A 54,009-nucleotide genomic window follows, 5' to 3' on the forward strand; every position below is an offset into this window, starting at 1 on the left:
TTTCAGGACCCGCCAACGAGTGGTTCTGGCTAGAGCAAATGAACCATAATATTTCCACATGGGATGCACTAAAACATGCCTTATGCGAAAGATTCAAGACCAAACGAACTTGCTTCGAAGAAATGAGGGATTTGTTAGAGCGTAAACAAATGCCGGGAGAATCAATCAATTCATTTTTCCATGACCTGAATTCTATGAGGTCCAAGCTTGAAAGACCAGTATCTGAATATGAAATGATCTCCCTGGCAAAGAAAAATTTGAGGAAGAACATCTCCAGTATTGTTTATTCGATGCAAGTTTCATCCTTAGAACAACTGAGAATAGAATGTATAGAAGTAGAGAAGACATTCTTTCGTAGGGAACCTATACCCATACCTAATCCAGGAATTAACAGACAAGTTCGCGTCAATGCCATACAGGAAGATGAGGTGGAAAATTATGAAATTTTTAATGAACAGGAGGAAGTTGTAGACATTTCAGCTATTAACATGCAATTAGTATGCTGGAATTGTCAAGCCCCTGGACACGGATTTAGGGATTGTCCTTCTGTGCAGAGAAATTTTTTCTGTTTCAAATGCGGAAAACAAAATACTATTACACCTAAATGCTCAAATTGCCGAGCGGGAAACTCGAGGAAGAGCGGGGTTGCTGTGGGGAACCACCGTTCGACCGATCAACCCGCAGACCCGAAACCCCAACAGAATCCGCAAATGTAAACAACCAGGAACAAAACTTTGCGAAAATTAGGCATTATCTGCCATTAGAAGTTAGAGCAGAAAATTATGAACAAACAAAAGCCAGGATATTCCAAAACGAAACTGAAAGTCCTAACATGGAACTAAACCAAAATACAATAAAGAAATTAAAACACTCAATGAAAAACAAAGTAAAAATAGATAAACTAAGACAGAAACAAAAACAAAATAAGGAAATTAAACGATCAGTGTCTGAAGCAATTGTAAGATGCGAAAACATAAATGATTTAAGGCCATACGCCAATATAAAAATATACGGTAGGGATGTAAGAGGATTATTGGATTCAGGTGCAACAGTGAGTTTATTAGGGAAGAAGTGTCGAGAACTAGTGGAAGAACTGGGAATTGAAATAAAGCCCTATATCTCAAACGTCACTACAGCCTCTGGTCAACGTCACCGTATCTTAGGTACTATTGAAGTAAATGTTGAATACCAGGATAAAATATGCCAGATGCAATTATTCCTGTGTCCTGACCTAGAACAGGAACTGTATCTGGGCATAGACTTCTGGAAGAAATTTGAAATAGCACCGGAATTATTTCCAGTTGCAGAAATTAATATTGATCTCCAAAGATACATCCACGGAGCGGCAAAGAATGAAGTGAATAATATGCATGTACTAAATGAGGACCAGGAGAAGAAGCTATCGGAAGTAATAGAAAAGTTCCGAACGTTTGAAAAGCATGGGTTGGGGTGCACTAAGTTGGAAAAACATGCCATCAAACTAGTAGAAGGTGCAGATCCTGTCAAAGACAGACACTATCCTTTATCACCCGCCGTACAGGAAATCGTGTATAAGGAAATAGACAATATGCTCGCATTAAACGTAATTGAAGAAAGCGATTCGCCTTGGAGCAATAGAACCACCGTAGTACGAAAACCCGGTAAAAACCGATTCTGTCTGGATGCTCGAAAACTGAACGCACTGACTATCAAGGACGCATATCCCCTACAAAATATTGATGGGATTCTGAGCCGCATAGATCAAACGCATTACATCAGCAGTGTCGACCTGAAGTACGCGTTTTGGCAAATAGAGCTGGAGGATGAAGCCAAACCATATACAGCCTTCACTGTACCAGGTCGACCACTGTACCAATTCCGAGTAATGCCGTTTGGTCTATGCAACGCAGCACAACGACTCTGTCGATTGATGGACCGCGTGATCCCTGGCAGACTGAAATCCAATGTATTTATTTATCTGGATGACCTCCTCATAATATCTGATGAATTTGATACGCATATGCGACTGTTAAATGAAGTAGCGGAATGCCTACAAAAAGCCAACCTGACCATTGGACTCAAAAAGTCACGATTTTGCTTCCGCGAGTTGAAATATCTGGGTTTCATAATCGGAAACGGAACTCTAAAGACTGACCCGGAAAAAATCAGTGCGATCATAAAAATACCTATACCGAAAACTCCTAGAGAGGTAAGAAGCTTTTTGGGTACCGCTGGATGGTACCGACGCTTCATCCAGGATTTTGCTAGTATCTCTGCGCCACTTACGGATACATTGAAGAAAGCCCAGAAGTTTACCATAACACCACAAGCGGAAGAATCTTTTAAAACATTAAAAAAGGCTCTAACAACAGCACCGGTTCTCCGACATCCGGATTTCCGACGGGAATTCTTTATACAATGCGACGCTTCAGAATATGGAATCGGAGCCGTATTATTCCAAAAGGATGATGACGATGGCGAATATCCCATCGCATTCTATTCCCAGAAACTTAATTCCGGCCAAAGAAATTATTCGGTTACCGAAAAGGAGTGTTTGGCGGCGGTACTTGCGGTAAAAAGGTTTAGACCATATGTGGAACTAATGAAATTTACCATCATCACGGATCATGCTAGCCTTAAGTGGCTTATGTCCCTAAAGGACCTGAGTGGTAGACTCGCTAGATGGTCACTGCAGCTCCAAGCCTTCGACTTTTCAATCCAGCACCGGAAAGGTTCCGAAAATATAGTGGCTGATACCCTATCGCGGATGCCCATTGACGCAGACGTGATAGTGGAAGAAATAACAGATGAAGAATTACTAGACTTCGAAACTACCGCATTTGAAAGCGAGGAGTATGTGGAATTAAGAAACACCATAACAGAAAACAAAGAAAGACTTCCTGATTTGAAAATAGACAACCAGAAAATCTACATAAGGATTAAATGTTTCGATCAAGACACCATGGAAACCGAATGGAAACTGTGGATACCACAAGAAATTACATATGCGCTAATTGAGAAGGCCCATAATTATTCCAATGCAGTCCACGAAGGATTAAATAAAACTATCAATAGATTAAAAATATTTTATTATTGGCCGAAAATGGCTTCCCAAGTCAGGCAATACATCAGCAATTGTCAAGTATGCAAAGAGACGAAACCGTCAAATCGAATCATGCGACCGCCGATTGGAAATGAAGTCGTGACTGAAAGACCGTTTCAAAAACTGTACATTGATTTCCTTGGAAAATATCCAAGATCCAAAAGAGGTAACACTTATATATTTATCGTGATGGATCACTTCACCAAGTTTACGTTCCTACACGCAATGAAGGAAGCCACTGCTACAAATGTGGTCAAATTTCTAGAGAATCAGGTATTCCATACATTTGGAGTTCCTGAAATAATCCATAGCGACAATGGAAAACAGTTTGTCTCAAAGCTGTTCGAGGAAATGATAAACAACTATAAAATAACACACCTAAAGACAGCTTACTATTCACCCCAAGCGAATGCGTCCGAACGTGTGAACCAGTCTGTTTTAGCGGCAATAAGGACATATGTCGAAAATGACCACAGGGACTGGGATCTGTACCTGTCTGAAATTGAACAAGCGTTACGAACATCGGTGCACTCCGCAACTGGCGTAAACCCATTCTTCGCGCTGTTCGGATACAATATGTTCACTAACGGAACAGACTACAGATTAGCCAAGAAATTGAGATCTTTATCAGACCACCAGATAGTTTCCTTAAATAAAGCCGATAAATTCGAATTACTGCGACAGAAAATTAAGAACAACCTACATGAGGCATACCAATCCAGTGCAAAAAGATACAATTACAGATCACGAAATATAATCTTTCAACCAGGACAAGAAGTTTACCGAAGAAATCACATTTTGTCAGACTTCAAGAATAATATAAATGCAAAATTCTGCAAGAAATTCTTGAAATGCAGGGTGGTAAAACCCATAGGAAACAATATGTATGAGTTGGAAACTCTCCAAGGAAAATCTCTTGGCCATTTTCATGCTAAGGATATTAAAGCCTAGAAGAATTGCAATAAGATCTGTGATATAATAAACTAAGTGCAATATAGATTAAGAAAGTGAATGTCGTGTGCGTCCATTTTTTTTCTTGACCTATATTGTAATTATATTTATTATACCTAAAGAGTATTGTCTACCATTATACAACACCTAACGATTATACCAACAACACGCAATAAACTCTGTGATATTTTAATTTAAGTGCAATATAGATTAAGAAAATGTATGTCGTGAATGTCCATTTTTTTAAACCTATATTGTAATTATATTAATGATTATACAGAGAAATTATTGTCTACAAATCCGCAGTACCTGATTAATAACAAACAAAACATGTTTATTGCCCGGCTATCTCAGTCGGTATGAGACTCTTGATCTCAGGGTGTGGGAGTTCCCCACGTTGGAACTAAAAGCCACCGTGTCATATGAAGAAAGCATGAAACTAAATTTTGATGAGTATGTGAGATGGGTGTTGACCATAAATCAAAAGTACATAGATGAATACAATGTGATGTTTGCCCAGAGGATGTAAAGTTTGAAACAATCCATATGATATTTGAGAATGGGTGACCAAAATCACCAAAAATACCCTGCCCACATAAAGATTTAACAAATACAAATAATAAATTGCGTCAACATTAATCAAATGTAAACATAAAAATTATTCCCTAATTTTTTTTATAAAATGTTCCATAAAATTGTTCCATAATGTTTCATAAATTCGTGCAATAAATTTTTCACAAGAATTTCCACAAAATTCTTGATAAGATTTTCCATACAAGAATTTCCACAAAATCCTTGATAAGATTTTCCATAATATTCTTTATGTGATATTCCATAAAACTTGACATTAAATTCTCCCTAATATTTATGTGAAAATTGTCTAGAAAATTCTTCAGAAAATTTCCACATCTGTTATCAGGAGTTCCATGAAATTTCCAATTAAAATTTTTAATAAACTCTTCATAAGATTCGGCAATAAATTCTCATAATTTCGGAAAAAATTATCCGTAAACATTTTTTCAGATCTTCCATTGAATGTTGAATACAATTTATTATAATATTTCTATGAGAAGTTTGAATAAGACTTTCCATAAAATCCATTTTCATAAGATTTGTCCGTTCAACTCTCCATAAGATTTTCAATACACAATTTCCCATATTATTGTTTTTATAAAAATTTCCATATGAGATTCCACACAATTTGTCAGATAATTGTCTTTCCGTAAAAGAAAGCCATAAAATATTTCAGAACATTTTTTTCATAAATCATTCAGAAAATTTTTTATGATTGTGAAAAATGTGTCATAAAAGTTTTCATCAAATTTCCATACAAATTCTTCATAAAAATTTCCGTAAAAGTGGTCATAAAATTTTCCATATATTATTCCATACTAATTTCCATAATTCTTTTCCATATATTATTTCATACTAATTTACATAATTCCTTTTAATAGAAGATATATATATATGTATATATATAGTTGAAATAGACCATCACAAAATATTTCCATACAGATTTTCCATAAAATTGTTTTAAAAATTTTCATTATCCATCATAAATATTGTTTCAGGATCAATTGGCCATAAAAATTCAGCCATACACAATTGCCCTATTGAATTTTTTCACCAAAGTTTTCAATAAATAATTTTTCTCTTAAGAATATACTGCCTCCATTAAAATGCACAATCAGGCAAAACAAAACGAAAGTATTTTCTGGTCATCAAACAATTATAGTAAAATTCTAGTAAAGATATTACATTTTCATTGCAATTTTCATCAGAAACTACCATTAAAATTGTCCACAAGTTCAACCATAAATATTAAAAATTTCCCAGCCAAACTTAAGTCAAGGTAATTCCCGGAGATAAAGACCATTTGAAATAAATATCAATAAAATCTAATGGAAATAATATAATAAAAACACACAAGAATATAGGTATATAATAAAAGTAAAATATTTATACATAAATAATAAATTTGTTGTGTGGAAGAAATATGAAGTGTGATCAGTGCAATATTAGGCTAACCCAAATCATAAAATGTAAATAATTCTTGGTCGTATATAGCTCATGGTTTATTTTATCCAGAGGATCTCATATCTACCTGGGCTCGTTTCAGAATACATGAGTTGGACAACCAAATTCGCATGTTGTTTTTTTAGCCACCAGTATTTAAATGGGTTGCACAAAAAAATTATTTCGACAAGCTCCAATCTTTACTTTTTGTTTAAAAGTATAACTGCATGAAAATCAATGTTTTGTTTGATACCACCAAGTCATTATATTTCAATAAGATCAATTGATTTTCAAATCACATATAAATATTAAAACTATCTGTCTCCCATAACAGAAGTTCACAGCCAAATGATTATTTAATTTGTATCGCATGCTACACTACAGTTTTAAACTGTATACTGTTAGGTGTTTCTATTTTTTTATTGCATGCTATAAAATATATCGCCTTCCAAAAGACTCACGTCTTTTGCTCAAAACAGATCACATTTTTTTTACATCGTCACCGTCGACAAAATACAATTCCTATCCTTTGGAAGGATTTACAACATTTTATTGCACATACACACACTCCACACAACTAGTTTTATGGACATAATAATAATAAATTGAAAACACACTCACCAGCTATTATCCGAATTTTAATATTGTCCATTTATGGTCTTTTCAAACGGGACAAGTCCTTGATGATGTAAATATTCCAGGTATACACAAACAAATCAAACTCCATAGACACATGAAAATATCCATAATTGAAACCAGCTGGCAGTTGTGTTTGCAAATATTATACAGCAACAAGAGTGAATTTTATATATTACCTGAAAAGGAAGACAAGAAGGAATTAGTGAAATCATAATTAGCAATGAAAATTTGGAAAAATTACAATCAAAAGGATTCACTGGAAAGAAATAATAAAATTATTCAAAAGAAAATTCGTAAAAAAATGATATAAATTTGGGATCCCACAACAACTAATTAATAACACACATGCAAGATAGTCACAATAGCACAGACAAATATACACACTATTTCTAATTAAAATTTTAAAAGACAATTGGAAGCCAGGAGTACTCACCTCCATCACAAAATAAGACCAGTAACTGGAGCGTTGAAATTGCGGCAAATACGCCACGCATTGAATGCAAAACTGCATCAAACAATCTTTCACCCATCTGTCCATAAAAAACTCCAAGATTCTTTTTGGGTAGTGACCAAGGCTTTTCCCAAGTGCACGTTCTTTTTATTACCTGTAATGAAAAGGAAAAAGGTTATTAATCAGACACATAATAAATAATAATAATATCGCATATACAATTGCACAAATTCTGAAAAGTAACACACATAAATCATTATTATCAATTATCAAAATATTTTACATTTCTTACCATAACCTCCATTGAAGTAAAGACGCTACGCACGTAATGCACATTCATTGCAATAAATGCTGCTGCGTTTTTCCCCCAAAAGCCGCATGCAGGTATGTGTGTGTGTGTGAATGGAAAGCAGCTGAATGAAAACCAATGTATTTAGTAAGGCACACACATGATTCTGCTACCAAACACACATACGTTGGGTTTCAAATGTGTTGCGCCGGCAGCAGCTGCATTGAAAGAAGCGTGGGTACGCACACGCAAACACACACACACGTACCTCATTGAGACACCAAACACAAGCCACGCAAAAAAATGTGCCACCATGAGTTTTCTGAAAGGAAAAGAAGAAGGGTTAGGTATTTGCAAAAAAATAATTTTTTAGATTAACTTACCTGCATTTCTAGCCAACAATTATTTTATTTTTTCATTACCACGCACATCTCAATTTGCTTCCCAATGGTTACAAATTGAGAAGTTTTGTTGCGTGTGGAATTTTTATTAAAAAAAAATGCCATGCAAAACTCCGCAAACAAATCTCCAGTTCAACCCACGTCCAAAAAATGAAGCGGAAATGTTCTACCCCAGGGTTATTTTGAATTGCCGCCACTGGCAGGGTTGTATTGAAGTCGATTAGCGAAGAAATGAGCTAATCGAAAATACAACCCTGCGATATGTTTAAGGGCTGGCTAGATCGACAAAGGAAAATTGGTAAATGTCAGGGAAATCAGGAAAAACCTGGTAAGGAGGGAAAATTCGGCGTCCTTACAGGAGTATAAAAAGCTCCAAAAAGAAAAATTCTCCTTCATTTCCCCAGTGGTGCACTCGAAAACAGTTAACAGTTGTCTTAAATTATTTTCGAAAATTAAAACAAAAATCCTTTTTTGGTTAATAAATTTATTAAAGGCTGAAATTCGCCTATATATATATATTTTTTAATTCTGCCGTGGGCGTTAGAAACGCAGTGTAAGTGTGAAGTCTTTGTGTTGTGTGTAATTCTGTAAATTTATGAGTGGTTTGTGATTTGTTTTCTGTGTTTGTAGGTATCGCCAACAAATAAATATACAAAGGCGTCAACTGACCTCCCCGGAAAGCAAAACGGAGGGGTCAGTTCATTTTTATTGGCCACAGCAGCACAACAGCAAATATTGGCCAGGCTAACAGCCATAATAACGATTTTCGGCCACACCACAAAACCGCCAACTACACCGCCAAGAAAGTCTCGGGGTCTGCCTTACCCCGAAGGAAATGTGCGGAGTGCTCCTGAAAGAGGAAATAAATGTTGATGTAAAATATTGGCTAAGTCCAGGTAAAATAGAATAAGGCTTATACTTACTATTGCCTGAAGAAAAAGTCAAAGCACCACTTTATTGAAATCTAAAAAAAAAGAAAAAGAAGAACAAAATTCAATTAATTAAAATATATAATTTAAAAAGGCACAAAATGAATATAAATTAAAAAAGAGAACAACAAAAGAAAAACAAGTTGATTTAAAATTAAAAAAAAAAAATATATATAATAAATAGTTTAATCGTGTATATGTTATAACCTAGGTTAAGTTGTATTGTCTAAATGTTTTAAATAATTTTTGTAAGGAACATTAATTACTTGTCTGTCATATATATTTGAGTGTAGGGTTGCCCCAAATTACCTTGAAATTTGGTTTTGGAATTTATAAATTGTTTGTGGACGGAAAGTAATGTCCCAAACCACCTAAAAGAGCTCATTTAGGCAGGTATTAAGTGTTTTTCGTAAAATGGCCTAAATTGGCAATAATTTTGAAGTAACAAGAGGGTGATCCGAGTAAACGACTCGCAATTTGAAGAAAATTTATAGTTATTAATGTTTCAAGTTTTTTTTTTGTTCTATTATTAAGGAAAATGACCAGCTCAATAAATTGTTTTTATGTTAGAATTTAAATTTTAAATATGTTGTGTTAATTTCCTTTGTGTGAGAGCCAAAACTACGAGTATGTTGTAAGTGAGTAAGTGTAAGTGGTGTACGGGGCCCTTTATATTTCAATTTAAATTTAGGATCAAAAGGGTCAAGGATGGGTGGGCGAAGTGGAGGAGCAGATTCCATCAAGCTCCTGTGTCATGGTTTTATGTTGTGTTTGTATTCGTCTTTGTTTTGTGTTGATCCAAAGTTCCTTAAAGTGTTCATTCCCTAGGGTTAATGGTGGCAGGGTTAAAAATCCCCCCTGAATAAAAAACGCTCCCACCTGAGCTAGTGTGGAACCCCACCGTTATGCCGCATTAGGCCGAATGCAACATTGTTTTGATAATATTAACTAAAAGTGTTTTTATACCCTCCACCATAGTATGGAGGGTATATTAATTTTGTCATTCCGTTTGTAACACATCGAAATATTCATTTCCGACCCTATAAAGTATATATATTCTTGATCAGGGTAAAATTCTAAGACGATCTAGCCATGTCCGTCCGTCTCTCCGTCTGTTGTAATCACGCTATCTTCTGAAGGAATTGAGATAGGGCGATGAAATTTTGCATAGGGTTGTCTTTGTCTGCAGGCAGGTCAAGTTCGAAGATCGGATATATCGGTCCACGTTTAGGCATAGCTCCCATATAAGGGTACTCCCCATTTTTCGGTATTTTGGGATTCTTGACCGTGTTTTTCAACCGAATTCGCTGAAATTTGGTAAGTTGGGTTCTTATTGTGTACTAAATGTCTCCACAAAAAATTATAAGTATAGGTCCACTTTTTCTGGTAGCCCCCATTTAACGGCACCTTCCAATTTTCAGTATTTTGGGGGGTTTGATCGTATTTTTACATCGAATTGACTGTAATTTAGTATTTTGAGTTCTTAATAGGTACCAAATTTCTCCACAAACAATTATGAATATAGTCCATTTTTTCAGGTAGCCCCCATATGAGGGTACCCCCAATATTCGGTATTTTGGGGTTCTTGAGCGCGTTTTTCAACCAAATTCGCTGCAATTTGGTATTTTGTAGTCGTATATGGTAACAAATCTCCCTACCAAAAATTAATTATATTCGCCCCCTTTTTGGGGTAGTCCCCATATAACCCCCTTTTTATATTAAAATAGTTATCTAATTTGTTCCGTGTTTTGGGTTTGGTTCTAAGAGTCCGTCGTAATCATTTAACATGCGGAGGATATCGAGATAAAGTTAGAACGTAAGGTTCGATAATGAACTGTACATGAACTAACACCCGCATTTAGTCCCTAGCACCTGTGTGGGAGGTATCAGAGGGAGTGGACCGATAGTCCACATCTTCGAACCTGAACTAAGTTTGGAAGAATAATAAGATAGGCACAGGTTGGATGAAATAAACATTTTCTGAAACATCGCGTTGTAGAAATGTCGGTATAGGTCCACTTTTTGGTATTTTCCCTAAATTTTCATTTCAAGTACCTTTTAGTATATCTATGGTGGAGGGTATCCAAAGTTAACGCTTTTTCACTTGTTTCCACTAACATCGAACAAGATGCAAAAGTTTTCAGTAGACATCAATTCATCTGTCGGATATTAAAGTTACACTTACGGCAATCCAAACCGATAAAATAGCACCTCTTGACTCTGAATAAATAAAATGGAATTATACAGTATCTACATATACGGTGTTTCATGTGTGATTTTTTATTGTATTTTTTATTTTGCTTTTTTAATTAAAAAAACAACGTCAATTAAACAATTTAAAAAAAAATCAAATTCTTTCGCATATATTTCATAAATAATTACAACCACAGCTAACAACAATATGCCATTCTATACACCACGACCAGTTAACAGCACAATGATAAGATGTGCATCTACGATAAGTTTAAATTCTTGGCCATCGGATCAAAACTCTAATGAATGGAATCTGAGTAGTCGTAGTTGTGAACCAACGTTTAGTTTTCGGTATGTAGTGATTTAATCGAGAACATTTGTTCATGTTTGCTCTTACAGGAACCCGATATATTCCTGTAACCAATTAATATCGAATTCGGAAAATAATTGTCCACAGGAGTGTGATAATTATACAGCTGAGGAATTCAAAAGGACAATAACTGAGACACCGGGTGACATTGTACCACCATTAGATTTACAATCGGAAGAGAATTATCCAACAGCCAGTGATGATATGACCTATTCAGTTAAAATACATCGACAACCAGAATTGGCTTATGAAACGTGGTTATCAGCAAAAAGGTAATAAAAACAATAATAACTGGGAGGACATTTTTCCTAACATATCAGATTAAGGCTAGAATGACAAGTTTTGTCGGTTCAAAAATAGATATAGCACATGTATTATTTGCACTATATACATGTAATCGGAATTAATTATATAAGCGACCTATGTTGTAATTTTGGACTCAATTTTATAATCTTAACATATCATCAATCAATTAACATATCAAAATTGTTGTATTAGAAAATTGAGGCATTAACTAAAATAACAATATATTTCTTTACATATGCCGCAGAAAACTTCATTCCATTGAGGCTGCCCGTCGCCGGGAAGAAGCAGAACGAAAACGACAGGAATTGGAAGAACGTAAACGTATATCAAAAGAAAAATATGAAAAATGGCTAGAAAATAAAAGCAAACAACAAAAGCAACAACAACAACTATCCCAACATAGTATTAACGTTTCCAATTCAAAATTAATTTTGAAAAGCCAAACATCTATTTCGAATACTTCCGAAAAATCGTTACGTTCAAACATAAACAATGGCCAAGATAAAACTCATTTAGATGAATGGGAGCGAACGAAACGTCTACAGGAAGAACGTCGCCGTATGCGAAAACAACAAGAAGAACAGAAACGTAGGGAACTGGAAGAACAACGTCGTAAAGCAGCCGCAGAAGCATGGGAGAAATGGTTAGCGGATGCTGCCAAGAAACCAAAGCCCGTACCATTGAATCGTGGCATATTTACATTACGTGGAACAATTTCAGATATATTTGTAAATCCCAATGAATGGAAAACTGTAGTGCCAACAAATGGTGATGGTATGGATTAGAAATTTATTAAATTGTTGGCAAGTTTTTATGTTTATAAATATATATTTTTTACTATATTGTTTTATAAAAAATCAAAACTTTGTTGTTAATTCATAAACAGAAATAGCCGTTTGTACGCTGTGAGACATAACATTGGTTCGCTCCAAATTACAGGTCGAGTTCCTATTTTAGAATAAAAAGTTGGTAGTTTTTCTAGCTAGTCTAATGTTCCAGGATTAAAATTTAACGTGGAAACAAAGCACAATTAATGAATTAATGTCAGTGTTAACCTGTCCACGCAAGTATTTGAGAGTTTTTTTTCTATAAAAATCATTTTTGAATAATATTTATAACAGTTTTTATAACAAACCGATAGTATTAATAACACATATTTCATTTTTCAATTTACAACTACGCATTTATTCTCTTAAAACTACACTACAAATATTATCGGAAACATTTTGTTTTATCTTTGAAACGGATGAACTTGCATGGCAGATTTTATATTTGTCTTTATGGCCGATGGTGCTTTACCCAATTGACTTACACCACCAGGACTAACGGAACTCATCGGTGCTGGTGGACGAATTGCCGGCGGTACCATCATACTACCAGGACCGCCACCGGGCACAACCATTTTCAAGCCCTTACCCATACCAACTGCAGCCACTAGGGTATTAGTATCAGCCATACTGCTAGTTTGTTGTATGCCAGCCCTGGATGATGACTCAATGTCCCATTCTTCGCGTTTTTTACTCACCATATCTAGTATGTGTGAGACTACCTTATTGTGCTGGGCCACTTGTTTGGCCGCTGCTTCAGCCGACAAATTTGCTGCCTTCTGTTCATTTTGCAACATTTTTTGTTCGGCCATTGGTTCCGGTTTGGTACGCAAATAATCCGGCACAATATCGTGTGAGAAGACTGGCACACGACCTTGTGTTAATTGGATAAGAGCCTCGTCCCTTTCGGGGGACAGCATTAAGGGAAGTACGGTTCGATTGCGTAGTGGAGGGCATATTTCTTTTGACAGGATTTTCGAAAGGCCAGTGAGCTAGGAAAAATTAATGCAATTCAAATACTCTTTTTACTGAATAGACGTCAGTAAGAACTGTATTTTTTTCACACAAAAAGTGCAAATTAGGGATAAGTAAATCGACTTTCGAATAATCGATTAATTGACTTTTTGTATGGAAATGTCGAAATGCGTTGTGTGCGTTAACGCGATAAAAAACGCGTAACGCGATCATTGTGCAGAACCTTAAAAGGGCTAAAGGTCTAAGCAGAATGCTCGCGTTGAGACATCCGTCGCGTTATATGTTATCGAAAATACAACAACCACAAGGAAACGATAACACAAACGCTCGAAGTTGATGTGCGCTGCGCTTCGGAGTTAAATATATTTTAACTTTTTGCTTGAGTTAACGCGATAACAAAAAACGCTCAACACGAACATTCTGCTTAGCCCTTAGAGGTCTAAGCAGGATGTTCGCGTTGTTACGTTCTTGGACTTCACTTATTCCCGTGTAGACGTTGTTTTATTTCCCGATACAGTTCGTACCAAATAAAACGCGGGTTCGTTCTGATTACGATTATTACAATGATTTTATTCACACAACTTTACTTTGCACTTTACTTTACACGACGGTTTCAATTCGCGATCTGATTCACAACTGACTCACTGCCTTTCCATTTCCCCTATTTATATGAGCCTTGCTTGTAGCTACAGAAGTTTCTAGACGATCTGGTAACACCTAGATCACGAACAATCTACCAATGCAACAAACACACATACAAACTTACATTGAGTAAACAATAACAACAACACATACAAACTTACATTGAGCAAACAATAACAACAACACATACAAACTTACATTGAGTAAACAATAACAACACATACAAACTTACATTGAGCAAACAATAACAACAACACATATACAGGTGAGGGGGTAACAAAGAAAGAGGAATTAAGCGATCATCAATGATGACGTTTAACAAGAATTGTACGTCAACAAAAAAATAGACAATGAAAGAGGAAATGGAAGGATGTAGAAAAATCTATACAGTAGTTGTTGTTGTGAAGTTATTCAAATAAACTGCGTAGTAGAAATTTACGTTACAATTCAAATTCTTAAATTAACGGAATTCATCTAAAGTAACTTAAATCTAAATTTATATTCGTAACATTGCCCCCCGCTTAAGCCTGTTCGTCCCGAATAGGCACAGTTCCCGTTCCGTAGGGGGTCAGCCGCTCCAAATGTACAACTTTCATCTTCGACCTGGGACTGTCGCTCCTCTGGATGCGATAAACGACGTCATTTATTTTCGTGACAATCTTGTAGGGTCCTTCCCAGTGCGTTTGCAATTTGGGGCATAGTCCTTTCTTTCGTTGTGGGTTGAACAATAGTACCAGTTGCCCTTCTTGAAACCCATCGGTATTTGCCGCTCGATCGTACCTTGCCTTCATGCGGTTGCTAACCATTTTTATTCGATGTCGGACTGCATCGTGGACTTTACTAAAAGAGTTTTGACTGTCTTCTTCTTGGTTCACATCGTCGTTTGGGGTAGCACCGAATATCAAATCGCCAGGTAGCTTTAATTCATTTCCGAACAGAACTTTGGCTGGGGTCCGGGATGTGGAATCATGAATGGCCGATCTATAAGCCAGTAAAAACTTTGGAATATGCTCATCCCAGTCTCGTTGGCCACTGTCCACCACTTTCCGTAGATGTTCTTCCAGGGTGCGATTGAATCTTTCCACCATGCCATCTGATTGTGGATGTAGGGGCGTCGTTCTGGTTTTCTTGATTCCGTAGGAGTCACACATTTCCTTGAAGATCGCTGATTCAAAATTCCTACCTTGATCGGAATGAACCTCAGATGGAACACCATAGCGACAAATCCAATTTTTGCTGAACACATCCACAATTGTCCTGGCTTCTTGATTTGGGATAGCATAAACCTCTGGCCATTTACTGAAGTAATCCATGACCACTAAGACATACCGGTTCCCAGAGTCGCTTGTTGGGAACGGTCCAGCTACATCCATTGCGATTCTTTCAAAAGGGGCTCCTGAATTATACTGCTGCATGTAGCCTCGACTCTTCCGTGTTGGACCTTTAGCTCTTATGCACCTTTCACAATTGGCGATCCAGTCGGCAATGGATTTTTGACAGCCGACCCAGTAAAATCTCTGCTTTACCTTTTCAGCGGTCTTTGCTATGCCAAGATGTCCTCCACTTGGCCCATCATGAAACTCCGACAAGACATCTCTTATTTTGGAATCTGGGACGACGATCAAGTTCCGGTGAGATTTACCGTCCTCACTTTCCCATTTGCGATACAGGCAACCATCTATTATAAGTAGACTGTCCCACTGGGCCCAATAGGATTTTAAAAGAGGGCTTTCGGAGGTAATTTCTTTGCGACTAGGTCGCTTGCCCGTTTCTATGGCCGAAATTATTTTGCCCAGAATGGGATCTCTTCGTTGTTCCGTCGACCAATCTTCTCCCGACTCAAACTGCAATCGTCGGACATCCACGATATTCTCTTTGCACTCAGCCTTTGAGCAGTGGCTGTATTCTACCTTGCATGGCCGACGAGACAGGGCATCAGCATTACCGTGTTTTCCGCCTTCTCTGTGCTCGATTCTGTTTAACGGTGACTCATTGGTGGACTGTTGAGCCATTCTTCTACCATCTTTCGTTGGGGGTGGTGACGATGACCTGGATCGTTTGCGCTTAGCTCTGCATTCGCGCGCAATATGACCTGCTTTATCGCAGTTGTAGCATCTAACCCTGTGCTTAGTCATCCCTACAAACTTTGTTTCTTCTATTACCCGCCTCATGGCGTCCTTGATCAAGTTAACGAGAGATTTGTGTTCGCAACATTCGGTCTCCAGTTGGCTAATCTTGTGGGTCTGGGGCTTAACAATCATTCTTGCCGTCTCTTGGGCAAGGGCAAACGACACAGTTTCGGCAAACGACGCTTTTGGTGACGCATATATTGCACATTTAATCTCAGGGTCACGTATGCCATTCACAAAGGTTTCGATTTTCATACGGTCCAGCAATGGGTGATTCTCTCCTGGATACGCCATTAGCACCAAACGTTCCACCTCAGCTGCAAAGTCTTGTAACGTCTCGTTTGCCCTCTGTACTTTTCCCCTTAGTTCCATAAGGTATATGTTTTGTTTATGTTCGCCACCGTACTTACGTTCCAGTGCAGCAATAACATCTTCATAGTTATTCCTAGAAGCGACAGGAATACTCTGTATAACATCAGCAGCACTGCCCTTCAATGCCAGAAGTAGTGCAACCGCTTTGTCGCTGTCGTTCCACGAATTTCTAGAAGCCACTGTCTCGAACTGTAACTTGAAAACATTGAATGACGTAGTGCCGTCGAATACAGGAGGTTTGATTTTTAGTGTGTTATCAGGAACTCGCACCGGACCACCTTTAATTTCCAGTTCCGACATTTTCTTCTCCAGATTCGTAAACCTGTGGTCGTGGGCCAGAAATTTCTCATCCACAGACAGAATCTTCTCGTCAACCGACTGCACTTTCTTATCCAACTCTTTAATTTGGACCTCCACGGTTTCCACTCTCCTTCCAATAACTTCTGTAATGTTCTCGAGTTTCTCGTTCATTCTACAATTCTCTGCCTTGAGTTCATCTAACTTTCTGGAATTCTCTTCGAACATTCGTCTCGAGTTTTCTTCTGACTTTCTGGAATTCTCTTCGAACATTCGTCTCGTGTTTCTGGAATTCTCTTCGAACATTTTAGCCAGCATTTCTCTGAAATCGTCACCCCTGACAGCTACTGACGAGACTTCCCCACCGTTGGATTCGCCCATTTCCGATAAATCCACTTCATCCTTACTGTCAAACTCATATGTATCGATGTTCATACCCCGGCGCTCGAACTCATCCAACAGACGTTTTTGTAGCTCAGCCTTGTTGCCAGTAGAGGACAATTCCAATTTATTGAGCTCCTTCTTCAAGTCTTCCACCCGTAGATCCTTAAACTTCATCGTAGTATTATCGTAATCTCACTTCCGACACCAATTGTTACGTTCTTGGACTTCACTTATTCCCGTGTAGACGTTGTTTTATTTCCCGATACAGTTCGTACCAAATAAAACCCGGGTTCGTTCTGATTACGATTATTACAATGATTTTATTCACACAACTTTACTTTGCACTTTACTTTACACGACGGTTTCAATTCGCGATCTGATTCACAACTGCCTCACTGCCTTTCCATTTCCCCTATTTATATGAGCCTTGCTTGTAGCTACAGAAGTTTCTAGACGATCTGGTAACACCTAGATCACGAACAATCTACCAATGCAACAAACACACATACAAACTTACATTGAGTAAACAATAACAACAACACATACAAACTTACATTGAGCAAACAATAACAACAACACATACAAACCTACATTGAGTAAACAATAACAACAACACATACAAACATACATTGAGCAAACAATACCCAGTAAACAATTTTTGCCGAATTCGGTCCGATTTCTGTCAGAATCTCTGAAAAAATGTCCGATTCTGATTCCGAATTCCTTCCGATTTCGGTACGAAAGTTGTATGGACGTGGTCACCGAATTCGGAAAGATTTTCTGAAAAAAATCTGAAAAAATATTAGATTTTCTGAACGAATTCGGTCCGAATTCGGTGAAAAAATAGGAGAAAAAATTAGATTTTCGGAAAAGATTCGGAGGACAACTCCGAATTTCTGAAAGAAATTTTCGAATTTTCGAAAGAAAATTCGGAATAAAAATCAGATTTTCTGAAAAAAAAACGCTCAGAATTCGGGAGAAAGTTCCGATTTTCTGAAAGAAATCGTTCAGAATTCGGAAGAAATATCGAAAAAATCGTCACACCACTTAAAAATGAAAAAAAAACACATATTTATTTAAAAAACAAACAATTTATTATTATTTATATTATTTATATTTATTAGTTGAACAGATAACAGATAATTCAATTATTTGTTGTTATTATATACATATATAATTTTTGTAATTCAATGTATCTTTTTAAAATAAAAATAAAATTAATTCAGTCTTTCAATAATTTGTGTCGTGTACAGTGACCAAAAAAAAAATCCGTACACCCCTAGTATTTTTTTGGAGTTTATTTTCAAATATTAGAAGTGTACAATTAATTTTTTGAGTCCCTGTATAATAAAAACAATATAATACACAGGACTATTTAAATTTTTTACGATTCAGATTTTTCCGATTCAGATTTGTCCGATTGAGATTTTTTCGATTCTGCTTTTCTTTTTCGTTTGTTTTGGCGGTCTTTAGCCGAATTAAAGAAATTCTTAATATGAAATTCTATCGTACTTGCAGCAGTGCCCGGGATATGATCTATTGCTGTATCTATATAACAATTAAAGTACATACATATGTACATGTAATCTAACTTATCCATAATCTTAAATAGCGAATACAAACCTCTTATAAGCTTGATGTAATGCATATCTTTTACAGGTATATTTCTGTTGGCACTATTCCATGAAAATCGTGTGATAATTTCGTCCGTCTGGAAAACTAGTTTTACATTTTCTTGAACAAATTTCCTTATATCGTCATGGGGTTGTGCTTTTATACGTTGAATCTGTAGATAAATATTGATTTGAGTACATACCTATTAAAGAAATGTGGGTTAGAAACTTACCAGTTTGTTTTTCAGTTCGCAATTATCCTTCAGTCTTCTTTCGAAGTCTAATACTTCTTCAGGGGAGCATAGTTGTTCAACGGAAAATACTGATCCTTTCATTTGTACTGCTTTCATGGCGTTTTCTACAGTCATTTTTAACTGAAAGAACTCAGTTGTGAAGTGGGTGTATATTTTGGAATTTTCCTCGGTTTGTCTAACGTTTTGTGCCTTCAGAGCTTCTACTTCTTGTTGAAGTTTATTTGTGCTTTGTTCTAATAAAGCTTTAATCGCGTGGTTTTGTTCAATTAGGCTCTTATTTTGAGCCAGTATTGTGGATAATAGCTCCGAGTGTTGTTTATTATTGGGTTCCATTTTACAATAGTGGTAGAAAAACTGTAAGTAAATCAACAGACAACTTCATATATTTTCTGGTGATGTCTGATATTGAAATTTCAATATCATTATCACAATACGTTTCGGATTGTGTTTGAAATATGCCCAAGGCAATACATAACGCTTGATCTATATCAAAAAACATGTCAAGATTGATTACTTTATTGCAAATTAAAGTGATGGTACTATTAGTTTTTTTAACCTTTCTAATGATGTAAATGTTTTTACAATACTCTATTAAATTGTTTGGGTGCTTTGTGGAATGTTTTCCATGTTGAGTTATAACACATTTGTAAAGGTTTTCGCCAAATGGATGTTTCAGTACAGGCATGTTAATGTTATTGGTCTTCTCTTTAAGGATAATGCTCTGCTCAACAAGTCTGTTTGAAAGTTGAGAGAGAATATTTTTTCCATTTTTAACTTTCTTTTTAAGTTGGTAAAGATAGTTTTCATATTTAAATGCGCTGAAATTATCAAGTTTTCCATAGTTTGAAACGTCTTTAGCTAAATGTAGCAATGAATGGATGTTGTATGTTAGAAAAATTTTACCATAAATTTGTTCTAACTCTACAACGAATTCCAATAATAAGTTTTCTGCATAATTATTGAATTCGTTACAAATACTACTGTCGGACAGTATTCTAATTGCTATGTGCAACTTTAGGAAATTTTTATAGGCACGACTGTTTAAAATATTTTTTAATACGACAATAGAACTGTAAAGCAGAAAAGATCGAAATTCTGAAGCTTTCCACCTGTCAATTTCATCAAGAATCCTAGGGACTCTATTGAATTCAGAGGGGAAATCTTTAGCTACTTTAGAGTTTCGGCGGCTTATTAAACTTACTTGGTCACCATTCAAACTATAATCCTGATTTTTTAATTTTATCCAGGTTTTCACCATATGCTTCACTACCCCGAGGCACACAACGTGCATATAATCAAGAGGGAATTGTGAGACGCAACCAACACCAACAGTCTCTAATACTAAATTTTCTAATTTAGTATGGTGTTCTGGTTGTGTTCTATTTCTGAAGGACTCATCAGTACGAAGAACTGCAGAGGCTTCTGGTGGAAATACCATTCTTCTCTCGAAATAGTCGCCTTTTTGCATGCATTTTGAGCAGCAATAATAACCTGAATGGGACTTAATATTGAGCACAAAAGCACGGGCTGGAGCATCGCAGATGAAATTACCTATTTGAATATTATACCTTTGGTTTCGGAACAGAAATCCCTCTTGTTGATATTTATAAAGGTCTTCTACTAAGTACTTCAAAAAAATATTTGGGTCGTTGGGTTTGTTGTATTTATCTAATCTATTATTTACATCAACGTTAATATAAACCCCAACGAGGAATACCGGTTCATAATTTTGAATGCTGACCATTATCGGCCAAAGACATTTTTTAGAGCTCTTAAAAAGAGGGAGACCGTCTATACCAAAATTTAGTACAATATTTCTGGAGTCATCAACCTCGTCGCTTTGTTGAAAAAAAAAAATCGGTTAAGCAATTTTGTAAACCATAATGCATGTATGTCCCACTACCCATTTCCATTATATCCGTATTTTTGGGCGTTTCACGTAGAGTGCGAACGTCTAAGGGCAAGGTGTGGTCAACAGATTTTAATTTTCGAAGGAGCTCATTCATAGCATTCACCGATATTGCATGCCTTATAGACCAATCAGATAAAAATGTTGTCAAACTTATTCCACTTTCATTTTCTATTGAATGGTCTGAGTCAAAATCACTTTCTCTTAAATTGTCTGAATCGAAATCATTTTCTATTGAATGGTCTGAATTGAGATCATCACTAATTTCTTTGCAACATGCATTTCCAAATGAAGGATTTGGATCATTACTTTTAATTTCGTTAATTTCTTCCGGAGATGACATTTGGACATCCGCGATATGATCCCCTATACTATTTTCTTTTTGGGAGTCGCTACCAGGAATACTTGCTTTGGCACCTAATGGTTCGTTATGAGGTTCACTCAATAATTTGCAAAGTAATTCTTGAGCCTGTTTTTTTGCATTTCTTTTGATAGATCGGCGTGACATTTTTATAATTTTTTCTTACCTGTAATAAACAATTTTGTTTGTTTTTTAATTTTAAACACCTTCTGGAAATTTTTAATTCACTTTTTGAACACTTCTTGTAAACACTTTAATTCAACTATACCGAAGCACGTTTCTCTTTCAACTGCTAAACAAGAACTAAAAATAAAAAGCAGTGCACACAGAAAACCGGTATGTAGTTGTTTTTGCAATTTTTTTCCATCATATTTTTTTGGGAACGAAAGAGAAAGAGGCTGATTCACAACAACAACAAAACGCACATTTTTACAACGGAAAATCTAACAGTTCACAATAACAATAACAAATAGCATTTTTGCTTTGCGCTTTGTTGTTGTTGAGATCTTGAAATGAATGATCACAACAACAACTACTATGGGAGAGAATGTGTCAAACCACCACCATCCGTTTACATGTGGGAGAGAATATCCCAGTAAACAATTTTTTCCGACTGCTCTGATTTTAGATTTTTTTCCGAAATTTCTGACGTTTTTTTCAGAAATTTCTGATATGCATATGCCAGAGCAATACACAATCTACTCTCTCCGTTTGTACATTTTTCGAGTTTTTTTCGCTTAAAAACACAGGAAAATGTGCAGAAATTCTAAAAAAAAAAAACGTTTAGAAAATCGGACCAATTTCTATCAGAAATTTCTGAAAAAAACGTCAGAAATTTCGGAAAAAAATCTAAAATCAGAGCAGTCGGAAAAAATTGTTTACTGGGTAACAACAACACATATACAGGTGAGGGGGTAACAAAGAAAGAGGAATTAAGCGATCATCCATGATGACGTTTAACAAGAATTGTACGTCAACAAAAAAATAGACAATGAAAGAGGAAATGGAAGGATGTAGAAAAATCTATACAGTAGTTGTTGTTGTGAAGTTATTCAAATAAACTGCGTAGTAGAAATTTACGTTACAATTCCAATTCTTAAATTAACGGAATTCATCTAAAGTAACTTAAATCTAAATTTATATTCGTAACAATATTTTTACTTTTTGCGTGCGTTAACAAAAAACGCCCAACGCGAACATTCTGTTTAGCCCTTAATAGTCGAATTTTGATCTGCGAAAAAATCGCAAATACTTGGTTTATTATCGAAAAGCCCAAATACTTATTTCTTTTTTATTGTGCCAAGGCATAGATCAGAATATTTTTGCACCATGGGTTTAGCCATCGTGGCTGACTTCACTTTCATAAAGAAACTATATTGCTTACCTAGCTGGTTGGAGCTTAAAAAGATTTCCAAGAGTGTCGGTCTTGTGCGCAGCTCATCTAATTTCGTGGCCTTTCCCTTCTGCGTGAACCATCACTTGGTTGCTGGAGCTCGATCCATCCGAGAATAGATGGTATAGCTCATTCGACGACAATATTCACCGCCGGCATAGATCGGCGGAGAAAATTTCTCTGTAACACTCCAAGATCTGCCCCATTGAATCGAATGCTGCTTTATAGTCGACGAACAGGTGGCATGTTTCGATGTGTTTTTCGTTGTTCTTTTTCAGGATTTGGCGCAGTGTGAAAATCTAGTCTAGGTGGATTTGCTAGGTCTGAAGCCGCATTTGTATGGTCCAATAATGTCATTGACCATTGACTTCAGTCGGTCACTTTATATGCGATCGGAAGTAGACTAATTTCTCTATAGTTGGTACATACCGTCTTGTCTCCATTTTTGTGCACGGGGCATAGGATGCTGAGGTTCCAATCATAGCGTCTGGCCACCGGCCTAGAGTAGTTCGTGTGGTAATACATCGGCACGTGATGCTTTATTATTCTTCAGCAGAATAATTGTTATTCTGACCTCATCTTGGCTAGGTGGTATACAAACTTTACCGCCATATCTTATTGTTCTGGGGTATCTTCTTCGCCGTTACTGTTCGATACCAGAAGTTTTGCAATATGCTCCATCGAGATCCTCAACACGCTGTCTGTATCTGTCAACTGCAAAGAAACCTAATAAATCTGACTGGGCACTGAATTAATTCCTGCAAATGCTGAAGCTCGATGAACTTTTGTGGTATCAATGGGCGAAGAACCAGTGCTGCATATCATGAATTGTGATTCTGCTGCAGATAATTGTGGAAAATCTGCGAATTTCCTTCAAATTCAATTTCTTTTATTTCGTAAATTTTTTGAAAATCGCGGATTTTTGACCAAAAAGCGAGATAAAAAATAAGGAAGATCTTCACCGATTGGCTTTATCCTAGTTCATACGATAGCTATACACTCACAGAGAAACGTGTAATAATTTGGAATCGATTGGGTTATTAGTTTTTGGGTTATCGTTCCCGCCATTCGCAAAACGATGTATGGAGAAAAACGCGTTTAAAGTTTGAGAAGCTCTTCAGCCGTCGCTTGATGCTGACACAATAAATCGGCTATATCTTCAAGAGTTCTTGAGATTTTCACTTGAAATTTTGTAGGGACATTCTTGAATTAGATTAGATTCGAATTAAATAAAATAATAATAAAAAAAAATAATAATACTAAAAAAAAAATTGGACCCCCAAAAAAATAGGGGGGGGGGGGGGGGGGGGGGGGGGCCGCTTTAATTACAATCAAGTCCTTCAGCATCGTATCTAAGCTCTTACAAGTTCTTCGTGCATTTCCATCTTTTGACCATGAATTAAAATTTGAAAATTACTTTTTTTGCATGGGGATTTTTCTTTATTGAATCACCCATTGCAAAAAAGTCACGACCTTATAAAGGTGAGTAAAAAAATAAAAAAAATCGTATTCGAAATCAGAACTATAAAAGACGCTCACTGCAAGCTATGACAAAACATTTCTTCGCATCCCTCTTAAGTGTTAACATCTTACCGCTTTGCATTAGAACCAATTTTTTGAGCAAAACAATACAATTTGCAAATATTAAACAATAAACAAACTCATCACCGATACAGGTGCCCATAACAAATACAAATTACAATTTTAAAATCGATATGTATTGCCGCTGCGTACAATTAAAACGTGATCATGCCGCTTTATGAGTTCTTAGTGATACTGGTGTTAATAATAATTTTTCTACAACGAAAATGTTGGCGCCTTGTATGGCAAGTAAACGGATGGCGTGGCATTATTCAGCAACCCATATTATGGATACTATTGGCTTGCAACATTGATCCAAAAAGTTAAGTACAATATTGTATATTATATAATAAAAGTCGAAAATCGGTGATATTTGTACGAACCATGAATTCGTCATTGCGGGTGTATTCGTTTACTTTGTCAGTAAATATTACTCGGTAACTTCGATGCCCAAATTAAATTTTAATAATTTTATTTTGGATTTGAATATGATATTGTCTTAAATATAAGAAAACAATCCATGGTTAGTAGTATCAGAAGTGGACCTTACTCTTCACTAGGAAGCGTAAGAACCCAAACTTATGTCTGCCATCTTTGGGCGGTGTGACCATAATCCTTTTCTTAGAAGCAAAATACCTAGGTGTAGTCCTTTTTCACAGGCTGACGTAGAAAAGGAATTTGGGGACTAAACCCCGAGATTATACACTGTTTGTATGTATACCCAATACTTATATATGGTTGTTGTTGTAACAGTTTGGCTGTATTGGTTTATGTGTGCCGTGAAGGGAATAATGGGAAGGTTTGTAGTGGTAAAATCTTAGGTAGGAAGCTGCAAAAAAAAAAAAAATCACCACTTCTACTGGTCTCAGCCACAGATCAATGGGACGAAGATCCGTGGGCTGAAGTGGACATGAAAATAGATGACCTGTATCATGCGGCCCTGCTTGCAAGTGAGACAAATTTCTTCGGGATTGTCTGAGTGTGAACAGTTCTCAGCGATGCAGCTAGTGACAATCGGTCGATGTCGGATGGAATAACTTCCTGGATGTCGTCGCTGTATGGCTTGATGTCATTCCGGATGTGTCGAGGGGATGGATCCTGAACCACAAGATGGTGGTTGGGATCCGTGGACAGATGGCCAGCAGGAACTGTCTGGTGACAAACACATTATGCTGCTGCACAGACAGTATCCTTGCCTTCTGATACAAGATGATCCACGCTCGTCATATGGACACATTCGGTTGCGGTACGTAGGACCGGGCAGCATAGTTGAGGACTGATTTACTTACAGTTTTGTAAGTAGTCACCTCCTTGCCCTTGGCCCATGTGGTGCCCGAGATGGCTTTTAGCACCTTGTTTCGCTTGTAGACATTTTTTCACCGCTGCGGCGTACCTGGAGAATATCAGGAGGCTATCAAAGGTGACTCCTAGTATTTTAGGATTCTGGATCGTTGGAATGTTCCTGCCTCTGTTTAGTTTATGTTTGTTTTTTTATATGTTTAGTTGCCGCTTGACCTCCTTTTATAACGATGTGAATATTGAAAAATCTGCAAGTTTATAAACTGAAAGAATGCGGTTACCGAAGACAAGTTGGAGTTGATTTTTGTCTTCGATTTCCACTACATCTTCTCCAGTGGCAAGGATCGAACAATCATCAGCATGAGTTTTATACCATCTGGAGGGAAGGGGAATTTGCATATTGTACCATATGGTTGCCTGGTATGGTGCCAGGGGGTCAACAAGCGTACACTGCTGGCTAAAATTAGTAGCGTACAGCGATCAACGTCGATCCTGATTACCTTAGCATTAATAAGTACATCACAAGCGGGCTTGAATGCAATCCTGAGTGCCCAACTACTGGATATTTTGGTTAAATTTCAGAAAACGGACACCTGGAAGTCGCTGCACTTTGGCCACGCTAGTATTCTTAACACAATTACAGATTGTGACTTTTTAGATAGGAGCAGACACATCAGTGACTATTCTCCCTCCCATAATGACGTTGATGACATTAAAGTAGATTTTCCTAACAGGAAATCTGGGTGGGGAATGGCATTAAATGTTTATTTCATCTTTGAATATTTTTTTTCTTAAGGGGACCCCCTCATTCTCGGGGTCAAAGATTTTTTCATTTAATTTGAATCTAATCTAATCTAATTCAAGAATGTCCCTACAAAATTTCAAGTGAAAATCGCAAGAACTCTTGAAGATATAGCCGATTTATTGTGTCAGCATCAAGTGACAGCTAAAGGGCTTCTCAAACTTTAAGCGCGCTTTTCTCTTTTGCGAATGGCGGGCACGATAACTCAAAAACTAATAACCCAATCGATTCCAATTTTTTACCAATTGTGAGTGTATAGCTATCGTAAGAACTAGGATAAAGCCAATCGGTGAAGATCTTCCTTATTTTTTAACTTGGTTTTTGGTCAAAAATCGGCGATTTTCCAAAAATATTTTTTCAAAGGTCCGCCATTTTGTTAATTTTAGAGCGAAGTCAATAATCCTAGTTCGTACGAGAGCCAGACATGTACTCTTTCTAACACCGTTGGAATTTTCGGATTCCGATGTTCCAGTGATAGATACCAAGCAACGGCTCTGATTGGCTTTAACATGGCGAAGTCCAGGCTTATCTTGGTCCCTCTTTCATCTCAATTGTGGACACTGACCTCCCCGCGGTGCCACCTGGGGAGCTATTCTCATCACCCGATGAAATAGTGAGCTAATATGTGTCGCGAGTTCACCCATAAGAACTATAAAAAAATGGGTTGAGGCGTCGGGTTAGTTGCCCACTCTCGGAAACCCCAATCTACTATGACAAAGCTAAGAAAAAGAAAACCAAACCCCCCTAATGTTGACGACCCCGCAAACGTATAAAGGACCACGATCTGCGAATCTGCACTTGGAATGTGCGCAGTGTTCGCTTTGGCGGATATACTCAAGAAGTACAAAGCCGATATTATTGCCTTACAAGAAATGCGATGGAAAGGGACAGGCGTAAGTAAATCAGACGATTACGCCCTGTATTATAGCTGCCATGAAACGAGACATAAATTTGGCTGCGGATTTATGGTTAATAGGAGAATAAAAGACCTCGTCTCCAGATTCACTCCAGTAGATGAGCGAATTGCCATAATCCGTATAAAAGCGAAGTTCTTTTACATCAGTCTAATTTGCGCCCATGCTTCGACCGAAGATAAAGATGAACAGACTAAAGACATATTTTACGAGCGCCTAGAAACAGCATATGACCGTTGCCCTGGCCATGACATTAAAATTCTGCTAGGAGATTTTAATGCAAAAATCGGAAGGAAAAATATCTTTGGCCCCACCGTCGGAAAATTCAGCCTTCATGAAGAAACATCCGAAAACGGCATGAGGTTGATTGACTTCGCGGCAGCAAAAAACGTGGTAGTTAGCAGCACCAGATTCAAGCATCTCGATATACACAAGGTCACCTGGATCTCTCCTGATCAAGTAACGAGAAATCAAATTGATCATGTTGTGATAGACGGAAGGCATTCATCCAGTATTTTAGACGTCCGATCGATCCGAGGAGCGAATATTGATTCGGAGCATTACCTTGTGGCAGCCAAGGTTCGCACCCGTCTTAATGTTGCAGCAAAGGTGCGATCTAATACAACACGGAAACTCGACGTCGAAAAGCTGCAAACACAACAGTTAGCCGAGGCCTACTCCGCTCAACTTACCCATCTGCTTGAAGAAAGCACTTCTTCTCCCGAAAATAGTATAGAAGCACAATGGCAAAGAATTGCACACTCCCTACAAACTGCAGCAAAAAGAACAATTGGATACCAAAAACCACCACCAAGAAACCCATGGTACGATCAGGAGTGTCGTAATGCTACTGATGTGAAAAACGCAGGGTATAGGGCAACCCTGCAGACAGTAGCAACACGTAACGTGATGGAGAATTATCGGGAGAAAGGGAGAGAGGAGAAACGTGTTTTCAGAAAAAAGAAGAAAGAACAAGAAAAACGTGAGCGTGAGCAAATCGAGATGTACAGGAGTCAGAATGAAGTCCGGAAATTTTACCAACGAGTAAAACACCAAACCGAAGGCTTTGGTGCAGGCACATCCTCCTGTAGAGATGAAGAAGGAAACCTGGTGACAGATACAGACAGCGTGTTGAGGATCTGGAAGGAGCATTTCGAAAAGCTTCTAGTATCAAATAGTGGCGATGAAGAAGATACCCCAGAACCTATAAGAGATGGTGGTATAGAGTGTAACCACCTAGCCAAGATGAGGTCATAAAAGCAATTAATCGGCTCAAGAACAACAAAGCAGCAGGAGCCGATGGGTTACCAGCCGAACTATTCAAGACTGGTGGCCAGATGCTGGTCAGGAGCATGCACTAGTTGATTAGCACAATTTGGCTAGATGAATGCATGCCCAATGATTGGAACCTCAGCATCCTGTGTCCCGTGCACAAAAAAGGAGACAAGACGATATGTGCCAACTATAGAGGAATAAGTCTCCTTCCCATCGCATATAAAGTGCTATCCAGTGTGCTGTGTGAACGATAGAAGCCAATGGTCATTCACATAATCGAACCATACCAATGCGGCTTCAGACCTGGCAAATCCACCATTGACCAGATTTTCACTCTGCGCCAAATCCTAGAAAAGATTCACGAAAAACACATCGACCATACCACCTATTTGTCGACTATAAAGCCGCATTCGACAGCCCTATCCGTTCAGAGGTGTTTAAAGCCATGTCTGCGTTCGGTATTCCTGCAAAATTAATACGGCTATGCAGGATAACTTTAAGCGGCACAAGGTCAGCAGTGAAAGTAGGAAAGGACCTATCGGAGCCCTTCAATACCGAACGAGGATTCAGACAAGGTGACAGTTTGTCGTGTGATCTTTTTAACATCCTACTGCAAAAGGTCATACGAGACGCAAAGGTGAACAGAAATGGCACTCTGTTCACCAAACAACACATGTTACTCGCTTACGCCGATGACATCGATATAATGGGTCGAACATTGCGAGCGGTAACAGCCACCTTTGAACAAATTGAAAAGGAGTCTGCCAAAGTGGGTCTGGCACTAAACGGCGAGAAGACCAAGCTGATGGTATCAACGCGCAAGACGTCCAGTAGACTCGGACCAACTGTGGAACTTGAGAACTACAGCTTCGAGGTAGTTAAAGACTTTATATACCTTGGTACCGCCATAAATAAAACGAATGACATCAGTTTTGAAATTCGAAGAAGGATTGTGATGGCCAACAGATGCTACTATGGTCTAAGTAAGCAGTTTAGAAACAAGGCCACCTCTCGCCAGACCAAACTCACACTTTACAGGACGCTGATACTACCCGTGCTATTATATGGATCAGAAGCATGGGTACTTGCGCAAGCAGATGATGCAGCGCTTGGGGTGTTTGAGAGAAAAATTCTCCGAAAGATCTACGGGCCGATCTGCGTCGACGGTGAATATCGGCGTCGAATGAACCACGAGCTCTACAATTTATACGCGGACATCGACATAGTCAGTCGTATTGAGCTGCAGCGACTACGGTGGATAGGCCATGTTGTGCGGATGAATGAAGATGCCCCAGCTCAAAAGGCATATAAAAATGAGCCTACTGATGGTTCCCGTAGAAGGGGAAGGCCACGAATTAGATGGAAAGACCAAGTAGAAAACAACATCTTGGAACGTGGTCTTCCAAATTGGTGGACTTGCGCACAAGACCGACGCGCTTGGAAATCTTTTTTAAGCTCGGCCTATGGAACAACAGTTCTGTAACAAGCCAGCTAAGTAAGTAAGTTGTGTTCTTATTAAAAATTCCACAACTATCGCGACCTTTGCGTTGTCATGGATGTTGGATCCATAATCAACTACCATCCAATCACCAAATACCGAATACTTCTTTACACAGAGTTTATTTAAATATAATCAATTTATAGCAGCTTTTAATAATTGAAATAAGTGAAACAGGTCGCATCTTTCTCAAGTTTACTTAGAGAACCGAGATCTCATTGGTAGAGTTCAAGCAGATCCAAAACGTATTGCTTACGTTTGGAACTCTCGTGTCTTTCTCATTTTTGTTGCGTTTATGCTGATGCCTGAACATGGAACATGTTGCGTAAAATGTTTACGTTAATTTCTTAGCTATGGTCAGATCATTCGATCAGTATTGAAATGTTCTGCACTCTTATATGATTGAAAAATTGTCAAAAATGGCCATTAATGAAAATGTGAAAATTATTTTTTCCATGAGGATTTTTCTTTATTGAATCACCCATTGAAAAACAGTCACGAACCTATGAAGGTGGTTAAAAATGGTATTCGAAATCATTACTATAAAAGACGCTTATTGCAAGCTACAACAAATCAATTATTCGCATCCCTCTTAAGTGTTCACAACTTACCGCTTAGTTTTAGAACAAAGTATTTGAAAATAACAATTAGAAAATATTAAACAATAAACAAACACATATACGATACAGGTGCCTATTACATACAAATTACAATTTTAAAAATCGATGTGTATTGTCGCTGCGTACAATTAAAACGTGATCATGCCGTTTTATGAGTTCTTAGTGATACTGGTGTTAATAATAATTTTTCTACAACGAAAATGTTGGCGCCTTGTATGGCAAGTAAACGGATGGCGTGGCATTATTCAGCAACCCATATTATGGATACTATTGGCTTGCAACATTGATCCAAAAAGTTAAGTACAATATTGTATATTATGTAAAGTCGTTGATCGGTGATATTCGTACGAACAATAAATTCAAAAATAGGTCATTGCGGAAATATTAGGTGTTTTCGTTTGCGTTCTCAGTAAATGTTACGCTGTAACTTCGATACCCAAATTGAATTAATTAAATTTTAATAATTTTATTTTATATTTGAATATGATATTGACTTAAATATAAGAAAGCAACTCTATGGTTAGTAGTATCAGAAGTGGATCTTACCCTTCACTAGGTAGCGTAAGATCTCAATCTTCCGTCTGCCATCTTTGGCCCGAGTGACCATATTCCTTTCCTTAGAAGCAAAATACCTAGGTATAGTCCTTGACCACAGGCTGACGTGGAAAAGGAGTGCTGAAGAACGCACTAAGAAAGGTTTAATAGCACTCTATTCTTGCAAGAACTCTATAGGTACAATTTGGGGACTAAACCCCGAGATTGTGCACTGCTTGTATGTATTCCCCATACTTATATATGGTTGTTGTTGTAACAGTTTGACTGTCCCGTTTTCCCTGAAATAATTCAATAATGTTAGCTTTATATTTTGAGCCTGTGTCTACTATTGGTTTGTGGATAGAATCGGATGTTAGATGCGAGGTTGAATGTGGATGATGTGTGTATGTGGTGGATGCGGAAAATTGTGGATTGTAATTGGTTAATGTGTGAAGTTAAGGGATTAATGGAAAGGGTTGTGTAGTGGTAAAATGTTAGGTTGGAAGCTGCAAAAAAGTCGTCACTTCAACTGGTCTCAGCCACAGATCAATGGGACGAAGATGCTCATTGACAGCTTGCGGAACTGTCTGAGTGTGAACAGTTCTCAGCGATGCAGCTAATGACAATCGGTCGATGTCATATGGAATAACTTTCTGGATGTCGTTGCTGTATGGCTTGATGTCATTCCAGATGACCAGAAGGAACTGTCTTGTGAGCAACACATTATGTTGCTGCACTGACAGTATCCTTGCCTTCTGATGCAGATGGTCCACACTCGTCATCTGGACACATCCGGTTGCGGTACATATGACATTATTCACTGTGGTTTGAAGCATTCTCCATTGCGAATCGCTGATGAACGAAGTACCAACTGGGGCAGCATAGTTGAGGACAGATCTACTTGCAGTTTTGTAAGTAGTCAGGAGCTCCTCCTTGTCCCATGTGGTGCCCGAGATGGCTTTGAGCACCTTGTTTCGTTTCTGGACTTTTATTTTCAGCGCTGCGGCGTGCCTGGAGAATGTCAGGAGGCTATCAAAGGTGACTCCTAGTATTTTGGACCGTTGGAATGTTCCTGCCTTTGATCGATATGTTTAGTTGCCGCTTGACCTCCTTTGACCACGATGTGAATATAAGGGCAGTTGATTTAGATGGAGACATCTGCAAGTTTCTACCCTGAAAGAATGCGGCTACAGAAGACAAGTAGGAGTTGATTTTGTCTTCGATTTCCACTAGATATACTCCAGTGGCAAGGATCGAACAATCATCAGCATACGTGACGAGTTTAATACCATCTGAAGGGTAGGAGAATTTGCACCATATCGTTGCCTGGAATGGTGGCTGGGGTCAACAAACGTACACTGCTGGTTAAAATTTGTAGCGTACAGCGATCAACGTCGATCCTGAGTACTAAGAAGATCCGTAGTACTAAGTAGTGCACCACAAGCGGACTTGAATGTAATCTTGAGTGTCCAACTACTAGAAATTTCAGGAAACGGACACGTGGAAGTCGCTGCACTTCGCCCACGCTATTCTTAACACAAGTACAGAATGTGACTTTTTAAATATGAGCACTCACATCAATGACTATGCTCCCTCCCATAATGACGTTGATGACATTAAAGTAGATTTTACTAGTGGGTAATGTCATTAAATGTTTATTTCATCTTGGATTTTTCTTTTCTTAAATTACACATTGGCCAGAAAACTTCTGATTAAAAATCTGCTGATGGTACTACAGAACCTTCACAATTTATACATATTATTGAGTAAACGAACATACATATTATTGCATTTTTACTAAATGTATAAATGGTTTTTATTTCAGATATTATGTCAAGCATTCATCGTTATGGTCAATTTATGAAACTGCCATTGGCTATTGTACTGTTCGATCGAACTCTTTTATATATGAACGATCCAGTGTCTATAGAAGGCGTGCTAACATCACCGGAATGTCTCAACAAATCATTTCTGCACAATGGATTTTATGCTAATAAGGGTATTTTACATGCAAAAGGTATGGTAATCTTTTTTTTGAAACAATAATTGTAATGTTTTGAAAAATTAAACACCTCTAACATCACCTTTACCATTTTAGATGACAAATGGAAAATCCGACGCAAACAATTGAATCCTGCATTCAGTCATAATATACTCATAAATTTTTTCAATGATTTCAATCGAGTCGGAAACGAGTTGAATATCAAATTGAAATTGGAACTGAAGCAAAATAAAATATCATTTGATCAATTGGCGGATTTGGTTAATCGTGCGGTTCTAGAAGCATCATGTTGTAAGTATGCGATAGTAATACACCACACTGTGGAATTATGTCTTTGATATATTTGTATTGGAGGGTATACATAAGGTGGAGTGTATATTAAATTTGTAATTACGTTTGCAATACCTCGAAATATTCACCGGAGACCCCACAAAATATATAGATTTTTGATCGGAATAAAATTCTATGTCGATTTACGCATGTCCGTCTGATGAAATCACGATAGAAATCATAATGTTTAAGATAGAGATAGAGATAGATATATGATACCCTTCACCACTATGGGTACATGCAAGACATGTTAATATCTACAATATCCTGTAGATATAGAAATTTCGCATACATCAGTCGGGACTTAATTCAGTTATCTTTGCAAAATTTTGTCTCAATCGGATAAATATTGGCAGTATGGAGCTTCATTTATATAAAATGGGGCGAAACTATATATAGCAGCTACATCTAAATCTGAATCGATTCCAAAAAAAATTTCACATACATCAGTCGGGACCTAATTCAGTACTCTGTGCAAAATGTTGCTTAAGTCGGACCACTATTGGGAGTTTGGTGCACTATTTACATTAAATCAGACGAAACTATGAATCGGAGCCATATCTAAATCTGAACCAATTTCAACAAAACTTGGCATATAACTATTTAGACCTAATTCAATACCCAATTTCAATAGGGTTCGTCTTTGGGCCTATTACGTGACCTGTGCCAAATTTCATCCAAATCGGATCATAAATTGTACTTTGTTAACAAAAAAACATGGACGGACGGTCGGACGGACATGTATAAATTGACTCAGAAAGTGATTCTATGCATACTCTCAAAAGAAACCATGGGCCTATTTCGATTTGTTCCCTGTTACAAACATATGCACAAAGACACAATACCCTGTACCACAGTGTGGAGAAGGGTAACAAAAGGGGGTTATATGTGGACTACCCCTAAAAGGGGGCGAATATTAATAATTTTTGGGAGGGAGGTTTGTTACCATATACGACTACAAAAAAAAAAACCAGTAAGGAAAGTAGTAAAGTCGGACGGGGCCGACTATATGATACCCTTCACCACTATGGGCATATTAAACAGGACTATTAGCATGAAATTGGATGAAACAAAATATGTGATATTTATCTAAATGTGAATCTAACTAGATCTATCCATAAAGTATGTAAATCGACTTCAAACAAATATAAATAGGTCATCCGTTGGGCTATGTCTGTACTTCTAGAAAACGCAACTATATAATTTTATGCTCAATTTTGTACGATGTGCAAACTTTGATGTCAATCTGACTAACATGAGGAGTTTGATACCCAATTTTATTTTATCTGGACCGATTTTCACGAAACTTGGCAGACATCATTCTAGACCTAACTGATTAGGCTGTACCAAATTTCGTGCAAATCGAAAGATATATAGGGACCTTGGGGCACCATTTGCATGAAATCGGACGAAATTATATACAAGAGCTATTTCTAAATCTGGACCGATTTTCTCGAAACTTGGCAGACATCATTCTAGACCTAAGTGATTAGGCTGTACCAAAATTTCGTGCAAATCGAAAGATATATAGAGACTTTGGTGCACCATTTACATGAAATCGGACGAAACTATATATGGGAGCTATATCTAAATCTGGACCGATTTTCTCGAAAGTTGGCAGACAGCATTCTAGGCTCAATTCAGTACGTTATACCAAATTTCGTGCAAATCGAAAGATATATAGAGACTTTGGTGCACCATTTACATGAAATCGGACGAAACTATATATGGGAGCTATATCTAAATCTGGACCGATTTTCTCGAAAGTTGGCAGACATCATTCTAGGCTCAATTCAGTACGTTATGCCAAATTTCGTGCAAATCGAAAGATATATAGGGACTTTGGGGCACCATTTACATGAAATCGGACGAAACTATATATGGGAGCTATATCTAAATCTGGACCGATTTTCTCGAAAGTTGGCAGACATCATTCTAGGCTCAATTCAGTACGTTATGCCAAATTTCGTGCAAATCGAAAGATATATAGGGACTTTGGGGCACCATTTACATGAAATCGGACGAAACTATATATGGGAGCTATATCTAAATCTGGACCGATTTTCTCGAAAGTTGGCAGACAGCATTCTAGGCTCAATTCTGTACGTTATACCAAATTTCGTGCAAATCGAAAGATATATAGGGACTTTGGGGCACCATTAACATGAAATCGGACGAAACTATATATGGGAGCTATATCTAAATCTGGACCGATTTTCTCGAAAGTTGGCAGACAGCATTCTAGGCTCAATTCAGTACGTTATACCAAATTTCGTGCAAATCGAAAGATATATAGAGACTTTGGTGCACCATTTACATGAAATCGGACGAAACTATATATGGGAGCTATATCTAAATCTGGACCGATTTTCTCGAAAGTTGGCAGACATCATTCTAGGCTCAATTCAGTACGTTATGCCAAATTTCGTGCAAATCGAAAGATATATAGGGACTTTGGGGCACCATTTACATGAAATCGGACGAAACTATATATGGGAGCTATATCTAAATCTGGACCGATTTTCTCGAAAGTTGGCAGACATCATTCTAGGCTCAATTCAGTACGTTATGCCAAATTTCGTGCAAATCGAAGGATATATAGGGACTTTGGGGCACCATTAACATGAAATCGGACGAAACTATATATGGGAGCTATATCTAAATCTGGACCGATTTTCTCGAAAGTTGGCAGACAGCATTCTAGGCTCAATTCTGTACGTTATACCAAATTTCGTGCAAATCGAAAGATATATAGGGACTTTGGGGCACCATTAACATGAAATCGGACGAAACTATATATGGGAGCTATATCTAAATCTGGACCGATTTTCATGAAACTTGGCAGACATCATTCTAGACCTAAGTGATTAGGCTGTACCAAATTTCGTGCCAATCGAAAGATATATAGGGACTTTGGTGCACCATTTACATGAAATCCGGCGAAACTATATATGGGAGCTATATCTAAATCTGGACCGATTTTCTCGAAAGTTGGCAGACAGCATTCTAGGCTCAATTCAGTACGCTATGCCAAATTTCTTGCAAATCGAAAGATATATAGGGACTTTGGGGCACCATTTACATGAAATCGGACGAAACTATATATGGGAGCTATATCTAAATCTTGGCAGACATCATTCTAGACCTAAATGATTAGGCTGTACCAAATTTCGTGCAAATCGAAAGATATATATGGGCCGTTTACATTAAATCGGTTAAATATATATATGGGAGCTATATCTAAATCTGAACCGATTTTTCCCAATTTCAATAGGGTTCGTCCTTGGGCCGAATAAGTGACCTATACCAAGTTTCATCCAATTCGGATCATAAATACGACCTGTACTTTGTTTACAATTTAACATGGACAGACAGACGGACGGACAGACGGACGAAGGGCGGACGGACGGACATGCATAAATCGACTTAGAAAGTGATTCTATGTATATTCTCAAAAGGAACCATGGGTCTATCTCGATTATTTTTGCCTGTTACAAACATATGCACAAAGACATAATACCCTGTACCACAGTGTGGTGAAGGGTATAAAAAAACGTTATTTGGGGACTACCAGAAAAACTGGACCTATATTTATAATTTTTAGTGGAATAATTTGGCACCCAATAAGAACCCAATGTACAAAATTTCAGAGAATTTAGTTATAACATGAGCTCAAAATACCGAAAATTGGGGACTATCCGAAAAAATGGACCTATATTTATAATTTTAGTAGGGAGATTTGCTACCCAATAAGAACTCAAAGTACCAAGTTTCAGCGAATTCGGTCGAAAAATGCGATCAAAACCCCCAAAATACCGAAAATTTGGGGGTACCCTTATATGGGGACTATCCGAAAAAATGGACCTATATTTATAATTTTTAGTAGGGAGATTTGCTACCCAATAAAAACTCAAAGTACCAAATTTCAGCGAATTCAGTTAAAAAACGCGCTAAATAACCTCAAAATACAGAAAATTGGGGGGTACCCTTATATGGGAGCTATGCCTAAACTTGGACCGATTTTCTCCAATTTCAATAGGGTTCGTCCTTGGGCCAATTAAGTGACCTGTGCCAAATTTCATCCAAATCGGATCATAAATACGACCTGTACTTTGTTAACAAAAATACATGGACGGACGGACGGACATGCATAAATCGGCTCAGAAAGTGATTCTATGCATATTCTCAAGAGGAACCATGGGTCTATCTCGATTATTTTTGCCTGTTACAAACATATGCACAAAGACATAATACCCTCTACCACAGTGTGGTGAAGGGTATAATGATTAATATTGACACAAGTTTCAGGGTATTCCTCATATAACATTACCTCCAAACATTCCGTATTCTGGGGATTTTCGACCGAATTGGTTCTCAATTAATAGCACGTATACGAACTAGAAAGGTTCTCATTGCATATTTTCCTCCCAAAAAATATTAATACTGACCCAAGTTTCAGGGTAGCCCCACTCACGTATTTTTATACCCTTCACCACACTGTGGAACAAGGTATTATGTCTTTGTGCATATGTTTGTAACAGGCAAAAGGAAACGAGATAGACACATGGTTCCTTTTGATAATATGCATAGAATCACTTTTTGAGTCGATTTATGCATATCCGTCCGTCTGTTGATGTTAAATTGTAAACAAAGTACAGGTCGCATTTATAATCCGATTTGGCTGAAATTTGGCACAGCTCATTTATTTGGCCCAAGGACGAACCGTATTGAAATAGATATAGCTCCCATATATAGTTTTGACCGATTTATGGACATTAGTCCCTGAAAATCGTTCGATTTGCACGAATTTTGGCATAGCGTACTGAACTAATTCTAAAATGATGTGTGCTAAGTTTCGTGAAAATCGGTTCAGATTTAGATATAGCTCCCATATATAGTTTCGCCCGATTTTTGGTAAATGGAGCACCAAAGTCCCTGAAAATCGTTCAATTTGCACGAATTTTGGCATAGCATACCAAATTAATTCTAGAATGATGTGTGCTAAGTTTCGTGAAAATCGGTTCAGATTTAGATATAGCTTCCATATATAGTTTCGCCCGATTTTAGGTGAATGGTGCACCAAACTACCTGAAAATCTTTCGATTTGCACGAATTTTGGCATAGCGTACTGAATTAAGTCTAGAAAGACGTGTGCAAAGTTTCGTGGAAATCGGTTCAGATTAAGATATAGCTCCCATATATATTTTCGTCCGATTTTATCTAAATAGTGCACTAAAGTCCCCATATATCTTTCGACTTTGAGATAGCGTACTGATTTAAATCTAAAATGATGTGTGTAAAGTTTCGTGAAAATTGGTTCAGATTTGCATACACCTCTATATATATTTCCGTCCGATTTTAAGTAAATGGTGCACTAACGATCCATAGCTAGGCCGATTGACACAACGTACTGAAGTTAATATAAATTAATCTCTGATAAGTTTCCTTGAAATCGGTTTAGATATAGCATAGCTTCCATATATAATTTCAACTTTAGGATACATATGCTGAATATACCCAAAGTGGTGAAGGGTATCTTATATTCGGCCCAGTCCGACTTTACTGCTTTCCTTACTGGTTCGATATGTTCAAGGTCCTTTCAGAACATGAGTTTTCTCCTAGGAACATATTTTTTGTAACATGGAGGGAGAAGAGCTGAATGCGTCCACCCACAGCCAGCGGATTTTGGGGCAGAGTTTCGGACGAAGTGACCGAGTGTCTATAAACCAGAGCTCCGAAATGCTCGCTCGAATTCGAATAAAGAGTGAAACTCGCTCGAATTCGAGCGGGAGTACTCCTGCGAGTAGAAAAAGTAAATAGAGTTTACTCTATTTTTCTCTGCCACTCAAATAAGAGCGGAGGTGCTTCGCTCGTTTTCGAGTGGGAGTGAAATACGCTCGAAATCGAGCAGATTACACTCTTGCCGAGTACTCTTTTATTATAATTTTTTTTTGTGATACCGTTGTTTTACTTGATGTTGTTTGTGTGCATTGTTTGTTTGCTTTGTGATGTTTGGTTTGCAGTACTGCTGGGAAAGCATGCATCAACAAGCTCGTTTTCTGCGTTCTGTAAGTCATTTCATTTTTGTAATGATCTATCTCCCCACAGCAAACAAAAGATCAACATCAAAAAAAAAAAAAAAAAAAAAAATGGTACTACACACACACAAATAACCAAACAACCAAATTTATTTGTCCACTCGATTTCACTCTTAGAGTGAACTCTTACTCTATTTCGAACGTTTTCTCTCACACTCTTTTTCTTCAACAAGGAGTACTCGCGAGCACTTCCAAACAAAATAAAAGAGTGGAGAGTATACTCCCTAAAAAACTCGTACTCTTTACTTACTCCCGCTCGGGAGTATTTTTCACTCGCGAGTAAAATCGAGCAAATCAGAGCTCTGCTATAAACGCAAAATCGACGAGGCGAGATTGGAGCCTCAGTTCAGCTCCTACCTAAAGTGACCACCTTAAATGCAGGCGTGTTAAGCGACGTCGTATTTTACTGTATGAAGTAACGAACGGAACGGTGCATCAACAAGTTATTTAGGCTTCGTTGACAAGTTCTTATTATGATATTATGCTATGCCATGATCGACCTCAAATTTTCAATCAAAAAACCTCTATGAAATAATTAGAAATAATGAATACGATAAATTAAATGATATTGATGTGTCTGCATTGGCACTCTTAGTATTTACCTCTTCAAGCCGTTTCCACGACAAAGGGGTGTGTGATCCGATCCTTACCCGTCCAAAATCTTCCACCTCAGCTCCAATTACTTCGATTATTCCATATGTACTATGAAACCTTTCTCTATATACTCCCAACCCCTTTAATCTCGATGACATAAACGCCAGGCTGGAGAGACATATGGACCTTCTCCTTCCGTCTCAATCAAGGAAGTATGCTGGGATGACTTACCCTGTGGATGACTAGACCCTGTGGATAACACAACGGTAATTCAAGTGACTCCTTTAAATCGACGTGAGGCATCAATGCTAATATTAGAGGATATAAGTCTAGGCGAAGAATGAATACCTAACTCCAAGTCGGGTAGTGGTTATTCGATACTTCTGAAGCAAACGGTCAATGATGGGAATGCTGATGTTGATGACCTTCCCATTAAAGCAAATGTGCCAATGGTACAGAAGTCTCTAATAAAAATATATACCAGAGAGCATTTTCACGAAACTATACGAATGACATTGTGAGGGACGTCTTGATCGATTATTACCTTGTAGCCTACTCCGCTCAACTTACCCACATGCTAGTCGAAAGCTCTCCTTGTACCGGTAATAATATATAAGCAAAGATTTGTCCACTCCTTACAAACTGTATCAAAAGGAACACATGGGTACTAAAGACCACCATCAAGGATCCTATGGTACGATCAGGAGTGTCGTAATGCTACTGAGATGAAAAACGCAGGGTATATCAACACGAGGAGAGAGTAGAAATTCCAGTATTTTCAAAAAAGAGGAACAACGTGAGCAAATCGAGATGTCAGAATGAAGTCCGGAAATTTCACCAATCAGTAAAACACGAAATCGAAGGCTTTGGTGCAGGCACATCCTCCTGTAGATATGAAGAAGGAAATCTGATGACAGATATAGATGATCTGTAAGGAGCATTTTTCAAAGTTTCTGGTATCAAATAGTAGCGGTGAAGAAGATACCTCGAGAACCAATAAGAGATGACGGCATAGATTGTATACCACCTAGCCAAGATAAGGTCAGAATAGCAATAAATCGGCTGAAGAATAATAAAGCAGCAGGTGCCGGTGGGTTACCAGCTAAACTTTTCAACACTGGTGGTCAAATATTGATCAGGAGCATGCACCAACTGATTAGTGCAATTTAGATGGAGGGATGCATGCCCAATGATTGGATCCTATGCATCCTGTGTACCGTTCACAGGAAAAAGAATATTATATTATTGAACCATAATATTATGATATTATTGGACCTTATGAATGCGGTTTTAGACCCAGCAAACTCACTATAGACCAAATTTCAACACTGGGCAAGATCCTGGAAAACCCCACGAAAAACTATCCGTTCAAAGGCGTTTAAAGCCATGTCTGCCATTCCTGCAAAATTAATACGGCTATGCAGGATAACTTTAACTGGCACAATATCGGCAATTAAAGTTGGAAAGGACCTCTCGGATCCCTTCGATACCGAGGATTCAGACAAGGTGACAGTTTGTCGTGTGACCTTTTTAACACCCTTCTGGAGGCAAATGTGAACGGAAATGTCACTCTGTACACCAAACATCATATGTTACTCGCCTACTCCTACGACATAATGGGTCGAACATTGCGAGCGGTAATAGCCAACTTTAAAGGAATTGAGAAGGAGTCTGCCAAAGTGAGACTGGCAGTAAATGGTGAAAAGACCAATCTGGTGGTATCAACGGGCAAGACGTCCAGTAGACTAGGACCAATTGTGGAACTTGAAAACTACAGCCTCGAGGTAGTGGACGATTTTATATACCTCGGTACCGCCATAAACAAAACTAATAACATCAGCATTGAAAAATGGAGGAGATGAGTGTTGGCCAACAGATGCTACTATGGACTAAGTAAGCAACTCAACAGCCACCTCTCGCCAGACCAAACTCACACTCTACAAGACGCTGATACTACTCGTTCTGTTATATGGATCTGAATCGTAGGTACTTGCGCAATTAGATGAGACAGCTCTTGGACCTACGGCCCGATCTGCCGATGGTAAATATCGCCGTTGAATGAACCACGAGTTGTAGATAGTCAGACGCATCGAGCTGCAACTATTACTGTGACAAGGTCATGTTGTAAGAATGGATGAGGATGCCCCAGCTCAAAAGGCATAAAAGCGGACCAGCTGATGGTTCACGCAGAAGGAAAGGCCACGAATTCGATGGAAAGACGAAGTGAAGATATCGAATATATCGAATCATGGTCTTTCAAATTGGAAAAGTTGCGCACAAGACCGACGCCCCTGGGATTATTTTTTAAGCTCGGTTTATGGAACAAGCGTTCTGCCTCGTGCCAGCTAAGTTAGTTATAGAAAAACATGCTTTAGCATCTATAATAAAACAGTACCAGACTGCCACATTTATAATATTTATCCTTAGGTTCTACTCAAACTACTCTTTCTTAGCCTAATCTCAAACACAAAATACTTATCAATAATATGTTGTTCTGAATAATAGAATTTGTTCTGTGGAGAATTTTCCCATCGTGTGCGTCATAAAATATCAACAACAACAGTCTTATCAGATTTGCTTATCTTAAAACGTTTCAACGATCAAATCTTCTGTAATACAAAAGTATTTTGAACACGGTATCCGATTTGTATATAGGGCTCATATATAATTTTGACCGAGTTGATCTAAATAGTGCACATGCAATCACAATTATTAGAGATGGAACTTTTTTTAAACCTTCGAAGTTCGAGTAGGTTACAATAAGAACCTTAGGAGCCGCCTGTGCTATCAAGGAGCTCCTTAATGGTGTAGGGTATCATATAGTCGGTCCTCTCCGATTATGATCCTTTCCTTACTGTCTCTTATTGCAGTAACCATAATGGGTGTATCAACACGATTTACACAGAACGATGACAAATGTGTTGCTGCAGCATATCGTTAGTAAGTTGAAAACGGAGTTTATTTTTAAATAAAGTAATTAACAATAAAAAACTTTTATTTCTATAGTTTAATGGATCTAACAGCTTTGAAAATGTTAAAACCCTGGTATCAAATTGATTGGATATTTAAATTTTTAGACAAAGAAAAATATGAGACTACCCACAAAACAGGAAAATTGGTAGATGAATTTGCTACTATGGTAAGTCCATATGTTTTTTTTAAGCTTGGTGTATGCCCTTGTAAAAATAATCCTAATTTTTGTTAAGATTGTCCGGGAAAAATATTCCGAGTGGCAAAATAAACGACAAAGAAATCCAGAATCTAATGATGTGGCAGAAAATAATTCGGACAAACATATTTTCATTGAACAATTGTTTCATTTGACCGATCAGAACCAACTAAGCTATCAAGAGATGATGGATGAAGCCCAGTCCATGGTAGTGGTGGTAAGTGGAGAAGTTATAATAAAATCGGTATATCATTTTTTTCAGTATGTGTATCACTAAAAATCGACCATCCCAAGGTTATAATAATAAAACCCCTTTAAATAATGTTTTCCATTTCCGATTTAAGTCTTTTGAAACGGCATCAACCTGCATCATAAATGCACTCTTACTTCTGGCCATGCATCCCGAATACCAAGCAATATTACGTCAGGAAATTCATGAAGTTTTATCCATGGATATAACTCCATTAACTACTAATATCTCATCGAATGGCGTACAGACTACCATAACAATGGCCCATCTGCAAGCAATGCCATATTTGGATATGATTTTAAAAGAATCCCTACGTCTATTAACTACTGTCCCGATTATTTTACGAAATGTCAGTTGTGATTTTGATTTAAAGATTAAAAATGCTCAAAACAATGGCGACTATACGAAAATCGTAAAGGTGCCGAAAAACACAATTATAGCTGCCGATATATTCGAAATGCAACGCAGCACTGACGTTTGGGGCCCGAAGGCTCGTGAATTTTATCCGGAACATTTTGCGAAAAATACAAATGGTGAAAGTGGAACAAAACGTCATCCTTATGCATATATACCATTTTTGAAAGGCATACGAACCTGCATAGGTATGTCAGGGGTTATTTGATACTATTTAATACGTATTAACATAAGGTGTGTATTTTTATCTATTTATAGGTAATCGTTACAGTATCTACTTATCAAAAATTATTCTCATCAAATTAATCGGATCCCTTAATCTGCATACCAATACAAAGCTTCAGCAATTGGAATTCTGCGAAGGTGTATCATTAAAGTATCGTAATTCTGCGAATATATCGTTCGAAATTATTTCAATGGCGGATGATGACTAACGAAAATCGTAAATGTCTTTAATAATCCTCAATGTTTATTAATGTCAAAATGAATAATATAAACCAGTAAAGAAAGTAGTAAAGTCGGACAGGGCCAACTATATGATACTCTTCACCACTATGGGTATATTAAACAGGACCATTAACATGAAATTTAATGAACTAAAATATGTAATACTTATCTAAACTTATCGTTTGTTACGCTACTATATGCTAAGTTTTGTACGATGTGTAAAATTTTATGTCAATCTGAAAAACATGAGGAATTTAATGCACCATTTACTTAAAATCGGACGAAAATATATATATAGATGCTATATCCAAATATGAACCGATTTCTTGTCACTTGTCACGGGTTAGGTTACACTAATTTCAGTACGTTTTGTTCCTATCAGCCTTGGTGCGTCAATTACTTAAAATCAATCGATAATATATAAGGGAGCTATAACTAAATCTGGATCGATTTGCACGAAACTTGGCAAACGTCACTCCAGGTTCAATTCAGTACGCTATGCCAAATTTCGTGCAAATCGAAAGATATTAAGGGACTTTGGTGTCCCATTTACATAAAATTGGACAAAACTATATATGAGAGCTATATCTAAATCTCGACCGATTTTCACTAAACTTGGCAAACGTCACTCTAGGCTCATTTCAATACGTCATGCCAAATTTCGTGCAAATCGAAAGATATATAGGGACTTTGGTGTACCAACTATATAAAATCGGATGAAATTATATATGGGAGCTATATCTAAATCTGAACCGATTTTCACGAAACTTAGCAGACATCATTCTAGACTTAATTCAGTACTCTATGCCAAATTTCATGCAAATCGAAATATATTAAGGAACTTTGGTGCACCATTTACTTTAAATCGGTCGAATCGGTATGGGAGCTATATCTAAATTTGAACCGATTGGCACACATCATTCTGGTCCTAATTCCGTACTCTATACCAAATTTCGTGCAAATCGAATGATATATAGTGACTTTAATGCACCATTTACCTTAAATCGGACGAAATTATATATTGGAGCTATATCAAAATCTGAACCGATTTTCACGAAACTTGTCACACATCATTCTGCATCTAATTCAGTACTCTGTGCCAAATTTCATACAAATCGAAATATATTAAGGGACTTTGGTGCCCCATTTTCTTTAAATCGGACGAAAATATATATGGGAGCTATATCTAAATCTGAGCCGATTTTTCCCAATTTCAATAGGGTTCGTCCTTGGACTAAATAAGTGACTTGCGCCAAATTTTATCCAAATCGGATCATAAATGCGACCTGTACTTTGTTTACAATTTAACATCTACAGACATTACAATTTGACACTACATAGAAATGGACCTATTCATCACCTCTTCGGATAAGATCTAGGCTGGTAAAAGTGTTACGATGTGCATTTTTTGGATTAAATCGGAATTCAACTCTATTAATATTGGATTTACAAATTTTAAAAGGTTGACACTTTGTGGGAAAGATACCTGAAGAAGTGGGCCCATAGGCCCCATCATCAACTAAGCCAACATATTACGATGTGTCAAGTTTAGATGAAATCGGATATTCCGTTAGCTTCATACGATATTTACAAAATATTTCAAATGTTGACTTTGGTAAGAATGATATTCTTGGCAGTCCTGATTTCTTTTTGGCTTTGTCTCCCAATTTGCACAAGTAAATTTGGAATTTTGGCAAAACACAATATCAAACTGTTATCCATTGTCAGATTAATACGAAATTTTGCACAACATATCAAATTCAGACTTGAATGACGTTATTGCGTTTTGTTGAAATTGGTGCAGACAGATGCAGCTATAGCTTCCATATGTATTTCGACCGGTTCTCTAATTGAAATTAAAATTTTAACAATGCGGCGTACCGAATAGCGTGTATCAATTTTGCTATAAATCGTTTTCCATAAATTTGTCCCATGGTACGGAGACGACTCTATCATATAGTCCCAGTCCGACTTTACTACTTTCCTTACAGGTTTATATTAAAATAGTTATCTAATTTATTCCGCGATTAGGGTTTGGTTCTAAGACTCTGTTGTGGAGGATATCAAATAAAAAACTAGAACATAGGGTTCGATAATGAACTATATGTGAACTATAACCCGCATTTAGGCCTAGCCCCTGGGTGAGAGGTACCAGAAGGAGTGGACCGATATTCTCCATCTTCGAACTTGAACTAAGTTTGGAAGAAATAATAATATGGGCAAAGTTTGGACGAAATCATATTTTTCTGAAACAAATTTGGTCCAAAAAACATGGGGTCTAGAACCAATATTTCGATGAGGCACATTTTCACAGTGTCAAAGTGTATACAACCTCATTAGCCATAAGGCTGAACGTTTAATTATCCATTAAAAATTTCTGAAATTTATATTATGGTTTACATAATCCGTTTTTAGAAATGTCGGTATGGTCCACTTCTTGGTATATTTCTCTATATTTTAATTTCTAACCCCTTAATCCGGGGTTAATGACCCCTAATCCGTGGTCAAAGACGCTTAATCCCGATTAAGCCTTAATCCGGGATTAAGCCTTAATCCGGGATTAAGGGTCATTGACCCCGGATTAAGGCTTAAATCGATTAAGGGTCATTGACCCCGGATTAAGGCTTAATCCGGATTAAGGTGTTTAATCCGTTTAATCCGAATTAAGCCTTAATCCGGGGTCAATTACACTTAATCCGGATGAAGCCTTAATCTGGATTAAGCATTAATCCGGGGTAAATGACCCTTAATCCGGATTAAGCCTTAATCCGGGGTCAATTACACTTAATCCGGATTAAGGGTCATTGACCCCGGATTTTCAAGATACTTAACACACACCATGCTAGACCTAATTCAGTACGTTGTGCCAAATTTCGTGCAAATCAAATAATTTATAGGGACTTTGGTACACCATATACATTAAATCGGATGAAAATATATATGGGAGCTTTATCTAAATCTGGACCGATTTTCAGGAAACTTAACACACATCATTCCAGACCTAATTCAGTACGCTGTGCCAAATTTCGTGCAAATCGAACTATATATAGGGACTTTGGTACACCATTTACATTAAATCGGACGAAACTATGTATGGGAGCTATATCTAAATCTATTAAGAACTCAAAGTACTAAATTACATCCAATTCGGTGGAAAATACGATCAAAACCCCCAAAAATACGGAAAATTAGGAGGTACCGTTATATGGAGGCTACCAGAAAAAGTGGACCTATATCTTTTGTGGAGACATTTAGTACCCAATAAGAACGCAATGTACCAAATTTCAGCCTCTTCGGTTGAAAAATGAGCTCAAGAATCCCAAAATACCGAAAATTGGGAGGTACTGTTATATGGGAGCTATGCCTAAACGTGGACCGATAAATCCCATCTTCGAACTTTACCTGCCTGCAGACAAAAGACGCCTCTATGCAAAATTTTAGCAATCTGTCTCAATTCGTTTACACGCTAGAGTGATTACAACAGACGGACATCGTCATAGAATTTTGCACTGATCAAGAATATATATACTTTATAGGGTCGGAAATGATTATTTCGATGCGTTACAAACGGAAAAACAAAACTAATATACCCTCCATACTATGGTGGAGTGTATAAAAATTTTGTAAAAAACAAACTTAGACTTGAGAATGGATAACAAATATTTGTAACAGTATGTCAGATAGTATTTCGAAAAAAGAAAAATAAACCAGTGAGCGGAGCAGTATAGACGTACGGGGCCGCCCATTCGATACCTTACACAACTACCACGGAACTCTAACTTTCTGCGGAGGTTTATTCCGAGTCTGGACAATATTTCGTGATATTTGCACCCTCTTGCCCGATTAGAGGTCAACAGCACCTCTTCCTTACACTGACATATTGAGCGAATCAACTTCTCGGTTCTATACCCTTCTAGTGTAAATATATTCGCCCCAGAATACGTCATTTTTCACACAAAATCTATTTCCATTTGACCTGCGGATTCTTTGGCCAAATCCCCGTCTCCCTGATGGTCAGGACATAATTGTGGCATCTATATCGACCAGAAAAACCGGCAAAAATAATGTTTTTGGTCCATTTCATCCCCTAAATATTAAGGGTTCATTACCAAAACCAATAGGGGTCTTGTTTGGCCAGAACCCATCCTACGTGCAAAATTTCGCAAAGACTGGTCCATAACTGTTTACAAATTTACTTAAAATATTTATATTTAGCTGCACAGAGAATATCAAAGTAAAAAACCGTCGTTATTACTTTACACACAATCTCAAACCACACACAACCATTTATTACGTTTCTCAATTCTTGACAATATTGATGCCAATAGACCTTCTGTTTCATTATGAGGTACTTAATGTTGATAGCATTCAGAACGTTCTCTCTGAAGCAGGCAAATACGTACGGCAACGAAAGCATAGCTAATGAATACGGGATGCACCGTGTAACAGTTCTCAGGGCGGTGTTCTAACATGTCTGAATACTTCTCCATTGAGTAGCTCTAATATTCGCGGACCACATTGGAGCCGCATAACTGGTCACAAACCACTCTATCACTTTATAATAGGTCAACAAGGGTTCCTTATCTTCGCCACAAGTGTTGCCGGTATACGACATTAAGACCTTGGTCCGAGCGGACGATTTAAACATGTGACCCCGAGAATTGCGTGATAGTTAGTGGTCGGAATTTTACTCCTTCGATCAGCATTCCATGTCGGAATTGTACTCCTTCGACCAGCATTTGTATCTTCGGCGTCCATGTGGTGAACCCTTCACCACTCTGTGGTATATGTGCATATGTTTGTAACAGGCAAAAGGAAACGAGATAGACATATGGTTCCTTTTGAGAATATGCATAGAATCACTTTCTGAGTTGATTTATGCATGTCCGTCAGTCCGTCCGTCTGTAGATGTTAAATTGTAAACAAAGTACAGGTCGCATTTGTAATCCAAATTGGATGAAATTTGGCACAGGTCATTTATTTGGCCCAAGGACGAACCCTATTGAAATTGGGAAAAATCGGTTCAGATTTAGATATAGCTCCCATATATATTTTCGTCCAATTTAATATAAACGGTCCCTATATATCTTTCGATTTGCACGAAATTTGGTACAGCGTAATGAATTAGGTCAAGAATGATGTGTGTTAAGTTTCGTGAAAATCGGTTCAGATTTGGATATAGCTCCCATATATATTTTCGTCCGATTTAAGGTAAATGGTGTACCAAAGTCCCTATATATCTTTCGATTTGTACGAAATTTGGTACAGCGAAATGAATTAGGTCTAGAAAAATGTGGCCAAGTTTCCTGAAAATCGGTTCAGATGTAGATATAGCTCCCATATATATATTCGTCCGATTTTAGGTAAATAGTGCACCAAAGTCCCTTTATATACTTCGATTTGCACAAAATTTGGTACAGCGTAATGAATTAGGTCAAGAATGATGTGTGTTAAGTTTCGTGAAAATCGGTTCAGATTTGGATATAGCTCCCATATATATTTTCGTCCGATTTAAGGTAAATGGTGTACCAAAGTCCCTATATATCTTTCGATTTGTACGAAATTTGGTACAGCGAAATGAATTAGGTCTAGAAAAATGTGTGCCAAGTTTCCTGAAAATCGGTTCAGATGTAGATATAGCTCCCATATATATTTTCGTCCGATTTTAGGTAAATAGTGCACCAATGTCCCTTTATATACTTCGATTTGCACACTAAATTGAGTCTAGAATATTTGGCACATCGTACTGAATTAGATCTAAAACGATTTGTGTTAAATTTCGTGGAAATCGGTTCAGATTTAGATATAGCTCCGATTTTATGTAAATGGTGCACCAAAGTCCCTATATATCCTTTGATTTGCACGAAATTTGGCACAGCGTACTGAATTAAGTCTAAAACGATTTGTGTTAAATTTCGTGGAAATCGGTTCAGATTTAGATATAGCTCCCATATATATTTTCGTCCGATTTTCGGAAAAATGTGCACCAAAGTCCCTTTGTATCCTTCCACTTGCACGAAATGTCGCATATCGTGCTGAATTAAGTCTAGAACGATGTGTGTTAAATTTCATATAGCTCTCATATATATTTTCGTCCGATTTTAGGTAAATGGTGCACCAAAGTCCCTTTATATTCTTCAATTTGCACGAAATTTGGCATAGCGTACTGAATTGAGTCTAGAATGATGAGTGGTGAATTTAGGGAAAATCGGTTTAGTTTTCGACATATCTCCCATATATACTTTCCTTAGAGGTTATATTCCTCGAATGGAAGAAAACTAAACATCCGCATACGTAAATATCTCAATGCGTTTGAGGGGCCTGGGATACCGGAAATGTAGAGGTTAAACAGTGCTGGCATCCTTGTCTGGCTTTAGTAGCGGGATCACCCATTGTCAACTGTGGTGGTACTAACTGTCACATACCTTTGGATCAGTCACAGTTTAGTAGTTTAATGTGACTATAGGACCTCAGTCATATTACACGACGAACCTGTCCTTCTTACCAGTGTTCGAGAGTGACTTAACCAATACCCACAGTTTACTTATATCGATTTCAATGTTGCAAATCTTCGGATGTTCAGACCATTTATTCCGCTTATCGTTCGTGACTAATCTGTCGACCTCCAACGTGAATCCCCCGACCTTAGGATCTGCTGGATTAGATCGACGGAACTTTTCATGATCATTTGCTAGTCTAACATCCTCTGCTGGTAAATTAGGTATCATTTTGGGATATTAGACCAGCATGAATAAATCTTGCGGCAACAGCTGCAATAATCTACCGGAATTTCCTTTATGCTTTCCATGCATCAGAAGGAATGGAATGTTCTCTGGAACGATGGTTGGTGAACTCTCTAAAACAATGCCAGTTGACTTTCCTGTGATTAAGGGTATGAGGCTGTCTGCTGATGGAGGCAATTATGTAGAGGTGGTCTGATCCAAGTGAATGACGGACTGCTAGTCATTTATCAAACCGGGTGACACGATGGCTATGTCTCTGTCTGTATTCTGGCGGGAGCATCCTTATTAAAAACATCGATCTATCAATTTGCTCTGACAGCCAGGACGAAATGCCAAAATTCCTGGTGAGCATTGAATTGATTGTTGCCCTGTTGATCTGTTGGTTCTGTTGAATTTGGCATCTTAGTACTCCGTGCCACTGTTTAGAGCTTTCACTGTCTCTATACAATCTGAATCTTTGTTTTAATCACCTTTATCGTTACAACCTTTTTGTAATTTATTCGATGTAATTTTTCGTAAACCAATTTCATATATTTCTTCTTTTCCAATATTCCCCTCGGAAACACTGTCCTTGTGTGTGTCTTCTTACATAATAAATTTATCATCTATGCGTTATGAGTTTTGTAACCAAGTCCAAGTGCACTTTCCTTTGTGAAAGTGATAATTTGAAAATTTTATCAACACACAGAGAGTGTTCCTATTTTGCAGAGCTCTCATCAAGCTAAGCATCCGTCCGACCGACCAACCAACCAGCTAGCTAGTCAGTCATCTGGCCAGCCATGCTTCGTTTGTCTTTCACATTGTGTAACTCCCTAATATAGAAAGGATTTTAGTTTTTTTTGCTTTATTGTGTAAAGTGCATTCTCGGAATTGAGAAGTGCAGAGATAGGAAGTGCCCAAACAACATACACTTCACAATACCAACAAAGTTTTACTATGTAGCAGAGTGGAGGTGGCGTATTTCCTTCATATTGATGTGCTGCATTGTGGCGCAAAGTCCAAGTCATTGTGTACGAACACAAGACGGCAAAGATTAAATTACAGCTAAGGTATTTCCAGGACGAGAGAAAGCTATCATCAGCCCGCCATGCAAGAACTCCTGTGTAGTTTCGAACAATGTCCAGCAGAGTGTTGAACCACCGAAGAGTTGTTATTTCGTTACTAAATGATGTTTGCAAAATGGATTCAGTCGATTCTTTGCTGCGAAAGCCCTACCATTAACAAAGAACCAACGGTGAGTTGCATATCGATATAATGTTGTTAGGACAATGGCAAGGTGGTATAGCTAACTTCTAAAAGAAATAAACTCAGAGAAAATGATTGTTCGAAAAACTATCATAAGCTTTTCAGGTGCAGCTCAGGGTTCTTGGAATGCCACATATGATGAAATCCGTAAAATGGAGGTGCTATAAAATACATATCGTGTGTGAAACGCAGATAATATCACTGCAGTGATCACAACCAGGAGCATGGACGAAGTGCAACGAAGATTACACTAGATGATGATCTGCACAAAGACCTGGTTGTTCTAACATGCTTTCCAACTAGCAATGCAAAAACCCGAACAATTGCTTCTCCACTAAGATCGTAGTATATATAGGCAACATAATCAATCCCATAAATGCATTTCTTAAAAATCTAGTCATGCGTCCAATTATGCAGTAAAATAACATCTCGGATATCGATATTAATGGTAAACATTGGAGATCCTCCAATGTTATAACCTCCTCCTATTACCTCCTCTACCAAACAACAGGAAGATTATTATGGATATGGGTGGCAGTAAAAATTCAAGGCTTTTGTATGTGAAAAGAGCGGAGACAATGCGTAGGACTTCCGCATATATAACCTTGTACTTAGAATTCATACTTCATCGATTTATTGGTACTTGAGCGGCATAATGGCGAACATACAGTCAGCTTCATTGTTCTGTAAGGCCTAACATTGTATCCCACTTCGAAAAGAGGGCCATATCTGGAAGAGTTAAGGCCAATCCCTGGAAAAGTGTAGTAAAAATAGCAGTGGAATGGACTATTATATCAGGAACAAGTGAAAAAGCGGTAAGTTCGGCCGGGCCGAACTTTGGATACCCTCCACCATAGATATATTGACAGGTACTAGAAATGAAAATATAGGGAACATACCAAAAAGTGGACCAATACCGACATATCTAAAAACGGATTATGTAAACCATAATATAAATTTTAGAACATTTTAAAGGATAATTATACCCTCAGCCTTATGGCTAATGAGGGTATTTACACTCTGATAGAGCAATAATGTGTCCCTCATCTAAATATTGATTTTCGACCGACCCCATGTTTCTTTGAACCAAATCAGTTTCAGAAAATTTAGATTTCATCCGAACTTTGCCCATTTTATTATTTCTTCCAAGCTTAGTTCAAATTCTGGAACTTCCAATCAGGGGCTAGGTCTAAATGCGGCTATAGTTCATTATCGAACCTTACGTTCTAATTGTTTATCTCTCTATCCTCCGCAGGTTAAATGATTACAAAAGAGTCTTAGAACCAAACTCAAAACGCGGAACAAATCAGATAACTATTTTAATATAAACAAGTGAAAAAGCCGGGCCGAACTTTGGATACCCTCCACCATAGGTATACTGACATGTATTAGAAATGAAAATAAAGGGACC

The 54,009-nt window shown here is 37.6% G+C and overlaps 4 protein-coding genes across 5 annotated transcripts; 2 read left to right on the forward strand and 2 right to left on the reverse strand.

Annotated features, from left to right (window-relative positions):
• The first annotated feature begins 8,090 nt into the window (after positions 1–8,090).
• On the forward strand, positions 8,091–12,412 carry LOC133331061 (coiled-coil domain-containing protein 34-like). Its single transcript, XM_061539467.1, has 4 exons — positions 8,091–8,157; positions 11,149–11,302; positions 11,351–11,593; positions 11,872–12,412. The coding sequence occupies exons 1-4, from the start codon at positions 8,091–8,093 to the stop codon at positions 12,410–12,412; spliced, it is 1,005 nt and encodes a 334-aa protein (XP_061395451.1).
• A 446-nt stretch (positions 12,413–12,858) lies between these two features.
• Positions 12,859–13,642, reverse strand: LOC133331062 (mediator of RNA polymerase II transcription subunit 8-like). The gene is made up of 2 exons (XM_061539468.1): positions 13,610–13,642; positions 12,859–13,446 (listed from the first exon to the last, which is right to left on the reverse strand). Exons 1-2 carry the CDS (start codon positions 13,640–13,642, stop codon positions 12,859–12,861), a joined length of 621 nt encoding a protein of 206 aa, XP_061395452.1.
• A 4,682-nt stretch (positions 13,643–18,324) lies between these two features.
• Positions 18,325–21,973, reverse strand: LOC133331060 (uncharacterized). 2 transcript variants are annotated; one of them, XM_061539466.1, is made up of 4 exons: positions 21,557–21,973; positions 19,100–19,474; positions 18,877–19,039; positions 18,325–18,801 (listed from the first exon to the last, which is right to left on the reverse strand). In XM_061539466.1, exons 2-4 carry the CDS (start codon positions 19,451–19,453, stop codon positions 18,638–18,640), a joined length of 681 nt encoding a protein of 226 aa, XP_061395450.1. In that variant the 5' UTR covers positions 19,454–19,474; positions 21,557–21,973; the 3' UTR covers positions 18,325–18,637. The 2 variants fall into 2 exon arrangements, with proteins under 2 accessions (XP_061395450.1, XP_061395449.1); XM_061539465.1 differs by having other exon boundaries at positions 18,325–19,039.
• Positions 21,974–24,527: 2,554 nt separating this feature from the next.
• On the forward strand, positions 24,528–44,597 carry LOC133331063 (probable cytochrome P450 318a1). Its single transcript, XM_061539469.1, has 8 exons — positions 24,528–24,686; positions 33,132–33,323; positions 33,405–33,599; positions 43,201–43,270; positions 43,337–43,469; positions 43,537–43,716; positions 43,844–44,351; positions 44,422–44,597. Exons 1-8 carry the CDS (start codon positions 24,533–24,535, stop codon positions 44,595–44,597), a joined length of 1,608 nt encoding a protein of 535 aa, XP_061395453.1. The 5' UTR covers positions 24,528–24,532.
• Positions 44,598–54,009: the final 9,412 nt, after the last annotated feature.

Source organism: Musca vetustissima, unplaced genomic scaffold (genome assembly GCF_032173495.1).
Source record: "Musca vetustissima isolate MV318-11 ecotype Yass unplaced genomic scaffold, APGP_CSIRO_Mvet_v1 utg2249, whole genome shotgun sequence".
NCBI lineage: Eukaryota > Metazoa > Arthropoda > Insecta > Diptera > Muscidae > Musca > Musca vetustissima.

Excerpts from the sequence above, each read along its gene's own strand:
- LOC133331061 (XM_061539467.1), top strand. The coding sequence starts at position 8,091 with ATGTTTAAGGGCTGGCTAGATCGACAAAGGAAAATTGGTAAATGTCAG. Across the intron at positions 8,158-11,148 it reads GGGAAATCAGGAAAAACCTG|CTAACAACAATATGCCATTC; the intron begins GTAAGGAGGGAA and ends TTACAACCACAG. Across the intron at positions 11,303-11,350 it reads GAACCAACGTTTAGTTTTCG|GAACCCGATATATTCCTGTA; the intron begins GTATGTAGTGAT and ends TTGCTCTTACAG.
- LOC133331062 (XM_061539468.1), bottom strand. The coding sequence starts at position 13,642 with ATGATCGCGTTACGCGTTTTTTATCGCGTTAAC. Across the intron at positions 13,447-13,609 it reads GCGTTTTTTATCGCGTTAAC|CTCACTGGCCTTTCGAAAAT; the intron begins GCACACAACGCA and ends AATTTTTCCTAG.
- LOC133331060 (XM_061539465.1), bottom strand. The coding sequence starts at position 19,453 with ATGGAACCCAATAATAAACAACACTCGGAGCTATTATCCACAATACTG. Across the intron at positions 19,040-19,099 it reads GCGAACTGAAAAACAAACTG|ATTCAACGTATAAAAGCACA; the intron begins GTAAGTTTCTAA and ends ATTTATCTACAG.
- LOC133331063 (XM_061539469.1), top strand. The coding sequence starts at position 24,533 with ATGCCGCTTTATGAGTTCTTAGTGATACTGGTGTTAATAATAATTTTT. Across the intron at positions 33,600-43,200 it reads GGTTCTAGAAGCATCATGTT|TAACCATAATGGGTGTATCA; the intron begins GTAAGTATGCGA and ends CTCTTATTGCAG. Across the intron at positions 43,271-43,336 it reads GTTGCTGCAGCATATCGTTA|TTTAATGGATCTAACAGCTT; the intron begins GTAAGTTGAAAA and ends TTATTTCTATAG.